The following is a 72,089-nucleotide window of genomic DNA, read 5'->3' on the forward strand; positions in this document are numbered from 1 at the left end:
CCCGACTGTCTCATCTGCATATTAACATTTAATCACAATGAGCGATGAATGGAGATAATGAAAACGATTATTAACATCAGGTGTAAATACAAATGGAGGGCAAGCCAACAAGAAAAGCACAATTTTTTCCCCTTGTTTTTCTAATGCAGCAAATGTGAGAAAATCTATTTTAGTGACTGGTAGATGACTGGGTGGAAGGATGAGACACCCCCCACTCATACTTGCTGGATTAAAGATCTAATGCAGTTTCTGCAACTAGAGAAAGTTAGATTCACACCTGACAATTTTTCTTAAGGCCTGGCAGCCGTTCATCTCACACATTAAGAGGCGCAACAATTTAAAGAAGACTGTGTCTGGACTTAAGTGCTGCTGAATGGCAATATATTTGTCACAAGCTATGATATAAGGTGTGATGTGACTATAGTTTCTGTGGTCTTGGGATGTTGTGTTTTAACGAACCTGTGAATCTAAATGCAAATTCCCCCCATTTGTGGACATTTAAGATTCTTCTTCTTATTATTCTCCATTATTTTACCATTATTCTGTAATCAGTAATATTACACACGTTGTTTCTCATGTCTATCTATCTATCTATCTATCTATCTATCTATGATTCATGTACTAAGGTTTTAATTATTTACTCAGATCACTTGTTTTAAAGACATATTATGCAGATTTTTTGCAGAAAACAAGGTAGAGACTCATACAAAAGTAATCCCTCTCAATCATCACTTATGACCCACTCTCAGTGTGTAGCAGTGTATTTTTCAGCAGAGATTCTGCTGTATTTTTTTATTTTCTTCTTATATTCTGCGTTCGGAAAGGTTATGGGTGTGTCCCCCACACAGCGCTCAGGTGAGGTCTGGGCTTTACGAAAAGGTAGCAACCAGAAGAGTGAATCTGCAACACATTCTCACTCTGACTTCGTCACATATCGATGTATGGTCATGGACTTTCCAGGTCCAGATTCAGTGTAAAGGGTACCCTGGGTGCGTTGGTTGTTGTTGTTCTGGGATGCTGTGTCAAGTTCTGCCTGTTACATGTGTTGTCTTCTTTCGAAATACACTTCCTGTTTTTACAGGAAATGTACTGTTTACATACAGTCTCTTTCAAAATAAACGCAATACGTTAATACAACATTGCCAACTGATGTTTTTTTTCCCTTCTTCCCTAACACACGTGGTTGGGTTTAGGCAACAAAAGCACGTGGTTAGGTTTAGAAAAAAGAACAGGGTTTGGCTTATAATCTTACGGGACGTGAACACCACTTGCCTAGAAAGTCGTGAAAGTCGTGTTTGTTGGACTCATCCACCGCCACTCCCACCCACCCTACTCTGACATTCGCTGCTTTAACTTTCGCTCTTGTCCCACTGCGTTTTTCCGATCATGCCTCTGGCTGCCGTTAAATTATAATGGTGACCGGCTGCATATCATGCCGACATTAAAGGACGGCTTTTTCGACAGTGTCTGAAGGCAGAAGTCCCTGCCCGAGCACTGGATTCTGACAACTTTGGAGTGAGACCATGACCATGAGTCCGACGTTGGCTTTTGCTTTGACTTTTGCTGGTGGGTGTGTTTACATATAGTAATGGGCAATACTCCATAGTAGACAATACTCCATAGTAGATAAAAACTGTAAGAAATTAAGTGTCTCAAGTGTCCATTGTGGCTCCACATGCTAAATGTATTCTGATGAGTCTGACACTGATGAAATTTCACATCGGTTCGGGTCAATTACATTTTGGTAGTTTCGGGTAGTTTCATTGGATACCAAATGAATAGCAGATAGCACCTTTCCTCCTGGGCAAGTTGTTATTTCTCTTGCTGTCTTGTTGTTGCCGCTGGTTCTTTCTGTTTCATTAAATGTACCACGCTCTCTCTGTCAGTCTATGTTTCTTCTTGTTTCTGACCCTTCTGACTCTCCCTCTTTACCTTCAAATCACCTTTTCCTCAGTTGTGCCACTATTAATCTCCTTTCTCTCAAGCCATCAAATTCCCATCTCTGCCTTTTTAATTTTAATGCCTCAACCTCTCCCTCCATTTTCTGTTACTCCCTCTCATCCTCACCTTTTCCTGCTCCTTCATTGTTCTTTCTTTCTCTCGTCTCCTTCCTTTCTTCACTCTCTTGAGCTGCAGGGTTTCAGATGAAGTTAAAACCCTTCTGTCGCCCCTCCTTTCTTCTTTTCTTTTGCACTCCTTTCTTTCTTATGCCTTTTTCTTATGTCTACTTCATTTTTCTCTTTCCCATTGTGTTTTAAAAAGGTGCAGTTGATCTCATCTTCATCTCATCTTCTGTTTTACCCTTTCTACATCCTGCAATCCATCTACCATAATCCTCTCTCTTTGCGCCTCCATCTGTTCTCTCTCCTTGTTTCCTTTCTTGCATCCGTCTCTGTGGGTCCCAAGGAGCCCACGTGGGGAAGAAGTATTTGCTGCCAGTGTCTCTGCTTTGCTTATCCCTCCACTCTTTTCCTTCACACTCTACCCAGTCCCAGAGGTTTCAGATTCTCGTCTCCCTCTTTCCTTCTTCGTCCCCCTGTCTCTATCCCTCCCCTAACCGTCCTCTCCCCTTCCCCTTCCCCTCTACTCTCCTTCCCTCTTCGTTCCTGAGCTCCCATGGGTGCAGGTGGTAGAGGATGACGCTTCACTTTGATTGCTGCATGGCTGCAGGCATTCCCGGGGCAGAGTAGCTGTGGAGCTTCAGTATGCTGGATGTAGTGGTAAATAATCCCGACTGGGGAGAGAGGAACAGAGAGACACTCTGGAGGGGAAGAAGGAAGGAAGGGAGTGGATATGTGTGCATGGGTGGGAATTTTGTGCATGTGTGAGTGTGTATATAGAGTTTGGGTTGAAAGGGAAGTGTTAGCACCAATCTACTTTTTGGATTTTTTTTTTTTTTTTTTTGCCACATTTTAGTGGAAGAAATGGAGATCACAACAACACATACAGCACTTGATGAATATATTTACCATGATAATATGTAATTAACTACATATTTAAGTGACAGTCTTGACTTTCATTTAATTTGACTGAAGCATATGTGTGAGTATTATTATGTACGGCAGACTTTAAACCTTTTGTACATGTACAGTGTACACACTAGGCTACAGAACATTGGCTCAGAAATGGTAATGAATTTTTATTCAAACTGTGACATTGTCGTGCTGATTTACATTCACGCCGCTGCTGTTTGCGACCTACAAACAAATGTTTTATTCATCACTGACTCGCAAGCAAAGTCATCTTAACGCTAATCAAGTGGCAGAGAAGAAAAGACTTTAAGGTGACAAAATTTCTACTAGTTTAATAGAATATTCACAGGGTGGCTTTTAGGAGGGGTTTGAGCTTCTTTAATGAGACGTAGTGCTTGGAGTTTAGAAGTAGAAGTGAGTGTCCTCTCAGTTGTGGGGTTACCTTTATGGTTTAAATTAAGAGAGGATGGGAGATGTTAGGAATATATTAGCATCAACACAACTCTCACTCATTTCTTTTGTTACTAAGGATAAACAGCTAGCTTAATGTAAGCCCCCCGTGACTGCACAAAGCACTCCAGAAGTCCCATCCTCATAATAGAGGGGGTAAAAACACACACTTCACTTCTTAGCTAAATCGCAGGGTGTCTGAATGTACACAGGATGACTTTTAAGGAGCAGGTAGGATTTTTTTAAAGTCCATCATAATACAATACTCACTGAAATGTGTAATATTAATGTTAGGGTATTGGTTGCTGTATTATTCATCCTGTCCATACTGTAAAGTGATACCTTTACACTGTAAAAATTTTGGAACAAAATCCACAGTTATCATTCTGAGCTAAAATGCTTTCTAAAGTTCAGCATCTTCCAAAGTTACAGTCATTTTAGAACAAAAATATCCTCTTTCAATGAAGCTTAGTGGTTCCCCCAGGAGTTTTTCTCAGCAGAGGTCCTGAAGTGCATGAGATTTACTCTGCACCACCAGAAAATATTTTGTGTGTTTGCTGATGCAAGAAGGGCTTTAGACATACATTTGTAAACAGTTGTAGTTGTTGAATTAGGTTTGATAAAATGCTACCCTAACCCCAATTACAATCGCTCCTGAACGTGGGGACAGATGTAACGTTTGACATACAAGTTACCTACCTAAAGAATGTCCCCAAGTTGTTCAAGAGGTTTTTGAATAATGAAATCAAAACAATAGAATTGTTTCAATTGCCCCCATTCTCCCCTAATAAACCTTGTGTTTCCAGTCACAGAGACAAAACACTTTAAACTGTAGAGAAATGCCAACCTGGTCTCACTCTGAAGTCATTGAAATCCAGCGCTCAGGCAGTGACTTGCGGTGTCAGACAACAACAAAGAAAGCCGTCCTTTAACGTTGTCATGATAAGCGGCCTTAACGAAAGTTAAAGCGGTGAAAGTCCAAGAAGGGTGGGTAGGAGGGGTGCTGGAGGGGTCCAACAAACACAGACTTTCACCTGGGAGATAGTGTTCACATCCCGTAAAATTAAAAAGCCAAACCCTGTTCTTTTTCCTAAGCCCAACCATGTGTTTTTGTTGCCTAAACCCAACCATGTGCGTTAGTTGTTGAAGGAAAAAAAAACATCAATTTGCGCTGTTGTACTGAAGTAGTGTGTTTAATTTGAAAGAGACTGTTTGTCTACGGTAAATTTTAAGTGTATTTTGAAACAAGATAATGCATGTAACAGGCAGAACATGAAAAGGCGTCCCAGAACGTCAACAACCAGTGCACCCAGTACATCTTGCAGGTCATAGCTGGACGTAGTCCATGGCCAAACATCCATTTGTGACAAGGTTGCAGTGAGAATGTGTTGGAAATGCAGATGAGAAAAAGCTGGTGTGTGTGCGAGTACAAGTACAACAAAAAGTAAATGTAAACACCAGAGTAGCAGTTTATCGCAGCCTATACAGAAGCGTTCAGTATGGTGTGTGTGTGTTGCGAGGGAGTAGAGAGACACACTATGCATCTGTCCTCAGGACATGCAGGTGAGATAGATGTCAGGTTAGCAGCAAACAATGAATGTAACAGTAAATGTTCAGTGTGAGCTATAGTTTGACAGAACCACCAGACCACTGAAGCTATTTATGTGGTGCATAGATAAACTGTCTTGTGTGTTTTGCATCATCTGACTGACTCTTCTGATCGGCTTTCAAACGTTCTTCTGGTAACGATATGTTGGCTGATCAGAGTATCATTATCTGGGGATGTTCGATTTATAATCCTTGCTTGTCCCTACCTTTGTGTGCTTAAAGTACAGATAAAGGCCTCTAGTTTCCCGGCGCAGCGCAGGGTGGTACAGGGTGGCGAACCCCGCGCAGAGCTAGTTTTGAGCAGCGCAACCCGAGAGCGCGTGCGCGCACGAGAGAAACGCAACATTGATTTACAATTGTGGTGACCTCCTCCCAGGCTACCTTTGCATCATCAGCCCATGGAGGTCTGCTCACAGTTCCGTATATTCGGACAAGGCGAGCTTGGACCTCCCAGACCAAAACATCAGTTTCCTCCTGGGAGAAGTTTGGCCGTCTGACACTGCTGCTCTCTTCTGCCATGGCGAATTGAGTAAACTCTCATTACACCTTCACGCAGCGCATTTAAGGGCGAGGAGAGGGGCTCATTTGATTGGTGTGATGTGTGTAAAACCCACTCCACGCCTTCTCTCCTCCCTCTTTCTGACTTGCGCAGGTAGGAGGAACAGAGGTGGGAAAGAGGAGCAGCTGCGCTAGCGCGCACGGTGTGCCAAACTTGCAAATTCCACCTGTCCACACCCAGTTGGCAAAGCGCAGGTGCGCTGCACCCCCACCTCGCCCGGTCTGCGAAACTAGAGGCCAAAGAGTTAATTACATATGGGAAGATTTGTATATAGCAGCAGTGCTAATCATTAAGCGGTGCAGTGCTGTTGCCAGTCTGTTGACATACATATGTACATAACATACAGTAAAAAAAAATCCAAATCTATTGTTAAACTAACCACCCAACCCATTACCCCAAACCTTAACTAAAAGAACAAGTCTGAAATGTAATGGTTTACCCTTTGAAATGCTCATAATGTGTGAACAGATTTTTGTCCCCAAATGATAAATTCAAGTACACACACACACACACACACACACACACACACACACACACACACACACACTTACCTGTTTCCTCCTTTCACTTGTAGAGAACGTTGATTTTAGCTGTACACATTTCTCACTGCACTTCACAAAACACCCATATATACAAATTCCACCAAAGAACTGAAGATAGAGATAAATAATACAAGCAGCATTCACACTATTAATATTTAAAATGTTGTCTTTGTGTTTAGCTTTTCCATTCTTAAATACTTAATATTATGACCCCCTTAATTTGGCAACGAGCTCTCTGAGACTAATATCCTTTATTATGCATCATTTCAAGCCCCAGAAGAAGTAACAAACATTTTAATTGGAATACAAAAGTTGTAATGCGAGTACAATTAGAATAAAATGTGCAATTACATTTTGAACATTAAAAAGATGTTGTGAAAAATGATCCTGCTTGTGCTTTCAAGGAAATATTTGCCAAAGAGCCTTTTGATTTTAACCAAAGATCCTCTACAGTGGCATAAACATATAGTCATTACAGTGAAGGAATGAGCAGTATGATATATTAAAATATATGCATATTCAGAGACTCCCCTTGCAACTCAATTTCTGTAGCTTCAAAAGTACCAAAATTAGATGCAGTTAAACATGATAGAATCCATAATAATGACCACCCGATCTCTATATTTTATGTATGCTTTACAGTACATGGCGATGATGTTGTGATCCGTATACATATTGGCTCAAATATCGCAGTACAAGAAGCTCAGTCTTTTTTGCCTGGAGAAATAAACGAAACAGCTCACTCTACAGCTCTGTTGCTCAATCAGTACAGGGGATCAGCCAAGGGTTTTCAAGAGGATTTTCAAGAGCAAAACAAACTGCCAGCTCCATCTTCTGCTGAATTTGCTGAAGCTGTTTAGGTGAAAAGGGAGTTCACTGGTCCCAATCAATCTTAAAAACAAAACAAAACAAAAAACCCTTCTGTTCTGGCATTTCTGAACAATTTTGAGAGAAGAGCATGCACTAAATGAAAGTGAAAGAATAAATGTCATATTCTGAGTTTTATCTTTCATGAGAGCCTGAGATTACGACTCACAAAAGATTCTTCAGTTTTTATTTAATAAGGACAAATTCTTGGACTCTCAAAGAGGTCACTAAAAAGCTAAAACACAGGTTCAAGCGGTGCCTTGACTTTTTGAACGTCAGTCCGTCACAGTGTGGGAGAGAAGTGTCTCTTAAAGCACTTCAGCTCGCTGCACTTGGTTGCTTTCAAGGAGGACTGCTAATAATGTTATACATTTTTTTGAGGTCAGTCTTATCAGGGCAATTTGTGAAAAGATTCTTCTCATAATGTGAAAAAGTGTATATAAAGAAAATGTAACTCAACAAGTACTGTAGTTAGTTGACAGACTGCAGAATTCTTGATTTTGGCATGTTAGATAACCTGATACCACTGTCACGTGTAACTGCAGTAATTATCCCCAATAAGTATTTTCTTTCTTTTACCTTTATATATCCTTTATATATTGTATGTAATATGCATGTGAACGATTTTAATCTTATTTAGGATGAGGATTAAATGAGGGTTTGGGATCGTTTGTCAGCCAGTATCAGGGTAGACGGCCCTTCTGTGTGGATTTTGCATGTTCTCCCCATATTTTTGTAGGATTTCTCTGGGGTCTTCTGTTTCCTCCCAAGTCCAAACACATGCAGGTTAGTTTAACTGTTAAATCTAGATTGCCCGTAGGTGTAAATCTGAGTATGAATGATTGTCTGTCTCGATGTGTCAGCCCTGTTATAGCCTGGCTACCTATCCAAGATGTACCCAGACTCTCCCTCAGTGTCAGCTGGGATAGGCTCCAGCCCCCCAGTGACCCTTAAGGAGATAAGCGGTTATAGATAATGGATGGATGGAAATACAAATCCTTCCAGGTTTAAGGTATGTATGTGAAAAAATGGCACTTGCAGATGATATCCTGGCATCACCTCTCCATTTAACAGAAAAATCTCAGCACTATAAAGATGAAATGCCGATAATAACTCCAGTAGGCTAACTGTTGCTATGCTTACGCACAGTGTAAACAACCCATCAGCTTTATAAAGTTACCGTGTATTCTTGAGGTGACTCTCTTTATGCTTCAATATGATTGCACATGTCAAAGTAGTAAGGAGAATCTTGCGCAGTGTTGACTAACAAGAAGGACTCATCTGTAATGGTTCAGTCTACATTAGGTGTGTGATGACTCATGCAATTTCTCAGGTTTGCTGAAAGTGGCCATTTGACAGAGCTTTTCTCCACAAAGAAAATAATAGGCTCTCTGTATGCTCCCTGAATGCACTGAACATAGTGATTCATACATGGGCCAGTCCTGAAATCTCCTACTGGTTCTTTGAAGCAGTGTAAAGGACAAATACCATGTAAGTCAAATAAAGATACAGGTCTCGTAACTCTTTGAGGAAATGATTGTTTTGATTACAGAATATATGTAAGTTATTTTCTTGAGTCATCATTAAGTTTAGAAAAAGTCAGTAATGAAACAATTTCTTGCAGCCTAAGGCAACTTATTCAGTGTTGTGTTTTCCTCTAAGAACCCCTAAACTCCTAAAAAATTATTTCGGTGACATCAAGTCCTCCAATCCATATGACCACATGAATCGTTTGTTCCTATCCTGTCATATGACCTATTGCATCGTTACCCAAATTAGTGCCCCCACTGGTTAGTTTAGATTTAGGAGAAGAATCATTGTTGGGTGTTGTCACATTACACACTTAACATCACATGATGACGTGACATTATGTGAGGTCAAGGATGCAACATAATGTTACACACATACATACAGTACAGGCCAAAAGTTTGGACACACCTTCTCATTCAATGCGTTTTCTTTATTTTCATGACTATTTACATTGTAGATTCTCACTGAAGGCATCAAAACTGAATGAACACATGTGGAGTTATGTTATGTAATAACTGAAAACATGTTTTATATTCTAGTTTCTTCAAAATAGCCACCCTTTGCTCTGATTACTGCTTTGCACACTCTTGGCATTCTCTCCATGAGCTTCAAGAGGTAGTCACCTGAAATAGTTTTCCAACAGTCTTGAAGGAGTTCCCAGAGGTGTTTAGCACTTGTTGGCCCCTTTGCCTTCACTCTACGGTCCAGCTCACCCCAAACCATCTCGATTGGGTTCAGGTCCGGTGACTGTGGAGGCCAGGTCATCTGCCGCAGCACTCCATCACTCTCCTTCTTGGTCAAATAGCCCTTACACAGCCTGGAGGTGTGTTTGGGGTCATTGTCCTGTTGAAAAATAAATGATCGTCCAACTAAACGCAAACCGGATGGGATGGCATGTCGCTGCAGGATGCTGTGGTAGCCATGCTGGTTCAGTGTGCCTTCAGTTTTGAATAAATCCCCAACAGTGTCACCAGCAAAACACCCCCACACCATCACACCTCCTCCTTCATGCTTCACAGTGGGAACCAGGCGTGTGGAATCCATCCGTTCACCTTTTCTGCGTCTCACAAAGACACGGCGGTTGGATCCAAAGATCTCAAATTTGGACTCATCAGACCAAAGCACAGAGTTCCACTGGTCTAATGTCCATTCCTTGTGTTTCTTGGCCCAAACAAATCTCTTCTGCTTGTTGCCTCTCCTTAGCAGTGGTTTCCTAGCAGCTATTTGACCATGAAGGCCTGATTCGCGCAGTCTCCTCTTAACAGTTGTTCTAGAGATGGGTCTGCTGCTAGAACTCTGTGTGGCATTCATCTGGTCTCTGATCTGAGCTGCTGTTAACTTGCGATTTCTGAGGCTGGTGACTCGGATGAACTTATCCTCAGAAGCAGAGGTGACTCTTGGTCTTCCTTTCCTGGGTCGGTCCTCATGTGTGCCAGTTTCGTTGTAGCGCTTGATGGTTTTTGTGACTCCACTTGGGGACACATTTAAAGTTTTTGCAATTTTCCGGACTGACTGACCTTCATTTCTTAAAGTAATGATGGCCACTCGTTTTTCTTTAGTTAGCTGATTGGTTCTTGCCATAATATGAATTTTAACAGTTGTCCAATAGGGCTGTCGGCTGTGTATTAACCTGACTTCTGCACAACACAACTGATGGTCCCAACCCCATTGATAAAGCAAGAAATTCCCCTAATTAACCCTGATAAGGCACACCTGTGAAGTGGAAACCATTTCAGGTGACTACCTCTTGAAGCTCATGGAGAGAATGCCAAGAGTGTGCAAAGCAGTAATCAGAGCAAAGGGTGGCTATTTTGAAGAAACTAGAATATAAAACATGTTTTCAGTTATTTCACCTTTTTTTGTTAAGTACATAACTCCACATGTGTTCATTCATAGTTTTGATGCCTTCAGTGAGAATCTACAATGTAAATAGTCATGAAAATAAAGAAAATGCATTGAATGAGAAGGTGTGTCCAAACTTTTGGCCTGTACTGTACGTTACTTTAAATATCTCAATGTTGACTTGTGGTTACACACAGGACACAAACTGCAGTCTCCTGGTTCAGAGTCTTTTGTTTGTTTGACCCACTGGTAACAGATTTATAATAATACCTAAATGCCAGATACCGAGATGGCACATTCATTGGAGTTGCTCACCTTAGCTTCCAGCTTTACTTCCGTGACATGCAGTTCACTGAATATGTGCAGTACTGTTTCTCCCGCTGACCCCGCCCGAAAGTTCTGGCTTTGCTCGTAGACTTTACATTATGGTGATGGTCACAAATTTTTAAAATTATTTCTCTCGGCTCTAGGGAAGTTTTACAAATATAAAACCTTCATGGATCAAACATTCATAATAGAAAGAGTCATAATTGGTCTTGTTTGCAGTTTGAGGTGTCCTATCAACGGTTTTACAGACATTTTTCTCACAGTGGAAAATTGGGTAAAATGCTTTTTGGGCTGCAGGGGATTTTTTTGCTGCAATACAGCGAGTGGCCACTGGGAAAAACTGTCTGCAAAGCTGAACGGCATTCCAGTGGGCCTGGTCAGTCACCCTGACTGCTTTCCAATGCGGGCTTTGTTGCTCTTTAATTTCATCCCCCGACTTCCTGCTTTGCTCCCCTCATAAATACTACGGCCTCTAGAGGTCGTCGCCTACACTAAACGCAAATATGGGTTGTAATAAGCTGCTTGTACAAAATACCTCTGGGGTCATTTTCTGGGGAAACAGTCTCCACAGGGAAGAAGCTGGAACAATTGTTTTGCAATTACTGCTTGAAAAATTACTGAATCAAATAACCAATTATCACATTTGTTGCAGATTCATTTTCTGACAATTGACTTATTGATTAATCTATTAACTGTTGCAGCTGAGAAAGGACAGTTTAAGATCTGTGGCCATGAACCTTTTCTGCCTTCTGATGGATTAAAAAGAAGCAATGTCTGTTTCTGACCACTCATTGCAGGTGAATAGTTCAACCAATGAGTGATTTTTTACTTTAAGATTATCATAGATCTTGAAGGATTTTTGGAGAGCCCAGTGAAATTACCAGGCATCTGGTAAAACTTTAGGAAACTTGAAGTTGAACCCTCCCTGAAATCAAATAAAGCAATAATCTCACACCACCATTCACTCCAGGAAAAAAAAAACTGTCCATCGAAGAGGCAAAGATCACTCCTAGCTCTAGTTTATCAAAACCATGATGCCTCAGATGCATCTCAGATTACCATGGCAATAATTGGCACTACCTATCATCCTCACCCTCTCTGCACCACCACTGCATCTCAGACTAAGATCCAAAGAAACCTAGGAGCCTCGTGTGAACAGACAGGTCATCAGATGAGCCACGGCTGGCATCTCGTCAGCTCACACAAACATCAACTCCGTTCCATGAGAGGCAGAAAAGATCACTGGAAACAACACCAGGGGCTTCTTCAGGTAACTCCCATGTTTCTTCCACTTCTCTGCTCTCTTTTGATTATGACTGAGAAAGACCTCCACGGCTACCTTGCAACTGTTTGGAGCCATTTGTCTACTACCCACTCACCCCAGTATTTCCCCAGGCTGATTTTTTTGGTCCTGGTAGGTAACCTCTTCCCCCCTCTGCACACACCTTTACAACTCCTGTCTCTTTTTCCTTGTGTTTCTTGGTACTCTTTGAGAGTTTTTTTTTGTTGTTGTTGTTTGTAGATTAGAAATTCTCAAGTTTAGGTGTGAGATTGGATATTAGATAAAGTTTGATTACAAATGACTATGTTTAGGTAATGGTATGGTTAGGTTTAGATTAGGTCTCAATTAGGATATGTCTTTTATCTCCTCCCTCCCTCCTTTACATTAACAGGATGGGATCCAAAACGAGGAGCCACAATGAGAATCAAACAAATATTTGATAGATTTTGACATCTGGGTGTAAATCACTTATTACAGTGCTGTTGAGGAAAACTGACTCCGCTACATTATAACTATATTGAAGTATGGAGATTAGGGTATTCTTAAGGGGCCAGTAAAGCCAGAATAGCTTCTGCAGACCTTACTCCACCCACACCACTTTCCAAAACCAATAACCCAACATTCACACTCACTTCACGCCTTGATCGGCCAGCTGTGCGGAGGTAAGAAAGGAGCCAAGGTTTGAACTCAGCTTTTTTTTTTTTTTAATTTATTATGCAACTATTTGTGAACAACCCAGTGCAACACTATGAATGCCTTCCAGGAGAAACTGTCTGTACACCATCTCTGTATTTAAACAATATCTCTCACACGCTCCCCCTCACTCTGCCTTTGAGTGCGGTCAATCGGAACAACTATAAACACTTTTGATTTCTGTCATAGTTAAACAGCATGTTTTGGGTGACTTCCAACCACCTGAATTAAATCTTGAACCAGCATCTTAAAACCGACAATTAGCTTGTGTAACTATTGAGTGCATTTACACTGTCTCATCCCTGAAGGAGGAATGAGCAACTGCTACATTACCTCTTGGCTTGAAAAAAAAGTCTCCTGCCTCCTACTCAAAGAAAATAGCACCAGTGTCATTGTTTATTTATTGTGTCTGGGTGTTTTAACACTGTAATGTCACTCACTCTCAGTGGGTAATTTCTACCAGTGCTTGCTGACACAAGCTTAAAAAATAAATCTCAAGTCTAACTTGATTCACAGTGATTCTGACACGCATGATAAATATAATAATATGCAGTCATTCTCATGGCGTGCATACTTCATTACATTACTGCATATTATCTGCATATTTTAGATCAGGCTTCTGCATGTTTGCTTCTTCCACCTCATGATAAACAGATTACTGTAAATTACACATGTACATCCACACATACATCATCTTCCTCAGTCTCGAAACCAACTCATGGCTGTGAGGTAGTAGAGGCACATAATATGCCTTTGTCGACACTACCTGCTTTCTCAGTCTGTATTCGTGCCGTTCTGTTCTGTATTCTGCATCTGTACACTCCCCTCCACCGCTGTCACAAGCCATTTTCCCCATAGGAACTATTAATGTGTGAATGTTATTGTCCTGGCTTCTGTTCAGCTCATCCACTCACAGCTGCCGGTGCCACCTGATGATCAAGAAATCTGCAAACAGTGGTTTTACAGGCAATCGTAAAAGTAGTGCATTTATCATGCCTAAGGCAGCGCTAATCTCAGATACATGTGATCGCCGCTATATAAAGTTAGTGATAAATACATACATGTTAATTCTGTCTTGAATGTGACTTAGCCAAACATGACCTCAGTATATCTCATCACTTCATAACTCAGTGTAATGACTGATGGCTGAAAGGAGTTCTGATGCAGTATATCAGACAACGTGCAGCAAAATGGATTCTAAGGAACTATGGAGTGTATAAATTGCCCATTCATGCCGTCAGTTCAATATCCTTTGTAAGGACCCTGAGCCAAGAGTCGGCCGTTGGTCAGTGTCAGGGCCCTAGGCACTAGTTGGGCCTTGTTGGCCCTTGTCACCTGTTTTTTGGCCAATTCACCATGTTGAATGTACTTCGGAGCCGACAGTGAGTGTTGGTTAGAGACATCACTTTGACTGGCAGTTCAGCTCAGTGCACTAGAAGAGAAATACAATAAGCAAAGCAAACAAATGGCTAAAGCCAAGAGGGCGTAAGATTGAAACTTGTTATATCAAGTAAGATTATTATTAAGCCATTGAGCTCTTTAGCAGAGATGGTTCACAATTGTTGTTGCTGTCCGCTGATGCACGGTAGATATCATTCATTCTTTTGACATCAGGTTGTGTTGTTAATGTGCTAACTGTCTCACTAGCCTCTTGAATCCATCCTGCCAGTCTTCCAGTTTCCCTTTTTGAATGAGGAATACAGCTGACCACAAATGCCTGCTGGTATGAAGAGTTACAGTATTTCCTCTCACTCAGGCTAGTGGGCTGTTTGCTGGAGTCTTTGCGATGTGTTCAACTGCAACTTTTTGACCTAGAGACAGGCAACATGAGGCAATGCAAGAATCTGCCTTTGTTGCTACAAGTTTTTTGGTGTTGATTTGGTGTGCCTATATCAACTTAGGAGTAAATTTACTCTCTCGTGCTTTTTTCTTTCTTGCTTTTTCAGAGGAACACTCAATTTATACACTGGGTATACTGACTGATTTCTCAGTGACTTGTGTTCTAATAATATCAAGCTTTTGTGACTATGTCTTACATCAAATGAATAAGAATGCAACAGGCCTTGCTTTACCCATGTACTTTCAAATGCATTTTTACTCTCCAGAAAATCAGACACGGATCTATTTTGTCATATGTACATACAGCACATGTTCCTTCCAGTTCTTTTAAAATTGAAGCAGAAGTCAAGGACTACATTGGCCACAAACTCTGGTTTCACCAAACACAATCAAGAGCTTCTTCATTTGCAGTGTTTGACAAGCTCCACTTCACATGGTGAGACGAGGGCATTTCAGCTTAGTGGTGCAATTACACAGAAGAGCTATGTTATATTGTATCACAGTATCATTAACATTAATCAGCAATTGACCTTTTACACTGTTGGCATCATCTGCAGGAATTCAGCCCGCTCTCTTTTTGTCCAAATCATTCATTTAATGCTTCTTTTGCAAGAGTGTAAATCAATTTTGACATAGTCTGTGGCATCTAAGTTTGAAAATGGGGTTCCTCAGCGCTAAAATGTAAACATACTAAATTTAATTATACACTGAACAGGCTGTCATGATACAAAAAACATTTCTTTGTATGTTCCAGACCACTAAAGCATTAATTGTGAACTTTTTTTTCATGGAATTAGCAATGAAAGAGTTTCTGTCTGAGGCTAGTCTGAGTAACAACGACATAGCTTGATCCATTAGCTATGCAACATAATACTCATAGCACCAATACCCTTTCAAGATGAGTTCATTCTTTGCACTTTAATATCAAAATGTCATTTCAGGTCTTTTTTTCTTTTTTTTTTTTTTTTTATTTTGCAGGCTGTATGAGATGGGCAGTGTCAGGATAAAATGGATTAATAAAAAGGAACTTTTCAGTACTTTTGTGCAACTGTCTAAAGCTCTCTGGGTCTCAGTGTTATCAAACCCCATTCATTTAGTCAACCTCATTCATCTGGCACATAATTACAGAAAAATGATGACAAGTATGTCAAAATCCTACATGACTCAGGTCAAGTGATATAAAGCGTGCATGATGTAACAGCATATTCTAAATGCCACCTTTCTGTAAAGCATTTGGGTCCCAGTATAACAATTACTGGTAAAAACTTTTAACAAATAAACACACATGCACAGTTAGTAGCTGTGGACACATGAGAATGCACACCCACTCGCACACACTCGCTCTGCTTGATGGTCTGTTCCTCTTCCTTGTAAAAGTATTCTGTCAAACAGTTTGTCCTGAAACAAGCCACCAAGGAGAATGAAACGTGATGATGTTCGATTTTTACTTTCTATAACAACAAGCTCAACGTCATAATAGCTGCTCAGATTCTGACCAGGACACAGAACCAAACATAAAATTACATAAAAACTGGGCCCTGAAGGTAATTCGATCCAAAATGGAGTTTTTACGGTGTAATGCGGCTTTATTGTCGTGAGCTGCCATTAATTTTCATTGCCAACAACCATTTGAAGGCACTTTAGTTTTTGAATTTAACATGCCAGTGGCCCGGTTGGGTTGGGTGAGCATGGTGTGCGCAACTCATGAGAGAATTGACCATTTTGAGCATCTCAGTCATTAATTCAGCGTAGTCAGTTGCTCTTGCTCTGGTGAATTGTGAATGAGACATTTAACAAATCATAAGAAAGAAACTGTCCTGTCATGCTGGAGCACTGTTACCGTGAGTGTGCAATCAAACCGCTGTGTAATCCTGGTAGAACCAGCAGATTCTAAAAAACGTATAATTTTTCTCTGTTAATCTTTTTACAAAGCAAATTAAATTCTGAAAAATGAGTCAAACTCTCCATTTACATCTTTGTGCATAGTGAGGCCTGTCGCTGTAAAGCCGAAAGCAGAGACAGAAGGATTTATGAGGCAGCAGCGAGCTGTAGAGTTGCTTTATTAGCTGGCAGCCATCTTTTGTGGGCAGGTGCTCGGCCGTGTTTTTACTGCCATTGCTCTCCTCCTCCTGCTCCTCCTCCGCCATTCCTCCCTCATCATTCTGGCAAACCCTTTTGTCCTTGTCAAGGACAATGGTAAGTCTCTCTTATTTGTGTGAACACATGCACAGACACACATGAAAGGGCTGCAAAAGATGCTTTCTAATCTACAAAGACAGGTTGAATTCAGCCAGGTTCAAACAAAGGTATAGAAGTTGTTGAGTCAGAGATTTTGATTTAGTACTATAAATATACAACAGTCCATTATTAGCCCCAGTGGCACAAAAAGCAACATGTCTCTTTCTTCCTCCTTGAGGCCCCATGCTGTGCAATTACAGTATGACTTTTGTTTTTAGTCTTACCCGAGACTAAGAAATCATGTGGAACAGATGTCATGTTTTATGCCTGGTTCACACTACACAACATTTTTTTTTCTGTTTGACAGTCACTATGTCAGATTACGCGATTGTGGAGTCATCAAATCCTGCCATGACTTGGCCGACAGACATGACAGACTACACAATGGTCAACACCAATCATCCCCGGATGTCTTTCACATGCATGATGTCATCAGGCTATTCTTGTCCTATTTTCATTATTATTTCTATTATCTCAGTCAGTGTGTCTGTTCATGTCCCAGCCGAAATGTTGTTGTAGTAACATAGAAAGCACCACCAGATGGCAGTAGTTACATTTGAAGGACTGCATGCAAACATGCAAGTCACTGAATCCTCCACAAGAAGTTCCTGCAAATGTTTCACAATCAAAGCATGTTTAGAAAATGAAGGGGTATTAATTTTATACAGATACAGGAAGTGTTGAGTTTGAAATGAGGGTGCGATGCATTAACTTTTTCAAGGCAAAGCAGATCAAAAGTAAAAATATAAAAATAAAGAAGGAATAATAAATAACAGCCAGTTCATAATGTAGTCTGGTTCAAGTGAAGCTGGTAGCCTCTGCAGTTGACGAAGTTGGTGAGTAAAAGCTGCACCACTATTTTTTAATTCTATTATTTTATATCCTCCATTATAAAGAAGTAACATTCTTTGTTAGCTTGATGCTAATGGCAGTACTCACTGGGTTGCTCAAGTGCCTCTGCTGTTTCACGCCATCATTTTTCCCTTTTTACTCTCGTGGTAACATCCCTAGAGGAAATATCAAAAACCCTGGGGTGTTGTTGCTGTACAGCAGATTGCTCTTTGCTTCTATTGGTCAAAGTAACGGCTGTGACGGGAGCAGTCGTGGACAACAAAAAGAAAATCAAACATGCTAGAATTTCTGTTGGAACGTCATGAGGCATCACAGATGTGGTGTTGGTTGTCGCCTACTATGACACTCCACAAGAGACTAAATGGATTAACATGTACAACACTAATTGTCGTTCATCGGAGCCAACACTGTACGACGCTGAGCAAGAATGGCCACCATCTACACTCACCTACAAAAACAAATCTGTTTCTACTTTGTATAATCTGGGTTAGCTGAGGTAATGCTTGTTCACATGGGGATGAAGTAATACTGTTGTAACTTAATCTCAAATGACTCAGCATTGGCTTTCTGTATTTCAAATCATACATTTTGTTTAATGACGAAAGAAATGTGTACATAAAGCTGTCTTTCAGCACTGTTCACTTAATTAAGGGGACACTTTTAAAAGGAAATTAACATAAGATGAGCTGTAAACAGTAAATCATCAGGCTAAAACTTTATACCCAGGGAAGGAGTAAGGACACTCATCATCCCATTAGTTTATTGCCTTATCTGTAGGGTAATTTAAACCAATTGCTTCAGGTCCAACGTTGTCATCCGCTGTGAGGAGGTTGTGCTTGCCAAATGAGGTGGTAGGTGCTACAGTACACTCTCAATTGTCTATGGACAAGCAGCAATATAAGAATTACGACTCCTCTTGGTGGGTCAGCGTCTCAGTCGAAGTTAGTTGAAATGTTTATGGTCCCAAAGAGACTTTGCCTTGCACACCTAATGAGCGCATAGAATAATGAGCACAGTTCAATAACAAGTAACAAGAGAAGAGAGAAACTTCACCATTTTTAATGACGCTGTGGTCACATTTGACACATTTTCCATTACTTTCTATTTAAACTGATTGATTGATTGCATTGTATATCACTATTGAGGAGTGGGAGAGAAGACAGGGGAGATTGACTTTGGCATTTGATATTCTTTAATGAACAACATCGTCTTTAATGAAACATCTTGCAAACACAACACAAATGCTAAAAACATTACTTAAAGTGTTGGCAGGCCTCACAAGTGCAGTCCATATGTAAGTGCTGTGTTGTCAGACCTTCTTCTCCCACCAGTGATGTGCCATTTTTTAGCAAATACTTGGCCACATCACATCCTCTACCTCACCACACATAGATACCAACAAAAACTCATCACCAAGATATAGTTTTGGGCTTTGATGCAATTGAGGTTTATACATTGGCCACATGAGCACCAAAAACCCAAAACAGTTGAAATCACATTAAAATCATATATATGAAAAGCAACAAAAGTTCACTTATGTAGGTATTCCCAAAGCTTTCAGCCATATCCCATGATCTTCTTCAGCAAGTTGGCATTGCTTAGGTGGCAATTCACGTACAACTTCAGAGACCGTCCTGTATAGACCCGTTTCCACCGAGCAGTATGGTACAGTTGAGTTTGATATGCTTTTTTTCCGTTTCCACTCAAAAAGTGGAACCGTTCCATACCGTCCCCATTTTTGGTCCCCCCCCTCTGTTGGGGTACCTAGCACACAGATCTGGTACTAAAGGGTGGAGCTGTGAACACTGCAGTCTGTTGATTGGTCAATAGCAAACAGAGTGACTCTCTGCTAAAGGGCTGAGTTGTGGCTGGTTTTGAAGCTCTAACCACTGTTCATACTGTGATTACAAGAACCTTAAAACATCTATCGTTTGTTTTACTGTCGTTTGGTCTGGTCTGGTTGTCGTGGTCGTCCTGCGTTGTGTGTTTTCTTTCTCTTCCTGCCTTTTCTTCCTCGTCTTTTGTTCTAATTGGCGGTTGGCAACCAGCTAGTCACATTACCGCCACCTAGCGGAGTGGAGTGGTCATGTGACGCCGTTGGTGTGTTTTGGACTTTACTTTTGGTTCCAAAGGTACGATACTGAAAGTGTTTGGTGGAAACAAGGCTTATGCGAACACCCGTTACCTCGTGTCCAAAGTCCTTTACTTGACTTTTGTGATGATACTGGTATATGGCTTAAGGTTTGGGAATTACTCAAGTTCACGATATTTTATCACAGATGTGTTCTCGTCAAGCATGAACCTCCACGCATATGAATAAAAACAACTGCATTATAACGACATGCATGTTGGGGTTTTGGTAAGTGAAATAGTTCAAGTGTTTTATGATTATTAGGTCCTCAAATTCAGTTGTGCACCTTGTACTGAGTAGTCCTGTGTCCTGCACCTTTTATATCACATTGTGCCAAAGTAGAGCATTTAGAAAACTTCTCAGCATGCAAAAGCTACCCCTCCTTCAGCATTGCAGGACAGAAGCACTCACTTTGTTCCTGCTGATCGACAAAGTAGCTAATAGCCTTGACCAAAGAATTCGCAAACAGAAATAGCCTTTTGATGGACAGAATACACAGGAACAGCCACAGAAAACTACTCTCACAGAGAAGCCTCCTGCAGCTTGGCACACAAAAGGCAGTGAGCAATTAAGATGGCTTAAAGATGATTTCCTTAGTTGAAAGTACAACAAAAGGACACATTTTAGTAGAGGTCAGAGTATAAAACAGTGATTTGAGGTTTTAAGACATTTTATTTACTTAATTAGATAAATTTGCAGTGGTAAGATGTGAGAGAGACGATTTAAATCCAGTAAACTTTCCTCCTCTGTCTACAAAGTACTTGAAAGTACCCTGTTGGGCCAGTATGAGAACCTGCTAAGACACAACAAGACTTCTTGTGTTACCTTCCCCTGTCTGGTCCTTGTAAACCATGCAAGGATGTGTTGGCCAAATGGGCCCCATCGGCTGTCTCTGGGGGGTCAGTTTGCTAAGTAGTAAACCTGTGTTCTGTCAGGTGTCATTAACGTCCAGCAGGAGTGTGAGGGGACCTGTCACGGCTAGGAGTAATGGATGTCTTCTCCACTGATTGCTAGCAGGGATGGAGTCAGCACAACCAGCAAATTAGAAGTGACATCTTGATGGAAGCAAAGCAGGAGGCACAGCTGGTCACACAAGTTAGATGGAGGAAGGGGAAGCTCAGAAAGTGGAGGAAAATAAGGAGCAGAGATAAAAGGAGAACAGAGGAGGATCCGAACGCAGACATCATCATCAGAGACTCTTTCAATGCATTTATGAATAGTGTATGTACTATGTTTTAATATTTGCTCTGTCAAAGAAATGACATCTTGAGCACTGACACCAGAGGGCTACCCTGTACCATCTCCTGTGTTCTCCTTGAGAAGCTGGGCTTGAGTGCTTTACTGTGGGTTGCCTTGAAAGTTGCCTTTAAATGGATGATCAGCAAACATAATGAAACTGTGACAGAATGCATGTCACCCTTGAGGTGATAGGTTTGTTGTGATGCTCTTGTGAGAACCTACAGACATGAAAAATATCTTAATTCTATCAGGTTCATTACACATCATCATCAGTGTTGGAGGGCAGCAACAGCGCTGCAGTGGGCAAAGGATTACTGTAGCGTCACAGCATCAACAACAAACAACCAAGCCACAATCACAGCAACATCCTCAATCACTTCAGGCTATGTAATAACACACAGAGCTAACAACATCAAGGGAATCACTCTGTGTCACTCAGCAGCCTCGGGGCGAGATGAGCACAGGAGCTGACATTATGAAATGGATTAGATTTGAGACCAATTAAAAATGAATTGCTCGAAATGAGCGCTGACCCTCACCGAATTGGATGCCAGTGATCTCATTAGGCTGGTCTCTCACTCTGTGCGAGCCAGCAGCTGGAGAACAGGCCCGCTTGACACACTGTCAGAGAGGGAGAAAACCCAAAGGGCTGCTGCCTGCAGTGGGCTGAGAATCATGTCTCCTCAAGATATGTGGCATGTGTGAGACATAGTGGTTGTGTTTATGGGTTTTTTTTGTGTGTGTCTGCCTGGATTGTATTTGTGTGACTGAGCATATTTTGTGCATTGTTCAAATCATTTCTCCAAATTACAATGCATGATTTGTATTTGAACTGGGCATTCAAATTTTTTTTCAGCTGGGAAATGAATGGCAGAATTACATTTGGCACCATACTATACTGCACTATATCTTTCTTTATTTAATTTACTGGAGGTTGGTTGGTCTGATGTGTCTCTAAAAATGGCCAAAAATAGCATGTTTTTCTTTCTTTTAAAGGAAGAAGGGTTCAGATCGAAACGAAGTCAGTTTGAAGTGTCTATAGAAAAAAAAGGGGGCGCTATTGACAAAAATCTGAAAAGCCCTCTTGACCTCTTGGGTGCATGAATGAAATGCTCCATCCAGCATAGCTCACTCTCACCGAAAAAATGACCACATACCTCAACTGTTGAAGCAGGTTATTGTGGCCCATACTTATTTTTATTTTATTGTGGCACGCTCTAGTGACCATAATAATTATTACAGGAGACAAGAAGGAAGTGACATGACGGATTTTGAAAAATGGTAACATCCACATTATCGGGACAATTATCAAAGATGCCCCATAGCCTGGGCAGGTAGGGTTGTGGATTGGTCAAACAAACAAAGAACTTTCACTGAGTAGACCAGTGTTTGTGTCCCAAAGTCAATCTTGACTTCTTTTAATGACAATGTAGTCTCGTAAGCTAGTATATGTCCTATGTCACACTAGTGACGTATTCATTCACTCATGTTCTTATCCTGTTTGGCGTTGCAGGTGTGCTGAAGCCTATCCCAGCTGACATTGGGTGAGACTGATGAGGAGAGCATGCAGAGCCAGCACATGAAGGCTCCCCCACCTGGGGTTCGCACCAGAAACCCTCTTGCTGTGAGGCGACAGTGCTAACCACTGCATCACAGTGCCACCACTAGTGTGGCATGGTGTGGCCACTAGTGACGTATGTAAAGTGTCCAGTGTAACATATGTCATGTGACATACCCAGCATTACTTTAATGACAAAAGAACTTATTTAATGTCAGACCGTGATGTTTTTCTAAACCTAAGCATGTAGTGTTGCTGCCTAAATCCAAATGGGTAGTTTTGGAGCAGAACTACAAGGTTTTATTACTTCTAGCCCATGTTTAAAACTACAACCATTAGAACAGTGGTATATGTTCTTCTGGGTCTAACATATAAGTGATTTTAAAAGTCAGCAGAAATTGACCTAATCTGTCACACAGGTTTGAGAGAGTGTTAAACAAATATTTCTACACATATGTGGATGCTGTTCAGATATGTTCAGAGTGCATTATGTGTGAATAACTGAATGATGGATTCATATTTGTTTGCAGTTCTTGTGTGCACATGCATGTGAAATATGAATTATCAGTTTGCTAAGACTAAATGCCATAAACAAAACAATAATAGTGTTGTCTTTTTAAGGGACACACTATGAGACGAATGCATTTATTAAAATAAATATTTTGCCTGATGCTTTTAAACAACAAACACTCCATAGTGATATATATGTATAAACTTAAAACACACATATTCCAACGATAAAACCACAGCCATTTACTGTTTTAGAACTATTCCCAGTTCTGCTCAGTATATTTATGTCCTCATCTCCATCACCACAGCCAATCCCTTTCCCATATTCTCGCTCCAAGTCGTGAGCAATTAGCCGCTTGCCATCTCGGCAGACTGTGTTTTGATTGGTCATTAAGCGTCTGAGGCCTTCATTAGTGACAGTGCCTTTATCACACGGAGGAAATTAGCTGATGTATAGAGAGAGCAGAAGAAACAAAAAAGAGGCTCAGAGGATGAGGAAAGTCTAGTCTGTACAGATGGTAATGGATATGGAAAGACAAAGTCAAGTGAGTGATGGATGAATCATACAGTATGTCTGCTATTCAGCCAGTGTCTCTTTTTATACCCCAGTGACACTCTGTGATCTCAGGACCCGGGGTGGCTTGCATGGTTCCCTTCTTAATGGGTACCCTCATTTAAAGAGAACATGCTGTGAAAGTTTGATTAGACTCGGAATTGAGTGGCAGTATGTGTCTGACTGAAAAATCCACCCTAAGTCAAAAAGAAACTCACAAGTTCACAAGCGCCTTAGTCAATGTGTGAACAAAGTGTTGGCAAGGTTGCACAATCATTCAAAAAAAAACATCCAATACCTTTCAAATAAAATTGAGAATTAGCTTGTCATTCTCATAGTAAAAATGTAACAATGATCTGTTAATGTTATAACATTTTGAGTGGACTGGCTGCCAGCAGTCATCACAGATAACAACACACTGATTCTATTTTTGGGTGGATTTAATCCCTTAAGATTTGTCCAGTAAAGACCATCTGGGTTCCCCTGTGGATTTTTCATGTGGGACCAGGGACTGATGGACATGTCCGTGTCCCCTGGGAACGCTGTTAATGCACTTTCAAGGTCGTCAGCTCTCGCTCTAAGTAGCACAGAGTGGCAACAAGCCCTGACAGCATCACTGGCCCAACGGAACTTGCATAAGATGGTTCCTGCTCCTGGAAGTGCGGGGCCATTAAAAATGGATAGATCAATATATAAGAATACACGCACCTCTAACTGTCAATGTTAATTCAGAGAGCAAGAGGAGAACCAAAGGAAAAGGGGGGGGGTTAAAGGACAAGGCAGTGGAAGTGTAGTTGAGGAGTTACAAGGGGAGAGGTAAAGGAGTGGAGAGGTAAAGGAGTGGAGAGGAGGAACATTATTAGGAATAGAGGGAAGGTTGTTGGGAGATGGAGGGATCAATTGGGTTTAAAGAGTGAACACATCCACAGCTCTGACTGTGTACAAAGGTAGTCCAAGTCTTTGCCAAAACATTTTATGATCCCACTTTTCTGCCTCTTTCGCAGGACCTCCCGTGTTTACAGCTTCACCCTTCTTTCAGAGAGAGTAAAAAAGATTAAACGTTATTGATTCTCACAAAGAAATGAACAGCAACGGATGTTACTTTATTCACTGCAAAAAACCCCTGTCTCAATATAAGAAAAAAAAAACTTGCTTTGAGTAGATAAAGACTAGAAACAAGTCAAATTTACTGCCAGTGCAGTAAGAGAATTTCACTTGCTAAGATTTCTTGAAATAAGACAAAATATCTAGACTTTAGAAAAGTCAGAATGTCTTGGAATAAGTAATAAGTCACTTGTTCTAAGCATTGCATTAAGTCAAATAAACTCAAAACTAGCTTTTCAGTTCTTCTTTCACTGGTGTTTCTTTCTTAATTTGAGTGAAAAAATCTTAAAACTAGAGCTACTAAAGAAGATCATTATTCTTAATTCAAGAGTTTGTTTCTTCTTAAAAAGGAGTGGAAAATTCTTGAAACCAGACCTACTAAGCAAGATTATTATTCTTAATTCAAGAGTTATTATCAACTTTTCTGTCTTAAAATGAGAAAGCCTAAAATGAAATCCAGCACACATAATTAACGTTGTCAGCATTTATTAATAATTTTCTGGCTCAGCACACACATACAGAGCAGCAGTATGAACACAGTCCATCCAAACTTTTTCTAGCATGGTTCAGTTTTTAAGCGCAATGACATTATCGAGGTTATACTTCATCATAACATGCATTCTGTTTTTGAAACTGACTGAATAATATGATGTATGATCAAGTAGCTTTTCAGCATCGATCAACTCTGTTGCCTGGGCAAGATTAGGCACAGCAACTTCATATGCTAAAAGATCTCTATTCAAACCCAAAGTCTTGTAAATCTGATATTCAAAACAATACAATGAACTGTTTACCACATAAATGTTTTTAATAAGTCCAAAGACTTGTCTTTCGAACATCCTCTTTATTGTGTACCTCAAGGTATTCAGAAGAGCACTTTGATACTGCTGCACTCCAGAGACAATACTGCTGATGCATCACCCTCAAGAATGATGTGCGTAATAACCTGCGCACTGCAAAAATAAACTGTCTAATTTTGGAATGTTGTCAAAATGAAATGGGCACTGAGCATCCCAATTTTGTACTTGAGAAGGAATTGGGTCCTGTCTCAGAAGTGACAAATATGGAGTACATTACAGCAAAACTTTTTGGGGATTGAAGGCATACAACACACAGTCAAAGTAAAGTGGCTTATACACGCATACATATGCAACATAGACACGTTTTTGAAACTGACTGGATAATGTGAAGTATGATCAAGTACAGTCCCACAAATATACTTTACAAAACACAAATCCAAAGTTTAGGTCAAAGCTGACCTAAGTTGACACACTTGCGTAACATACTTGCTGGGTTCAAGGAAGGGGTTGGCTTTGTATCTGAACTATTTCAATTAAGTGAAACTGAACATATGCATTTTTCTCTGTACTGTTCAACAGAAACAGCATGATCTTCAACAATACCAACATTTGCCCAGAAGACTGTTTTTTTTTTATCATGAGAGGCCAAGGTAGTGACAAAGGTAATGTAGCTTTGATGAAATGTAAGAGAATTTTGACAAAAACGTTTTACTGAAAGGACAAACACATTACACAGTACCATGAAATAGAAAGGGCTAGCACAGACTCTAAGTTGAGAGATGCTAAAAAGCTACTTGATCATACATCATATTATTCGGTCAGTTTCAAAATGACATCATTGATGGGAGCCTTTTCAAATCCCACTCACTATTTCCAAATAAACCTTACATTTTGCAGGTGATATTGAACTCTGAAGGAATACAGATATGCAATCTGCATGTGTGTGCTGCACATGCAGCCGAGCCAAACCAGGTGAAGGAACTTACTGGAGTTTGAACTACACTCATACTCATATTACTTTAAGTGCAATAAAAGCTTTGCAAGTAAATATCCAATCACAATGTGACATGACATCACTCAAAACTAGTACAATAATGCAGCGCTTTTGTGTTCCACCACGTTTGCAAACCTAATTAAATGTCTTAAACATCTAAAACTATTTAATAATTACTACTGAAACCCAGCTCTATAAAGTGCTGTCATGCAGAACATTTGTAGCACATATGTTTTGATGGTTGAGAAAGAAAAGCCATCAGAAATATTTTTTTATGAACCAAAGGAAGACTTTCAACTTTCATCTTCAATGTTTTCTCTTGTACTTCTTAACAACGTCATGACACTGAACACTGAAACTGTGTCAGTGGTGTTGTTTTTGTTTTTAACAATACTTATCCCTAGAGCACAGCTCTACGTCCCAATAAAGTTTTTCCACTCTGACATGGCTCGTTTGTATGAGGGAGTGTTGTCTCTCTCATGAAGTGAGTCATGTAATATTTCTGTCTGTATGACCGAGAGGAGGGTTGCCACACACCTTGGATATGTAAGGTGGATGGTGTAGTAGTAAGCCATCAGATACAGTAGACCTTCACCGAGTTCTTCCTTGGCAAATGTGGTGATGGGAGTGGTTCCGATTGCGACCAGACAGCAGGACCCATCAAAGAGCAATAGAGGGCTGGAGAGAGGTCTCTTCTGGAGGTAGATGGTGGGATCCTCTGTTGGCTACACAAAAAAAGAAATTATCAAAATTATGTTTTTCTTCTTGTTCCTACAGGTTTTCACAGTGCAGAATGATGTATTAGCAGAGTTTGACAGGAGGCTGTTTTCACATTCATCTGCTGAAAATAGAAAGTCTCTGTGCTCATTTAACATCAGATTTTAAGGGGTGGGCCTGCAAGTATGATTAGTGACATCAGAGTCACTCCTGGTAATATTCAACATTCACAAGTCTGATATGGAAACTTGAAACCTTCAGGACACCAAGAATGGACTTTACAGTGAAGTAGGAGACATGTTGTGTCCAGTGAGAAAAATTCAGAAATGTGCATGAAATGTGTATTTGCATATTTATAGATTCTGGAATTTTTATTGGGGGATTATTTTAATATGTTTTTCCTAAAAAATAAAGTAAATTATATCACATATTACAAGAGTATGCATTTTAAAAGAGGAAATCTTCATGACAACATTAAGTACATGTATAGCCATATGCTATACATGTACATAGATATACTATGATTGAATTCTAGCTTGTGCATATGGTATAGCATGTGGTATATGAAAGCAGACTTCCTTTCTTTTATAAAGATAGGGTCACTGATAGAAATATGCCCTACAGAAAAAGCAAAAACATGCGCCACTGAAATTATTATGAAAGAATGGCTCTTGCCTCCGTCAGTTTTACGAGTGTCGCCACCACATATGTCGAGAAATACTGGCGTACTTTGTTAGAGATAACGCATCATTAGAGAAAGAACAAAAGATGAAAGTAAAAGTAAAAGCCCTTCTACAGACAAACAATAAATGTCCAATGTGACAAAATATGAACCAATTCTCACCTGAAGGACATGAAGCAATGCCTCACTGGCATGTCCAATCTTCTTAGGCGGTGCAGCTGGTGAAGGAAAGAGTGTGGGGAGTGCCCTGACAAGCTCTATGGCGTGTTCCACTAGAATAGAACAAATCAAATTTTAGTTTGGTTACCTTTCCTAAACATGACTATTATCAGGTTCATAGTTAGGTCATAGACAATTCTTATTTTCATCAACATACACAATCCTATTTACACCCAGGTCTGAGGAAGCAGCTGCACAGATCATTAGAGACAGCAAAATGCCAAATTACCTCCATCCATGTTCATAGGTGGTTTCATCACTTTCTTCCAAACACCGTAAAATTGCACCTTGGCACAGAAGTCTTCCCATCTCTTCTTTACTTCATCAGTGAATTTCTTGTTGCCTTTATCCAGGATCCGACGCAGCTCATCCATCACCTATAATACAAATACAATTTAATACCAGCAACAATACTTGCTTTGTGGATAAGTCAAGATAAGTTACTTGCTTACATGATGAAGTTCCTTGAAACATGGATATGCATCCAGGATCTTCGTTGGCCTGTCCTCTTCTTTCAGGACATTACAGTCAATGAAGGCTCTTCTTGCTTCAAACTCAAGGTCAAGGAGTTGGGAGACAGCATCTTGGTTGGGTTTTGATTTCTTGTACATCGCTTGCAGAGTGTTGCAATGTCTGGCCTGGGTTGCCAGACTATCCTGACTCTCCACTATAACAGAGAACAATTATCAGTAATTGGTATCGGACATATAAATATCAATGACACTATTGGTTTTTAACAGCAAGTGTAACATTAAACCAAAACTGACAGATTATTTTAGCCCTTACATAGACGTGGCAGTTTGTTTTCTACGACAGAAAATTAAACGATAAGATATATTGATAAAGGAGATCACCTTAAGCCCCACCACACACAGTACTGTAAATGTATGTTACACACTCAGTAATGTGTGCTCCCTGTGCTCTGAGAGCCAAATAAATGAAAAGAAATGACAAATCATGTCACTTTACAGTAAATCAAGGAGCAATCACAATTAAAATATAGAACATCAATGTACGAAATATATCATGATATCCAATGCTATCGTAATATTGCTAACCTTCATGTTATAACAAAAATTCTGTTTCCACTTACATGAAGTGAGGCTATCATCAGAACTGCTCCCAGATCTTTGATGCAAAATAATTGTTGATCCACCACTTGAGTCTGCATCATAATCTTCTCCCTCCTTGTCACTTGTTGCGAAGTCAATCTGATGCCTTTTCTTTGAATGGCCTCTCACAGGTTGTGGCCCCCGCCTCTTTTGTGGGGACTTCACATTCTGCAGCCTCTTGAGAAGATTCTTGAAAATGGTCATCTGTGGTTAAAAAAAAAAAAAAAAAACTCACTGAGAAAAAAAATGTCAGTCAAAAATAAAAACATACACACTGGACTGTGTGCTACAAGTGCAAGAAATATAACAGAAAATATAACAGAAATTTTAATCACTTACATGCGTTTTGTCTTCATCCTGTAGCATGGGATAATACTCCACTAGTCTCCTAGCCATTGCAGTGATTTCGTGCCTGGTAGGGTATCGGACTTCTTCTCCTTGCTGACTCGCTCTCAAGATGGAAATCATGCTGGTGACAGTGTTCCTCACTAGCCTGCATCTCAGCTCTTTGGACATAATACATTCCCCCTCTCTGCCAGTGGAGACCATCTCAAAGTAGTGTTTACGCACTTGCTCTAACTCACTGTCTGTGTAGACAACATATTCTGGAGGACTGGGAAGCTGTAGGGTTTTCTTTGGGGTTTTCTTCACTAAAGGAGTGGATGCCTGGGGGCAGATTGGGGACATTCCTCCAGGTGACGACACAGGTCCTGTGTCAACAGGGCCAGCTTTGTCTGGTAAGGTGGGATTCTGATCCTGGGTAAGGGTGTAAAAAAAAAAAAATTGAAAGAGTTAATCAGACTCATTTAAATACAACAGGTCTTGTGCTACTGTAGGTGTTTTCAGGGCAAAGTGGGTAACCAGTTACCTCTGGGCTAATAACAGCCCACACTCGTTTCCTCCTGAGAAAGTGCTCTGGCCCAGGAAAAAGGTCTCTCAAATCATCACGACTGAGGGTGTGGAGTAAGGCCTCATCAATGCAGCTACAGAAACAGCCATAAACAAACCTTTTACAATTAAAACTGTCTATAGCTTTACAAAATTATATATTTACCTGTATTTAACTTAACGGGATGTACTCTTGTCGTTTTCTGTGTTTTCCATAATAAAATTTAAATACAATACAATTTAAATATTTGGTATCTATTCTTGTAAAACTGTTTAAATTAATTTGGTTTTTGAGATGTAAGCATGCACTGTAATTTAAACTAATAATTCACATTAGAATGCATTTATAATACTTAGACATGACATACCATTTAAAATTGAAACTGTAACATTATCCAGTTCATCCATGATTGTCCCAGTCTTGTTGTCCCTTTAATTGCCTCTGTTCCTGACAGGCAGAAAATATCACGTTAAGTCATGGTTAGGTCAATTTGGCCGAAGGCCTCTCTTCAACGCGGAAGCTCTCCTGTCCTGCTACCACCTCATCTCTACTCGGTGCACACTGTGTACACACATGCTGCTGCAGAGCAGCACTTTATGCTTCTTCATACATGGCGGGTATAAACCAGATACATTATCGCCACCCACAAGAGCTATGTAATAATAATAATTTTCACTGTGTAAATGCCGACAGCAGCACTGTTTCTGTTTAACATTTTAGCTAACGTTAGCTAGCCTAGGCAGCAGCTTTCCTTGACTGTAACGGCTGTAATGCAACCTTAACATTCCCGAGAAAAATACATGCATTGTCGACAGTTCATAATCATTTTTGGTTAAAGTGTTTTTGCGAAAAAGTTATATTACCTTTTCTCCTTATTGTGATAAATACTTTCCCTCTTCTCCCGGAATTCAAATGGCTGACCGTTGGCTCTGGGTGCAGGTGCAGACGTGACCACATGACTACAGTGAGGGGAGGTGTGTGTATGCACGAAACATATCAGTCTAAGTCTAAAAAGTTATAATTAAAATAGATAACACGTGGATATTACGACTTTACATTGAATATTAATCGTTAAACTTGTTTTATAATTTTTGTTTGCATTACTATGTAAGTTAAATTGAGTCTTTTAGAATGAATCCCCCCTACTTCCTGATTTGGTATAGACCAAACCAATGCGCCTTGCTCCGCCGGACTCCGCCAAAAACAATAGCTGGGAGTGTAATTACTGGTGGTGTGGGGTGGACTTGACTGGTTTGTGGACTGCTGGACTGCTTGTTTGATTTATAAATCGTTTATGTCGCTAAGCTAGGAAGACTTGAATTTGTCATTTGAGGAGTTTTAAATAAGGCTAACGCTAAACTAGTTGAAGTTACTGTCAGCTTCTGCCTGCAAGAATTTTTGGAGCGCAAAATGGCCTGTTGGAGGTGTGTGATTTGCTTCGTTTTTGTTGCCTTAACGCTGAAGTCCCTCTTAAGCCATATTAACACTGCACATGGTCGCAATCCCGATTTCCGTGTAATATGCGGCATTGATGGGTGCCCTGAAGAATACAGAGTCTTCAACTCTTTTTACTACCATATCAGACGCAGGCATGCTTTGTATCTTGTATCCGGCCGCCCACCCACTGGATGGAGGACAACAGCTTCATCTGAGCCATCTAGGATTGGAAGCGAAAATTTTGGTATACCAATTTTTTATGACTGTACCACGGAAACAAGAGGGCTGCAAAGAACCGCCAGTGAAGTCAACACACAGATCACTAATGACATGCAGCAGGAGCTGGAGGATTTCCAGTCACAAAGCCCTGATCATCAGCCGCAAGACTTCCCGATTCAGTGCCTTGATCATCAGGTAAGTCAAGATGTAATGTTGGCTATCATGCATCATAATGTTATACTATTATAATTCTTGGCATGAGCTAGTCTGAACTTAAATTGCAGTGGTGGAAAGTAGGGGTGTGTGGATTTCTTACCTGCTTCCTTGTTTGTGAGTGTAGTTGATCCCAGTGAAGTAGAGATGAGCAAAAGATTTGTCTGCTCAGAGCAGCCTCCTCAAGTGACCTCAAACATTGTAGACAGTCCTGCTAGTTAAAAATAGTGATCTGATGGTGAAATCCGCAGAACTAGGTTACATTATGATGCGTTTAGGGTTGACTAAGAAAAATGACAATTAGGCGATGGTAAACAACCAAGTCATTATGGTGTGTTCAAATGCAATTTCAAGAAAAAGAAAATGTAGGTATGCAGCAAGACAATGTAATACTTCTACAACATCAAGCTGATCAAGTGATAATATTTATGTACTTTTACTGTGATAGGATTTTTTATGCAGGACTCAATAGATACTTATAATGGGATATTTTTTTAGATTGTTGTACTGGTACTTTTACTGCTGTAAAAGATCTGAGGACCTCTGCCACTGTTTGTATATGTCTACAGGAAGGACCTGGTGCATTGAGTGAGGATGTTACCAGACGTGCAGCTGCATTTGTCATCAATGTCCGGGAACAATGCCACCTGTCCCAGGTACTTACCATGCATCCATCTCATCAATATTATGTTTACATTTTTAATTTGTATATTAATACCCCTTAACAAGGTCTGCATACTTTAATTTCCTTAAAGTCAGTTTTAATGGGACATCTGCCACTAGTCACTTCTTCAGACTGAACAAACAATACAGCTGTCATCTTGAAACATTTTCATCAGATGAAAATCACATGATATATGTGCAAACCCACCAGCTTAATATATACAATATACAATCACAAACACCTATATGAAGAGAAAAATACATCATGTAATGCATAGAACCATAGACATAGAAAGGATCCTCAGAGCACAATGAAAATACAGTGGTAACCAATGTAATTATGTTCCTTCCACAAGAAACTCCCTGTGCTTCTAGGACAGTGACCATTTTGTTATAAATTATTGTTTAGAGGACTTTTGAGATGGGTTATGCTAGTTCTTGGTGATGGACAAACAGGATGTATACTTCATACTACTATTATTAATTAATTACTTTTTTTATGTTTCAGAGGAGCATCAACAGTATTGTCTCTGGAGTGCAGCAGTATCAAAGTGCTCTTCTGAATACCTTGAGGGACACCATGAAGAGGATCTTCGAAAGACATTCAGACAGTATGGAGAAACTCCAAGAGGAGGCACTGGCAACCTTGGACAATTTACAAGATCCTTTCTCCACAATGGCCACTAGATACAAACAGGACATTAACCTTGAGAGACTCTTTAGCCCAGTAAAACCAGAGGAGGTAGTGATATCTCAAAGGGTTTGTAGAGTTAAGAAAGGACAATCAAGGGTTCTTGCAATCAAAAACAAAAGTTTTTACTACATACCATTAATTAAGAGTCTTCAACAGCTGTTGTCCAATTCCAGAATTTTTGACATGATCAACACCACACCACAGAGCTGCCACAAAGAAGGGTTTTTGTATGACATTATTGATGGGAGCTTTTTCAAATCCCACCCACTGTTTTCAAATAAACCCTCTGCTTTGCAGGTGATATTGTATTCTGATGAAATAGAGATATGTAATCCCCTGGGACCACACGCTACAGCAAATAAATTGCTGATGGTTTATTATACTTTAGGAAACATAGACCCAAAGTTTAGGTCAAAGCTTGCTGCAATCAGACTCCTTGCTATAGCAAAAGCTAATGATATTGATGAGTGTGGTGTTGAGGTTGTCTTAGAAAGAATTCATAAAGACTTAGAGTTGCTGTATAATGGTGTCAAAATCCAAACAAAGAATGGGCAGATGGATTTATTTGGTGCTGTAGTTTCAGTATGTGGTGACACACTTGCCCAACATGAACTTGCTGGGTTCAAGGAAGGGGTTGGCTTCGCTTACAGCAAGTGCAGGCATTGTGAATGCACCTTTGATGAAATGCAGGAGAATTTTGACGAAAAAAGTTTTACTGAAAGGACATTGAACAGACATATTAGACAGTGCCTTGAAATAGAGAGGGCTAGCACAGACTTCTTGAAATCAGCCCTCAGAACCACCTATGGGATAAACCGAAGAAGCAAACTGGTTGATTTTCCAGCCTTTGACCTCATTCAGCAAACTCCGCAGGATATCATGCACATCATTCTTGAGGGTGTTGCACCTATGGAAATTAAGTGTGTGTTAAAACACCTTGTTCTTTCTGGACAATTGGAGTTGGACATGTTCAACTCGGCCTTGCAGAGTTTTCCTTTGTCAGCAATCGATGTACGTGACAAACCCTGTCCTATCAGTGTCACTACCTTGGCCTCTAATGATAAAAAACTTAAACAGTCCTCTGGGCAAATGTTGGTATTGTTGAAGATCATGCCATTTCTGTTGAACAGTATCGAGAAAAATGAATATGTTCAGTGTGTATTAGACTTAATTGAAATAGTTCAGATACTTTTTGCTCCTGTTCTATCTGTGGAAAGTGTAATAAGACTGAAAAAAATGATTGAGCAGCATCTAAAACAATTTAAGCAACTTTTTCCTGCAAATAACATAATTCCTAAGCAACATTATCTTCTGCATCTCCCTGCTCAAATCCTCTCTCTGGGCCCTTTGATAAGGCATATGTGCATGAGATTTGAGTCAAAGCACTGTTTTTTTAAACAATGGTCATCTAAATTGAACTTCAAAAATGTATGTAAGTCACTTGTGAACCATAACCAGCTTTTTGAATGTTGTCAAAATGAAATGGGCACTGAGCATCCCATTTTTGTACATGAGAAGGAATTGGGTCCTGTCTCAGAAGTGACAAATATGGAGTACATCACAGCAAAGATAAGAGACTTTTTGGGGATTGATGGCATACAACACGCAGTTAAAGTAAAGTGGCTTACCCTCAATGGAAATAAGTACAGCAGTGAAAAGTCTCTGATAATCACCAGTGCAAATGAGACAGTACCTGTCTTTGGACTTATCAAAAATATTTATGTGGTAAACAGTTCATTGTATTGTTTTGAATATCAGATTTACGAGACTTTGGGTTTGAATAGAGATCTTTTAGCATATGAAGTTGCTGTGCCTAATCTTGCCCAGGCAACAGAGTTGATCGATGCTGAAAAGCTACTTGATCATACATCATATTATTCAGTCAGTTTCAAAAACAGAACGTATGTTATGATGAAATATAACCTTGATGATGTCATTGCGCTTAAAAACTGAACCATACAGGAAAAAGTTTGGATGGACTGTGTGTGGCTAATGTGTTAATTGGCATGTGTGATTGTTTTTACTGGGCAGTCTTGAAACAAGTGTGGGGTTTTTTTTGCTTGGAAGTCTTGAAACGAGTTCTCACAGCTAAAACTTTCTCTTAAAAGTCTAAATGTGGCTTCGTACAGAGTCTCAGACAGTAATTTAGCTTGATGTGCATGTAAAATATCTAACTTTAAGATTTAGCAGCTAATTAAGAAAAAAAAGATCCATATTCTTAAAACAAGCTTGATAATCTAAGACAATTTGCTCCTGCAAAGTATATTCCTCTCAAAACAAGATAAATAAGAATTTTATGACCAGATTTAAGATATAAAGTCTTGCTTAGTTCATCAGTTTTTGCAGTGTTAAAACATCCCATCAAAACTGAAAATTCTGAGTCTTCTTATGGGTAAAGATAAGAGGTTAAACTTTGAAGAACTTGAAAATTTTGGGCAATTTAAACCCACTTGGTTCAAATTCTGCAATAGCTTCTTTGCATATGATGTCATACATCATTGTACTGTCCAGATGGAGGGCAGGCGTCTGGAGGCAAAGTCTACCAGCACTGCACAAATGCCTATGATATGTGATGTTTAAGGCTGTTACAATCAACCAAACTGGGAAAAAAACAAGGGCTACTTGTTAGCTACTTGGATGCTATTACAATGTGCCGTGACAATTTCTCCATGTTTTCAGCCATGACCCGGATTTTTAACAGCGTTTCACCAGACGTCTGGGAACTGTTGACCTAGTAGGTAAAAAATAGTAGCTAACGTTAGCTAATATTAGCTGTTATGCTTACGCACATTTAGTCACCCAGTCAAAAACAAGTTGACACCTGTTTCAGTCATGAACCCAAGTGCACAGAGAACAGTCACTGTCCACTAGACCCGCACTGTAAGCTGTACGATTTCATCAGCTCACCGTGTAACGTTAGTAAGGTCAGGGGGTCTGGAGGAGGAGGTAATTTGTGTCCACTCTCAGCAAATTAGTCATGTAGTGGGAAAGATCATTTCTCTTCATTTTGTATGGATCACATCCAACATGAGTTTCAATTTCCTGACGATACCTGCTGCCTACATGCTTTGAAGTAGTCACATTCCTCTAAATCCAATTGTGGTAAATGTATTTATAAATTCCTGCCCTCCATCTGGATTTCGGGCATCATAATAGCCATGTGATGTAACATAATAGCATAACAACATAACACAGTAAAACACTTGTCCTGGAAATCCAGATTTCTCCGTAGTCATAAGTTCGAGGTCCTGTAGAAAAAAAATCTTTAATTTCCATCCAGCTCTGTCAGTCACAAGCAACACATGTCAGTCTACACAGCGTGACACATTCACACCTCCATCGTAGACAGGAAGATATAAAATTACTCGAAAGCAAAATACACAATTTGGATTCTGTAGGTGTGTGAATGAGTGGTTATATGCAGTGTGTGATCTCTCTCCTTTTCCTTGTCGTGAAAAAAGAGCAATTAGGCAGCCTAAAGCTTTCTTAAACCCTTGTTGCTGTTTTGTCAAACAGGACCATTAAACAGATTAATTTCCATTCATTGGTTTGTTCCATTGGGGTGTGACCTATAAACACACACACACCCACACACACACACACACACACACACACACACACACATACATGCACACACTCTCTAACCAAACACACCAATAAAGACACTTTCTCATACACCTTCATTTGGCCCTGGGTGTGTGTGCAAGTTTGTGTTTGCATTTATATTCTAGAAATATGACAGTGCTTACACACTTTTAAAAAGTACCCTAAAGAATATTGGAATAATCAGTTCATTAAAGACCAGACTCAAAGCCCCACTAGCTGCTTGCAGAGGCTGCAAAGTTCACACTGCAATAACAAAAGTGTTGGGCAAAACAAACTACAAACTTTGCTGCTGTTGTAGTATTTGGGCTGTAATGGTTTGGGGAATGGTGCTTGGAGAAAGGCCACTGAGCCATTAAAAGCAAAGTGCTAATTCTTGTGAGAATGTGGACTTTAAAGTGAACTTTAAGGAAAATGTCCCATCAGATTATGGCATATCTTGTGTATACGAAAACATTTGGAGTTCAAATCTCCAAACTGTCTAAAATGGTAAAGGGTACATATTCTGTTCATCTGTGCTCAGTACATTCAAGTCAGTCTGGCCATTCAAGTTTGACATTTCTCATATACACTTGTACATTTTGGCCTGATGATAGTACTAGAAAAATTATCAACGAGTCAATAGAATGACATTTATCCTCTGATGATGATGAATAGCCACATTAAATCAAATCATAGTTTTGAACCTGCCAACATTACTTCACTAAAGTTCTGCAGCTAAAATGGAAAAAAAACCCAACATAAAATAAAACAAATAAAACAAAATGAAGAAAAAAAACAGAAACACTGAGCAGCATCTTGAGGTTTTTGATGTATTCTAATCGAACAAATGACAGTACAAAGCACATAGAGGGATTTTATCGTTTGATCAGTTTTTTTGCTTTTAGCTGCCTCATTACCTTTGCTACTTTAGATGCATCCTACACTACACATTTCTCTTTATTTTACTAAGTGGTGACAGTTTAATGAGAAACTTAAGAAGTGTCAAAAGTAATAATATTGATCATTTGCATGCTGGAGCTGTCACATAAGCAGAAAACTGTTAATATGAGATGAGGCTTTGTATTGTGGCCCTTTCATCATTTTATTTTTATTTTTTGTCTTTTTAAACCTACATGTTTTGTTCCCAGCTTTAGCGATGCTGCTTCTCCGTGTCTCATAGGGATGCTTGTCAATAAAGTTAAGCAATAAATCTGTCCTCTGATGTGATTGTTTGTAATATTAATGTTGTTTTATTCAGGCCTTTTCAAAATATTTTTAAGAATGCAAGAAAAGCTCAACAGAACTAACCTATTATCATTGTATTGTAGCAAATAGTGAAACTATGTTGTCTGGAGTCAACCAAACTAGTCATAGGGAGTGGGTAATAGTCATTTTACATTTTTATTGCCTCATAAATATTCCTTGCACAGTTCATGAATATCTTGCCCTGGATTAATTGCAAGTAAAAGATCAATTAACATATCAGTCAGAGGGCCCAGTGAGAATTTTGACCAGTGGTGGTGTTGAAGTGTGGAAGGAGAGAAAAAAAATCCTCTTCTGTTCATTTCCCTCAGTCATAATCTTCTCTTAATGATCTTGTCAGACTCTCTATTTGCTTGCCTGGTCTGAACTTTGACCAGTTGGGTCAATTTGCATGTGAATTATTAAATATATTTCCAGGTAATTATAATTCCAATCATAAGGCCAAGTGGTATTAAGATAAATTATGAAGTACCCTTATCAGACTGACATTTGGTTGGTTGATCAGACAGAAAGACAAAGATGGGTACAATCAAATAAAACTCTGGAAAAAATTCCCCGTAGGATTTAGAGTCAAGTTCTCACTTTTTTTTATAGATGTTACTAAGAAATAACAGCTTGCTAAATGAAAAATCCCAGGCATACCAGTCATTCAATGATCGAAAATCCGGTATTTCGCACTTTTAGCCCCATTTCTGGGTTGTTTATGATGAAATAGAGTGGTTAAGACCAAAATTTTGACGATTGTTCCTTTTTGGAGATTTTGGTTTCCCCCTGCCTGGCTTAACACTGCTGCCTATGGCTATGAGTGGTCAGTGGTGTTCTTTGATGTTCTTAAATAAAAATCGTAGCAAACTGTGGTTTCCATCTGTGTTTTCGCCATCCATCTCGATTGTGGAATTATTTTTTCAGCTGCCTCACTCCCGTGTGTAAACTTCCGCTTGATCGTTCGTTTGACCCTGAAGCATCATACACTCCAGCCCACTTGCTGGCGATAATGCTCCTTTACGAGGGTGTTGCCAACCGGCAGGAAACCAGTGCAGTGTAATGGGACACAGAAAAGAAGCAGAAGAAGAAGGCTGGCGTTGTGTTCAAAGGCAACGTACTGCGAAGGTTGTTTACAAGCGAGTAATCCATTGTTTGAACTTAATACAAAACTTTTGTTCTCATTCTTCCTCCAGGAGCGCACACAGCACTGTCGAGCCGGCACTTTTGCTGAGCTAAGAGACTACAATGACTACAACCTTGTCGTAAACAACCCCCTTTCCATTTCTGGTGGTGGATTACATTTGAAACATTTAGGGTGGACAGATTCACACATGGCCATAGACAGCAGGGGAAAGCCAAATTCTCCAAAAAGGAGCAATCATAAAAATTTTGGTCTTAACCACTCTGTTTCATCATAAACAACCAAGAAATGGGGCTCAAAGTGCAAAATAGTGGACTTCTCCTTTAAGTTAGTCCGTATGAAATCCATATTGCCACTGTATCCATCAGCCCGAAGTCTTTTAAAGACCATTTCATTGTATTCTTTAGGTTTCAACCTAAAGACCAAACTGAATTGTGTCTATAACCTCTTTAATGATACACTGTTTATTCATGATTTTGACAAGAAGTTGTGTTTTTATTTTGCCTGCAATGAAAAACAGTTATGAAAATACGTCATCGCTTAGAACACTCTTGTATAAAACAAGCCACAAAACTCAACAAAAGGACACAATGTACTATAGATACCAATAAGTCATCTTTTAAAAGGAAGCCCACTGAGTTCAGCTGAGAACACAGCGCAGTAAAGCAGTGAAATAGTACATCTTTAAACCCCAGACAGAGACAGAGATGGGCAGGTAAGTGACACTAAGTCAGCCTAACACTCCTATAATGATGACACATGAAGACAACTTATATCAATCAATTTCAAATGGTCCCTCAAACCGCTGTGACATGCCGACATATCTGTTGCCCCTGAGCATAGTTGCAGAAGTATTACATTTCATCATCTTCTGCCTTTGGCTGTTTCTGTTTGTTTAACAAGTCATCTGCCTCCCTCTAGAACAAGACTGAGGGAATACATTGTCTTATCTAAATCCTCTGAGTAACAGAGTTATTGCTAAACTGCTGTAACCCTCTCACATAATATTGCCTGAGCCTCAAAAATCAATGCTATTGCATTGGATAGTTTATGATGTTAATTGATTCGGCCTGGTCTATAGGGTGCATAAAACATTTTAGAAGAAAGTGACAGCAGAAAATACAGTAGAAATCAGGCCCTATGTAAATACAAAGTGTCTAGTCTGAGATTATATGTTCACAGCACTGTTTAAAAGTAGGACTTAGTAAGCTATATGACTTCACACGTCAGTTGGTTAGTTTCCAGAGCAGAAGAAGGATGAGTCAGAACCATAATTAATAGTCAGTATGAGTTTTTTAGTTTCTCCCCACATAGGAAAAACTTGTATGGACAGTTTGAAGACACAGCTTTCTCAAATATCAGGAATTAATTTTTATTAAAACACAGTAAGTCAGAGATGCAAATAACAGCACTGTGGTTCGAAGTAAAATACATCTTCCTATCAACAAAATTATTGGATGATGGAGGCAAACCAAAATCAACACAAAGATTAAACCAGACACTGACAGTGTTTTTGTCTTCAGACCTCTTATAAAAACAGACAAAACAGTGCTTTGTTGGTGTTCCTTGTCACATTTTAGATGTCAGTGATTTGTTAGCAGTTTCATCAAAGAGATACTTTTAAAGGGACATTGTGTAACATTTTCAGTTGTTTATTGGCAAAAATTGATGAAATGTCATTCATAAATATGTCATCATTGGTGTACTATTACCTCCACCAATAATCTGACTTATTCTCGTAAAAGGAGAATTTCGGATTTGTTTGTACATTGTGCGGGCAAGTTGTCTGGAGGGTTCCATAACGCTTCACCATCTTGAGAATACATCCGCCAGCAAGGGACATACAGCCCCGCCTTTGGCGTTTTCGTTGAGAGCCACACCAGCGCTGTGTGACTGAGAAGCCAAAGGAGAGGAGCAAGAGGTGCTTCGCTACTACCCCGGCAAATTTGAAACAAAGTCCCACTCTTTGAGCATAATGCAGGATCATGCATATGCTGCATCACGGGAGACGGAATCCTCATCGCCAAGAAAGTGCAAAAGGGAATCAAAAAGGCAACGTGACTGGCGAATTCAAAAAACGAGGGTCAACATCAGGATATCCTTTCCCAGGTGAAAAGAGCTGCTGAAGGAGAAAGGTAATGCAATCACAGGCCAGCGCCGCTGTTAGCTGTTAGCCACTGTTAGCTGTAACAATTAACAGCGGCGCAGTGATGCGAGGAGAGGGATTAGGTGTGTCAGTTGTCAAAAGACAAGACGTGATTGGTTTGTTTCAATAGTCCTATGTTGTAAACACAGCCAGCATGGTGAGGAGGGGGTTTGTCAACTCGCATGTGTCTGTGTAGCCTGAATGAATACTCCATGTAATCAGATGACATGGTTTCATCAACGCTATCATAGCTTTTTGGTACACAGTGGCTACCGTTGTTGCAATATGCGTTTGACAGTGAGGCGCTAGAGTGCACTATCCGCTCGAATGTAGTATGATTTCAACGTTAGATGGGGGAAGTTCCTACACACTGTGGCTTTAAATTATCCAATATTTCACAAAGAAGCAAAGTTAAAAAAAAAAATAATAATTGCACGTTATTTGGTCCTCCTCTAATCTCTCCCATATTAAGAACCACTTGAGTATATAAAGAAGCTACAACTTGACCAGCTACAACAGTAAAATGCTACCTTTCTCATATTTAACCATAATTAAATCTATAACTTAAAGATGTAGTGTAGGGGGATCAAACTCATTTTAGTTCATGAGCCACATATGAAGCTCTAGCCAAAGTTCAGTCAGGAAGACAATACTTTTTGTGCTGAGTCTGTAACTTTCTTCCTACCCCGCTATTCACTCCTCACACGCATGCTCACTCTCTATCTCTTACTGTCAGTTTTTGGGGCTGTCAATTGAGTCATCAGCTTTTCCACAGCTGATCTATAATTAACCAATAGCACAGCAACACACCTTCTCCGTCAGCCTATCATCTCACTGCTCCTCATTTTTTCTGCCCGCAGTCCTTTCATGCTGCTGCCGTGCGTACCCTCCACCTCCCCATCACCACTTAGTCTCCTTGGATGCAGCCTCATTTCGCCTCATCATTCATCTACCAAGTCATCAGCCACCACCACCTCCACCAGTGTCTAGACTGCATGGGGGGGATTTATCTTGCTGCTGCTCAGATGTTCCACAATCTCAGATAATCCCCCTGTGTTGTCTAAGCGTAGGTCGACCCTTAGAAAGGACCTAGCCAACTTCAGCTACTTTCTAGAGATTGTGGGGTTTCCCTAACTAAATAAAAACCTCAGATATTAACACAAAACTGCTTATAGCTCAGAAATTTCTTGTTTTCCATATACAGCTTTAGCTGCTATCTGCAAACATCACAAGTATTTTTAGATGTCACTAGCACAGCTGATGGAGGATGCGAGAGGATGCCAGTAATTCCACTAATTTAAGAGCATTTTAAAGTCCAAAAGTCAAAATTAATTGACTAAAAACACATGTTATCATTTCTAAAATTCACAACATGATTTTATCCAACAAAATTTTCTCCATCAATCCATGTTTGATGACATTTAGCCTCTTAAAAAAACAACTTTTTAACTGCAGTCACACTCCAGCTTGCTGCACTCCAGGGAGGCATGCACCTCGACTGAGGGAGAATTTGAGCAGCAAACAGCATCATAAATATTTTTAGTGATGAGCAAGGCAAGCAATGAAATTTTAATTCTTAAGAATATTCAGACATTGGCACTGGAATATGAAAAAAAACCCTGATTTTTTATTATTTTTTATTTTTTATGATTTTTTTGTTATTAGTCCAAAATTACTCAGTTTGAGACTTAACACAAAATTTGACCAACAAAAACAAACCCCAATATATTGGGCGGCACGGTGGTATGGTGGCTAGCACTCTCGCCTCACAGCAAGAGGGTTGCCGGTTCGATCCCGGGCGTGGGAGCCCTTCTGTGTGGAGTTTGCATGTTCTCCCCGTGTCAGCGTGGGTTCTCTCCGGGCACTCCGGCTTCCTCCCACAGTCCAAAGACATGCAGATTGGGGACTAGGTTAACTGATAACTCTAAATTGTCCGTAGGTGTGAATGTGAGCGTGAATGGTTGTTTGTCTCTATGTGTCAGCCCTGCGATAGTCTGGCGACCTGTCCAGGGTGTACCCTGCCTCTCGCCCGATGTCAGCTGGGATAGGCTCCCCCCCCCCCCGCAACCCTCAAGAGGATGAAGCGGTTAGAAGATGAATGAATGAAAAACAAACCAAGTAATGCCTCTTGCGGCTAATAGTCAAGTGTAGCGAAGCTCTAGGAACACTGCTGTTGTCTCCACGATCCAGTTGATGTGCCGCTGGGGATGGACAGCCTGAAAGCTACTAGATTAACAGAGCTGAGGATAAAGTTGTCTGAGGGTAAAAATCCAAACAATGGACTTTTGGGGCTCAGTGCAGCATCTACAGAAGTGTTCAGTATGTGTGTATGTGGTCAGTGAGGAGGAGAAAGACCATGTGTCTGCACTCGAAACAGACAGGTCAACAGTGAATGTTCAATGTGAGCTAATGTTTGTTAGATCTGCAAGACCAGTGAAGCAATTATAGCAGCATATAGAAGTTTTGTTTTGTGTTATCTGATTGACTCTGATCAGCCTTCAAACTACTTCGAACAAATGACTAATGAAAACATAGTTATGGATATAATACATCATTCCTGCCAGTAGATGCCCCTAAAACCTACACACTAGACTTTTAAAACTTAAAACCTTGAACAAAGCTCTTTAAATTGCAGGTAGCAGAGAAAGGAAATATGAGTCTGAACATGATGTTGTCTCATGTCCAGTGGACAAAAAGCTTTTTGTATTGTGTGTGGACAAAGCATAATCTACAATTAGAAACTACTATCATTAGGGGTGTCCCCAACTAAGAATTTTCATAGTCGAATCTGATTTGACAGATTTTTCCTTTAGCCGACTAATTGTCAATCATGTTGTTTTCCTCCTCACTGATTAATGAGCTCATTTGCATCAGTTTCCGCTCCAGAGAAGAGCTAAAACACCCAAATAAACAAATTTAATTCCTCAGTTGGCATAATAAGATAATAATAATAAAATTTATTCCTTTCACTTCATTGAGGTATGATGCTCTAGATGAGTGCAGACGCGCTGCCTAGCCGGGGACAGCCCTCCATTTCGAAACACCGCCATTCCGAACCACCCCCACTCCGAAACCCCCCACTCCGAAACTGATTTTCAAGTCTGTATCGAGTTTCCTGCATCAAACACTGCTGCCAGCTCTCGGTACAGCTCTCGTTGTACTACAAAAGCTTGAAATGAACGTTCAACTCATTGTTTTTTATTGAAAATATGTCACTGTCTTCATTTATTAAGGATAATTTCGCTAGCAGCAAACACATTTAAAGGAGATGCTTGTCAAGTCTTTTTACGCGCGCTGTCCGTGGTGCTGAAATCCCCACTCCCGGCCGCACTCCCGGCCACACTGGTCAGACAGACTAGTGCTAATAAATAAATAAAAAATCAGAATCTATCAAGAAAACAATCAGCAGTGAAATTCGTTTCAAGACATTTCAGGTAAACGAATAATCCTTCAAAAAAGTTTGATTTGAGAGCACATACCTCCTCCAAAGTGTTTGTTTATGCGCTCTGCCACTGTAAATCACCGTGGGCCTCGATGCTGCTCTAATGGTCCTGCAGCGCACTCACTCACCTCAGCTTATTTGGATCGAGCAACTGGGTGATTTATTCATGCGTAGTAATGATTATGCCTACTGATTAAATGCCACATCATTTTCAATTTTTTATTAACAGAAATTAGGCTGATGTTTGTATCAAAATAGGATATATATCATGAATTACTAGAAAACGAATACATTCTATGTCAAATATGTTCAGCAGCAGTGAGCACCCCCATATAGTCAGAATGGTATGGTCTTGTTTCATTTTTCATTTTACATTTTGTGACGATTCAACGGCGAGACTGGCAGTCGAATCAGAATTCTCCGAATCGAATCACCGAATCATCGATTATTCGGGGTCACCCCTAATCATTACACATCAGTAAGGATGTTCTCACTTGTACCTATTGCATCACAATCAGACTCAGAGTAAAGAACGCTCTCCTGTACCACTCCTATTGTGGTATCCCTGCGGGTTGAAAAGCTGGCTTTTGAAAAACCTCTTGCTTTTCACCTCACCTACTGTGTCTTTTACAAACAGTCAGTAATTCTCTTTGATGATGCCAACACAAAGACTTTTCTGTCAAAGTACTTACTCTGATTTCTCTGCGGTTTAGACTAACTCATGTTTTGACACCCTCTTGTTGCATAAGGGTGGTGATGATGATGATTGTGGCTGTGAGTCTATGATACGCCACACACTAACAACCTTGGCAAGGGGAAAGCCACCATCACAATCATCCTGACCTTCACAGGACTGAAATGAAATACAATAGCCTTGATTCTGTGCACACACTCTCTATCAAAGCCCATGATCTATTTTGAGTGACATATGGGAGTGTCAATGTGCAGATTGTGGGTGATGCAAGCTGCCTGCAAGAAATGCTTCCAGTCTCTTGCTGGAGCTGAAGATGTACAAACAACATAGTGCTTCATTGTGCTTGACTCTCTGTGTCCATAGTAAGATGTTCAAGAGGGACCAAGTGTTCGCACACTCAACAAAGTTTATTTTTCCTTTTCTCTTTTCAAGGCAATGTTTCTCTATGTTTCTCTCATGTACAAGATCCTTTTTAGGGCCTTGGCCTGTGGAAGACAGATTGTAAGATGTTCCCCAAAATGCAGCTCAAGGGTGTGCTTGGTGAGCACCTTAGTAAAGTATTGAAGCTATGCCATTCTAATCAGTGCATCAGCTCAGACACGTTATACAAGGGTTTAGAGTTAAGCTGTTGTAACAGCATCTTTTGGGGGTTAACATAAATGTTTGGTATTAAAAATCATCTTAGCAAAATATACATCATAATCTGTTTGACTACTCTGGCACACAAGAGATGACTGTAGCATTACAAGAGTATTTTGGATTTGGGGCTCATGAATATCAACTAAATAATTCATTATTTGAATGGCAAGTCTTGGTGTGTCTTCGAATATGAAACATATCTGTGTCAATCACAATACAGATTTTCGTGGGGAATGTCTGCATGTGCAGATTTAACAACCTACTTCCCAGTGATTTGAGTTATAACTGACTTATCCATAAAAACCTGAACAGGTACTGTAACAGAAATGTGCTGCACATTAAAAAATGGCAAAGAAGGCCAATTTTGCCCATCTGTCTGTCACCCCTACAGTAGCAGATAACAACAATAGCTGTTGTAATCTACCATAACATTAAGTAACAATATGTGCTGTTTACTAGGCCATACCAATGTCCAGGGGCGGTGCCTGGGGCAGAGACGTGAATCATTCAGAGGGCCCAGAGCTAGAAAGAGGCACTGGGACATGTGGGATCAGACATAATGCATCATAGTGACTGCAGAGCTGTTTTCAGGGCAACCAAAAGCTTCTAGCAGCTTACCTGCCAATTATGGAAATTAATTACTCCTTGGGCCTTTTCAGGGCAGGGGTTCTCCCCAAATTAAAGCACATGATATTTCAAATGTTCTACCTCTGATCTGATGATAGGTAGCCACTGACTTGCTAGTGTTACTGTTTTTTTTCCCCTTTATGTTATATCTCAAATTCCCTCTAATCAAACAGAGAGGTTTTCATTGATTTCAGTGGTCCATTAAAGATAAGGTCACTCCTTTTCGAATCTTGTTTGGAGCAATTCACCTTGAAGAATGCAACATGATGTTTTCACATACAAGTTTTTACTTTTGTGAATCATTGGCATTGGAGGCTCACAGTGCATGAACACTGACTGACTTCTGATGAATTCAGGGCAAAAGGCCATGAGGCAAGAACTGGAAAGGTACATGCAATTGGCAGTGGAAGTAACAAATATGACAGCACATTGTTGCAGTGGTTAGCACTGTTGCCTCACAGCAAAAGGGTTCCTGGTTTGAACCCAGGGTGGGGGAGCCCCTCTATGTGGTGTATGTGCATGTTCTCCCTGTGTCAGCATGGATTCTCTCCAGCTACTCCAGCTTCCTCCCACAGTCCAAAGGAAACTATGTGCAATCCAAGTTGGTGACTCCAAATTGCCTGTAGATGTGAATGTGAGTGTGAATGGCTGTCTGTCTCTATGTGTTAGCTCTGTGACCCTGTGATAGTCTGGCAACCTGTCCAGGGTGTACCCTGCCTCTTGCCCAGTGTCAGCTGGGATAGGCTCCAGCCCCCCAAACAGAATAAAGACTTACAGAAAATGAAGTTGTTACTGTCACAAAGTGTTTTTTGTGTACTTGTTTTTTTTTTGAGTATTAATTTTACTTTAACTTAAAGATTTACAATTTTCAAAAAACCTTAAATGGAAATTTCAGTTTATTTCAACCCGTCTCCTATTGTCTAAATTTGTTTCAAGTCACTAGTGACATAGAAATAATAAATCAAAATCAAATCAAATCAACTTTATTTATATGGCACTTTTCATACAACAGTAACACAAAGTGCCTCACAGAGGTTAAAAACAACAAAGATCCAAAACAGAAAACAAAAAGAAAAGAGAAAACCCAACCCTCCCACCCCACATTGAGATACGTAAATATACATATACGCACACACACACACACACACACACACACACACACAAGCTATCACTAAAGAGACATGGCCTAGCACCGAGACCCGAGGCAAAGAAAAAGCCATCTCTGGGGGCTGTCCACACCGAGAGGGCCCATGGTCCACGGCCACAGGGAGCGCCGCCATAGAGACACCCCGACCCGGGCAGACATGAGGCCCCACACTGAGGTGCAGTGCCCTACAGCCACCCAGGTCAGAGCGGTCTCCCGACGGCACCCCCATCGGGAGACCAGGAACAACTCTCAGTGTGGTAGGCCCCCTTGAGGAAACACTGGAGCTAAAAGCTGAGGGACTAAAACAGTAAGATAGGATAAAAGGTATAAAAAGAACCAAATAAACAAAAAGCTATTTAGCTCATAAAACTGAGTTAGTAGCTAGGTAAGAATGATCTAAAACAGAGACATAAAATGCATCAAAACTAAAACCTATAGGCTAACTAAAATAACAAAAGATAAAGGTTAAATGAGATAAGAACGTAAAAAGAGAAAAGGTAAGAATATAAAAAATAAATAAAAAATAGATAATAGATGGATAAATCGGTTATAAGGGGAGTTTAAAATAGATAAATAAAGAGATCAGTAAAAAAGATGAGTCTTGAGCCTCTTTTTAAAAACATCAACAGTCTCTGCAGCTCTGATGTTCTCCGGCAGGCTGTTCCACAATCGGGGGCCATAATAATTAAATGCCGCCTCCCCGTGTGTTTTAGTCCTAACTTGTGGACCTCAGGGTCCGCGAGGGTTGATATGGTAAAAGCAGGTCAGATAAATAAGAAGGCCCAAGACCGTTAAAACATTTAAAAACTAATAAAAGAACCTTAAAATCGATCCTGAAGTGCACGGGGAAATTTGAGATACTCTTTTTGGGAAGACCAGAGAGCAGGGCATTACAATAATCTAACCTACAGGAGATAAGAGCATGCATCAGCATCTCCGTGCTGGCCTGAGAGAGAAACGGGCAGACTCTGGCTATATTCTTAAGGTGGTAGAAACCTGTCTTTGTTATGTTTTTAATATGTGGAATAAAACAGAGCTCAGAGTCAAAAATCACACCCAGATTTTTTACAGATTGTGTTGGTTTAAAATCCTGTAGTTTTGGTAAAAGTTTCTCTCTCTTGCCTTCAGGACCAATAATTAAAACCTCTGTTTTGTCCTGGTTGAGCTGTAGGAAATTCACTGCCATCCATAACTTTATATCTAAAATGCAGTTAAAAAGGGCATCAACTGGCCCTGTGTCATCAGGAGACACGGTGATGTACAGTTGCGTATCATCAGCATAACTATGAAAGCTGATGCCGTGCCTCCTGATGACATCCCCCAGAGGAAGCATGTAGAGATTAAAAAGAGTTGGACCTAAAATTGACCCCTGGGGGACCCCACACAGTAGTGGGTCCATGTCATTGGTTCGACAGCCCATTGGTTTGACATCCCATTAGTCCAACTGTCCGCGGTGCTGAACGGCTTGCGGCGGGCGTATGGTGCGCCGCGACCGGCTTGAGGCGGAGCAGGCTCACGGCTTATGTGTTTGTCACTTTCTTTTTCATTTTAACCCACACCATGATCTTTTTCTGACCCTAACCAAGTGGTTTTTGTGCCTAAACCTAACCAGACCTTAACCACAGGGCATCATGATGATTTCGGAACTGACTTCGGGACAATGAGTTTAATATGGTCGGAACAATGGGATGTCGAACCAATGGGCTGTCGAACCAATGGGCAGTTCCCCACAATTGTTAGCATGTTAGCCGTTAGCCTAGATACAGCCGTAGCGTCAGACCTGTTAAAACGTAATTGAACGGGCATCCTTTCAAGTGCAAAGTTAGTCCACTAAACAAGCTTTTTCTCCACAAAGACCGCCTCATATCGTTAGGATAAAAGTCAGAGTACATATAGAAAACGACATGTAAATGTGTTGTCTTACCTTCGTTGTTTACCATTTAGCTAAGGCTGCAACCGGTCCCATTCCTTGCAACAGAGGTATTCCTCTTCTGTGGGCACTGGGGTGCAGCATTCACAGGTAACGTTACACCACCAATCTCCAGAGCTAAAGCCTTCCAGCAGCCATTCCTCCTCTGTCGTCCTCTAACGTTACCTGTTGTGCCTCTCTCTCCTCCTCCATTCTTCAATTTCACGAAGCTCTTCGTCAGTGTATTCTGGCTCAAATAAATAAGGGCGGCCATCGGCTCTCGATGTAGAAAGCCTATATACTAACATTCCACATTTAGGTGGTCTTCAGAGTTGTTGTCTTACCTTACGGTGTGTTTACCATTTACCTCTGCTTCCCAAAGCGCGGCCGAAATATCGCGAGAACAAGCAGCAATCTCATACCGTGCCTGAAGTCTCGCGAGAACAAGCAGCAGCAGCTGCAAGACAGAACCGGACAGTAGCCTGAAAATTTCATTCATTTATTTTATGAAAGATTTATAGAATAATGGCTGACTTTTTGCCAGACTTCGACTTTGTGGAGGAGGAATTTGATTTTGCAGAGTTTGATGGCTGCCCTTATTTATTTGAGCCAGAATACACTGACAAAGAGCTTCGTGAAATTGAAGAACGGAGGAGGAGAGAGAGGCACAACAGGTAACGTTAGAGGACGACAGAGGAGGAATGGCTGCTGGAAGGCTTTAGCTCTGGAGATTGGTGGTGTAACGTTACCTGTGAATGCTGTACCCCAGTGCCCACAGAAGAGGAATACCTCTGTTGCAAGGAATGTGACCGGTTGCAGCCTTAGCTAAATGGTAAACGACAAACATGGCACCACACCGGTAAGGTAAGACAACACGTTTACATGTCGTTTTCTATATGCTCTCTGACATTTATCCTAACGATATGAGGCGGTCTTTGTGGAGAAAAAGCTTGTTTAGTGGACTAACTTTGCACTTGAAAGTGTAATTGTAATTTCATCATTCTTTGTGTATTCTTTGTGTTTTCAAATACAAAAAATGTCTAGACCTCTTAACCTCCCACCTAGATACTAAATCCTGCAGGATACGCCAGGTATGAAACACACCTAGGGGGTCGGAGCCAATACTTGCAGCAGATGAAAGAGTGTGAAAACAATGGGTAGGGGCGCTGCTCCCTGCCGCGGACAGAAGGGTGTGAAACACACCATAAGAAGCGTTCCTCAGGTATAAATGTTTAGGCTTTCCTATGCTCGGGGTCTTTTCTTCATTCTGACTGCTCGTGTGATGACTGACCTTTTCTTTGCAAAGAAAATAAAAAAACCTTGTCGGCTGGCAGAAGTCTCTATTTCATTATTCACCAGCAGCAGAGAATTTCCACAACAAAAGGATGCCCGTTCAATTACATTTTAACAGGTCAGACGCTACGGCTGTATCTAGGCTAACGGCTAACACGCTAACTATTATTTCTGTCTGTTGCAATGTCACTAGTGACTTGAAACAAATTTAGAACGATAGGAGATGGGTTGAAATAAACCGAAATTTCCCTTTAAAAGTTATTACGTACACTGGTGGCCATTAAGTAAACTGCAGACAGTATCCTGCCTCTAGGGCTCGCTCATGAGCTAACATTAGCCAGCTAAAACCACAATATCACAATATTGTGGTATTTCAAATGCTTTGCAACAACGTTAGCTTAGCTGTCCAGGAGGAAGAAAGACAGTTCAGGGTCAGTTTTGATTTTCAAAACCAAATGAAGGTCCCTCCATGAATCAAATGCCCTGCCAATGTTTACCCCAGTTTTTCCCTGATACATTCCCCCACTTTGTTTTTGTGCTTTTGTGGAGTTTGTGTTGGACTCTGTGTTGTGGTATGTCCCAGCTGTTTGTTGGCATTAGCGAACTGCAATTTTAAGCTAATATTAGCGAGTGTTGCACACTATTGGCACTGTAGGGGAGCTGAATAGAGGAAAGGCACTCAGGGATGTGCATAACATTACATTCTTTGGATTTTCCTGGAAAAATTGCCCCCAGAAGTTCTCAGTCAGGGAAGGTCTCAGTTTTTAAGTGAAGTTACAAGCTGTTGGCGAAACAAAGTTACAGTTTAACCTTGACGCCCATTGTCGCGAATTCGCGATGAACCACTTCCATTCAGAATGCATCCAAGATAATATATGTGTTCCCCAAATGCCGGTTCATGCATATTCGATACGCACCTAGGAACCTTTTGCAAGCGTTTGTTTCTTGGGGTACCGTTCAAAATCGTAACAACATCCGGTCGAAGGAAGCGGACATTTCCGGTTTCATCGCGATCGCATATGCCAAGCCAAAACAGAGAAATTGTCCTATTTGAGGTAAGTTGCTCTAAGATAAATATACACGCCAGCTTATTGTTTGCTTCTACAGCTAAAATATCTGTATAGACTACCTGTGACGGATATTTTTGAAGTTATTTCAAGTTTTCCGTTTGTAGCGAATTTGCTACATTAGGCCATAATGACTATGTTGCTACGGCTACTGAAAGCCATCTAAAAATAGCATTAGCCACTATAGCCGTTAGCTATAGTGGCTAATACTATATTTAGATGCTATATTTGGCCATCTAATGCTATATGCTATATTTAGCCATCTACATATAGCATATTTAGATGCTATATTTATCCATCTAAATGCTATATGCTATATTTAGCCATCTAAATGCTATATCCTATATTTAGCCACACTTTAACACGCTCACTCACTCACTCACTTGCACACACGCACTCACACTGTTCAAAGTGCAATTTTGATGAATGAGACTGCAAAGACAGCTCAACTGTTTGTTTGTTGCAATAAATGCAATGAATCATATACCTGAGATGGGAAAATGTTTTATTACTATCTTACTATCTGTTTATTACTAATGTTAAGGTGTTGCATCATACCTAATTTCTATCTGTTCTGTGTGCTAGAGTCAAATTAACAATCTCCACTTAATTTAGCATCTGCTTGAAGGCAAAAACACAAATTATTTATTTTTTAATATACTTGTATATAAATTCAGGCGTCAAGGTTAAGTACTTTTTATCACACAATAAAAACAGTACAAAACAATAAAAACAATGCAATCAAATGAACGATCACATACTCTTGGGGTATGGTTTTATGGTTGTAACTGTTTTGATGCACCATCCTGAGAGCACACTAAGTGCCCCAAGTACCCACCATATTTATTCTGTACATTAAGGGGCACACTGGGTTCGGCTAAAATGCTCATGATAGATCTGCCAGCGGTGACTTCTGCATTCACTTTGGAACTTTTCCCCTCAGTGAGGTGTTTGAGGTATTTCTGCTGTTTGTGTCAATATTCCCTGATGTAATTGTAGAGCCCCATTCAGCTCAAAACTTTTGAATTTGAGGAGCACAAGGAGGGAGGGAGAGACTGAGTGAACTAGTTATATTTTACACTGGGAATGAATAAGCACATAAGTTCAACCTGGAGCAGACTGGAGGACTTCATGGTGCAAAAAACTCACAGAATGCCAAGTCAAGTGAGTACAAAAACAGACTCACTGATCTTAGTCTCTAGATATGAATGAGAGTGTCAACAACCACTGCATTGTGTGTGTGTGTGTGTGTGTGTAGGTGGTGTGTAAAAATCACTGTGGAATTTATGTTGTTTAACCAGTCCTGTAAAATTCACCTAAATTCACATAAAATGCCTATCCAAAGCATACTCAAAGTAAACATAATGTGAAGCCTCTCATAGTCCAGATTTGAAGTACATATAAATATTACAGAAAAAGAAACATTTTACACATTTTTTTTAGGTTTTGTCCTGGAGCTTTTGAAAAATGTGTGTATTGAAGGTGTGAATATGAGTAAAAAATCATAGCAACAAAGACAGACACATCTATTTAAAAGCTTAATGTATATAACAACACTTCTAGAAAACATAAAGTGATAAGAAAGACTTCAGCTACCATTTTGATATTAAAGGCGCTGTATGAAAGAATGTGGCCAAAATGGTTACTGCACTCAAATTCAAAATACTGCCGCGAGTCGTGTCCGCCCCCGCTCCCCTACAGATTCGAGGTTGCTGGACAGCGGCACACTGGAGACTGATTTGTTTGCCCACGGGCGGCTGCTGTGGCAGGGCCGCATCACCGTGTCCATGATCTTAGGTTTTCCAGCGGACCGTTTGAGCAAGTCCGGCTTCTCTGCTGCTGACGCTGCTGCCGGGATACAGCTGAGGAGAAGCCGGCTGCTAACGCTATGTACCGGGACACTGCCAATGCTGCTTGCCGTGCTGCTGTAGCTCAGTCGTAACTGTAACTGATGCTGAGACTCTACTGACTGCGTGACTGGTAGACAGCGGTGGGTGGTGAGATCAGTATGTTATATGAACATTATTCCTTAGTCTCTGTGACTTATTAGGATGATTCTACGACTATTTGCTTTAGATTTCTTACATATGGCTCCTTTAATATATCATTAGATTCACATGCAATCGGGAGTTATTGTGTACAGGGAAATATGAACATTTGAAATCATGTAATGACAGTTTGTGGATATGTGTTTGGACTATTTTGCTGGGTTTACATTGTCTGGACATTTGGGAGTGTATGAGGACTCTATAAGCACCATTTTTGTTGGCAAATAATTGATCTTTGAATTATGATAAAATATGTGAGTTTTAACTCTTTGTTGTTTGTCTGGCAGAAGTGTTTATTGAACCTGCTGTGGTGGTTGTATCTTGAAATGATCATCATCAATCAAACCGTCAGGAGCGTAGCTTTTGAAAGATAGGTCGTATAAGTAAACCGCTAACCACCATCACCAGCACCACAGTAAATACAGCAGTTGTTTACATATCATATTCATCAAATAAAAGCTTATAAGGACCTGTGCATGGGATGTCAGATTGTTTTAAACACTTACATGTTGTCTTAGTAATGTTTTAGTTGATACTATGCCACACTAGTGACATTTATGTAATAATTTTTGTTGCATTGTCTGAGTTTTGTCTCTTTTTCTGATCACTTCTAGTAGGGTTACACTAAGTAAGTTGGTTGTGTATTTCTGTTGTATGCACAGGTCGCAGACTGACGTCTAAACACATTGAACGTATTGTTGGTTTGGACATCAGGGGTGTTGTTGCTGTGGTGTTCCACGTGCGTATAAGTATAAGTAAACATTTAATGCAATTTAATTTGAAGATGATATTTCATTTAAAAGTGGAATTATATATCATCATCCCTTAGCCATTCCCAGATAATTAATTTTGAACTGAAAGTAATATAACATCAGCTGTACATAACTGCAGGAGAAAAACGTGAGCTCTGCTAACTTCTCAAAATTATATAGTACAGTACAGTATAAACAATATGTGAGTTTTAAATGGAAATTTTCATTTGGCCTTTGAAATGTCATATGAAAACTGACTGACTTTTATGACAAGCTTGCCACAGTTGCTGTGGTGGAAAAAAAATAATGATGGCTGAATTCCATTAAGCTGCTTGGATTTCATGGTCCTGGTACTGTGCTTGCTGCCTCACTGTAACACTGTTACGGCTTACTGGGAAACACAAGTAAAAAAAAAACAAGGAATTACAGTGGCAGGTTATAAGTCCAGACATGGGTGGTATAGAATCAGATGCTGAGTGTGCATCAAACACTGACAGAGATCTTCTACTTGGCCGATGTATATTAGTTTGACCCCTCCATCCTCACATCTCTTCCATCTCTATGTAGCATTGTACTATCCACCCTTCCTGGAAAATTCAAATGCATAACGTGCAAACCCCTGACCTTGCACATAACCTGTGAAAATAGTAATTAACAAGTCAAAATATGACAAAGTCAGCTGGGTGAGACTAATTGATCAGAGTTACATCTTTCTGTTTCACACATCTCCGTGTTATATGGATGGCTTCCTGCTCATTTCAGTTTGCAAAGAGCAATGCAAAGGAATGGGGCCTATGCCAGTTTTTTTGTAGAGATTCTTCCATTTTGTTTGGTTGATATCTAGACAACAAATGTGAAATTTTATTTTTATTACTGCTTAAGTATTGTCATAAAAGTTACACACATTAAAACACCCACTGACAAACATTTAATGAAAGCAATCAGGATTCAAGATATGTTTTCAGAGTTAAATTTTGCACAGTTTGCAAGCGAGCTCAGCAGTTTAAATAAAAGAATAACCACTTTAATAATTACATTACAGAGGAGGATTATCAGCTTAGACACAACAGATGGCCCATTATTCACTTTGATAACAGTATCATGGCGGAGACAAAGTTAGATACTTTATTTTTATCACATAGAAGTCAGTAAGGTTTAAATGATAAGCCTGCGGTAAGAGATATCTTTTTGGTAAACTGCTCAACAACACTCAATATTGGGGTTTGCCTGAAGGTGTGGAAATGTACAAATAATGAAAGGTTATATCACTTAAGTCAGCAGCTGGTGTAGTAGAATAGAAAGTGTTAGAAGTGTTCATGGCTGGTAAAGTGATTCCACTGAGAATAATGCTGCTATAAATCATATGCAGTGTCTAGGTGCAGAACATCAACAAGGCGGAACTGTCAAAATAAAGTCAAACACTTTGATGAGTCTCACCTGACCTGACAAGGTTTAGCTTTCCAGTTAAATTCCGTGAAATTAATTATTTACTCAAATAACTGCTCTGCTAGTTAACTAGCAAAAACAAAGAGCTAAATGCACACACACACACACACACACACACACACACACACACACACACACACACATTCTTGTACTTCTGTCTTTTGTGAAGACCCACATTGACATGATGCATTCCCTAGCCCTCTCAGAGGCCAAAAGTGTTCCCCTACTTCTAATTTTACAAATTAAGCACTGGTTATAGTACAGCGGGATCCCCCAACCATCGCTTATATTTATAGTTTTTTCGGTCTTAAATTCCATAAACTGTCTTAATAATACTTATTTTAAGCCCAACCGTGATCTTTTTCTAAACCTAGCTAAGGAGTTTTGTTGCCTAAACCTAACCATGTGGTATTGTTGCAACTGTGACTGATTGACAATGTTAAAAATGTTTAAAACTGCAGCTACCAGTTACCTGCAGTTACCTGTCATTTATGTGGTTTTCTATGGTCCACCGGTTGGGGTGCTTATTTAGGAAATGCTCTTGTGGGTTGTATTGGAGGGTGGGAACATACAACCTATGTCGTTGTATGGGTTGGAGGACCTTTTGAATGTTTGGGTTGATCACAGTCATTAATTAATTGTGGTTTATTCAAGCCAATGTCAACCTAAACAGGTTGAAGAGAGCAAAGGATGGTGCCTCACTGCCTCTTTAAAAAATGAACAAGAAAAGATGTGTATAGAGATTTTTCTTTTTTCAGACAAAGAGATTAGTAGATGTTGTTTTACCTTGACATGTTTCGACTGTTAACTTCAGTCTTCTTCAGAAGCGTCATCTGACGTGTGTCGTGACGTGCCTTTATCAGCTGGTGTTTCCTTGAAGGCGTGACATCACGCCCCCCCCCCGCCGCCCAATGGTCTCTGGAGGAGAGCGTCCCAGGTGTGTGACAGCATGAAAGCCCCCTCATCCCGGCTGATGGTGTCCCTGGCCCACCTCCTGATCTCTATGGCCTCCTTGATCCAGGGTCAGAAAGCAACAAATTCAAACGTTGGATCTGTCAGATTGCCAGGCCGGTCACGCCTTCAAGGAAACACCAGCTGATAGAGACACGTCAGGACACACATCAGATGACGATTCTGAAGAAGACTGAAGTTAACAGTCGAAACATGTCAAGGTAAAAGAAACATCTCCTAATCTCTGTCTGAAAAAAGAAAAACCTCTATACTATTTAATTGAGTAGACAAAATGAACCTAATCGAGTTAAGAAAAGATGCGTTTCTAATTAGTGAGTACGAGGAAGATTATAATATTCGCTTTCAATATAAAAAACTTTTTCTGGAAACTTCAAAGGAGGATGATTTTCTGGATATATTTATCACAGTACATGTACTTTATGCAGCTTATGGACTTTGTGCAAACCCTGATGATGACAGTGAGGTCAATTCAACACTTCTTGACTCACCGAGCAATTGATTGGCATCACATTTGGATTCTGAAGGGTTTTTTTTTTTTCTCTTTTGGAACAAGAAACACAATCCCCCAAGGAGATGAATCTACACAGACGCCCACGTCTGTTGCTTTGGAAAAGGCTGACCCAAAGCTACGCAAGCCAACTCACCGGCCCACCCAGCAGGAAGGTTCATGGCTCCATCCCCAAACCTATCTCTAATCTCCCAGTAATACAGCTTGAGTCATGATAAAACAGCTCTGATGGAGGCAAATCCTGTTATCCAGGGGGGGTTAGTGGTGGAGGGAGTAGCCGCCTTTGTTACAGGTGGTGGATGAGTTCAAGAAATGAACCCGAGTGTGGGTTTTCAGGATTAAACACACCAGCACAGCTTCTAAGAGGGAACACAACTGGCATGTATCTGTGTGTGTCCTTTATCACATAGAAAGATCAACTTTATACTGTTTTCTTTTCTTTCTTGCTGTGTGTGTGCCTCTCTCTCTCTCTCTCTCTCTCTCTCACACACACACACACACACACACACACACAAACACATTTCACACACAGGCGCCTAAAAGCACAGTAGAACACACATTTAGAGGCCAAGGAGGTTGGCTCCTAATGGAAATGCATTTCAGCTGCTGCCACACCTCATCTTCTATATTGCTTTTTCATTGAAAAGAGGGGCTCTTTGACTGGAGGACTACAGTTTTCATAGGCTTTTGTTCCAACACTCTCATCTCTTGGAAGGACACATCAGCCCTTTATCTTTTAGAGAAATGCTGGCACATTATTTTTCCTTTATCCTATTTCATATTGGTCTCTCACATTCAGATCTAGTCAAAAGAGATATGAAGAAGGCTTTATGTGATCCCTTCCTTTTTTGTGTAACTCATTGCCTGAGAGATGGAAACGCATGGAATCTAGGAACAGACCGTCGTTTCTCAGTGGTATTTTTTTGTTTCCTTTCTGACTGGTAATAATGTCGGTTCTGAAATCAAAATCATGGATACTGGAGTCCATCAGGCATTTGGCACTTTAAAGTCCCCTAATTTAGGCTATAAACCATTTAATAAATGGTTTATAAGATGATATGCAGTAGTTATACGCTGCATTTTACATGTTTATTTGTAAGGAATTATAAAGTTCTCCTATGAAGACACATTTCACATGACTGCATGCACGTAGCGCTTTTCAATAGTGACCACTCAAAGCGCTTTACAACACAAGCCAGTGTTCACTCATTCTCACACATATTCATACACTAGTGTTACACTAGTGGCAGAGGCTACCCTCTAAGGTGCCACCTGCTCATCGAGAGCAATAAGCATTCACACAGCCATCAGGAGCTATTCAGAGGTTCATTATCTTGCCTAAGGACACTTTGACATGTAGACTGCAGGGGCCAGGGAACTTCTAAATAGAGGACTTTTGGTCTACCTTCTGAGACACAGCCGCCTCCAGCTATACACTATATAACCATTTATATCTGTTCATACACCAGCGTACACTTCTGGGTTCCCACAGCAGCATATAGTTGTTGCAATATACAATAATAAATACTTATATCTGCTTACAACTACATTATAGTCTGACATTTATGGCAATGGCAAATAATGTTGTAAGCAATACTGTCATCATCACAGGACAAGTAAAGCATCAGTGATCTTGCAACAGAAATCAATGGAGTAACATACTGCTGGTGCACACAGTGAACTAGTCAGGCTAACTGTAAGCTAGTTAACGTCAGGTACAAGAAACTTTCTGCCAAATATGTCGCCAGTTTCCCATAAATGTGGGATTTGACAAATGAACTGATCAGAACCAAGACTTCTGCTTTTACTTTACTCGGCATAGCAACCAAATATTAAAACACAAAAACTGGACAAGCCACATGATCAGTGTTGGGGAAGCTACATTAAAAGCAAAGCTTTGCCAGCAACTAATTATTTCTCACTAGAAGATGTTGAACTACAGTAAAGCTACCCTAGGGAGATATCGTGTGTGGTTAAATACAGCTACTTAGATAAAGTAGGTCAAGATCAGAATGATGGGGTACATCTGATACAAAATCATACCAAATATAATACAGAAAAGTCTTGTGATAGCATGAAATATCACTCAAATAAAGCTTTGCGTTAGTTCATGCAGGACATGGAAGTCTACACCCCAGCTGTAACCAGCTGACAGCCAGCTGACTGGATCATTACTTCTAATCAGTCACACACCAATCACAGCTCGTTCTCACAGCGAGGCGGTCCATTTAAATATGGCCTACACTAATGCTGCCATACACCGCTACTGCTGCTGTAGTCTCGCGGGCCCAGCCTCCCTTACTTCGGAATGGGAGTCTGAGGACATTCGTCTTTCATTTTGTAATAGAAATGGGCGGGGATATCCTGACCACGTGACGGCATTGCCATAGGTGCGGCACGTGCGTTACATGTAACAGAGACGTTGCAGCTCTGCAATATAGCTGAATCAAATGAAATCAAATCCATTTTAATCTCTTCTTGCGATGCACTGAACACTTCCTTTTCTGTTGTACTATGGACAACTACTCAGGGAACAGCAATTCCCGTGTAGGCGGGTGAAAGGCAAAGCTAATCAGCCGTTGGTCGAGGAAGTACAGAAGTACACAGATTTGGATCCAATCACATCACTGCCGCTGGGAGCCAGCGCTAGTTCTATTACAACTTTCCTATGGGAATGTCCACAGACGACAGAGTCAGCCAGCGTGCTGACGTCATCGGCATCTGTCTAAGAGACTACTGCTGCTGCTGCTGCTGCTGCTGGCAAAGCTTTGCCTCCTCCACCCCAGCCTCCACCTTTCTATTTCAGAGTCCAAACATGGCTTAAAGGTTAAAAGGGTATTTTATGTCTTGCTTTGGGCCCACTCTTGTATACCCTGGGGGATTTTCTGCATTGTTGTCCCTGTATTGGTTTAGCATGCCGCTTGTCTGATCCAGGGAGCATCTTAAGAGTGGCCAAGTATAACTGTATTTCCATATGTTACAATAAATGGTTAAATCTATGACCAGAGTGTTCCTGACTGAATTTAGTTTTTTGCTAAAAAAATACCCAACTTAGAGTGCAACGAATGTCAGTTTGGTTTTTGTATTTAATAACATACTTGCCTTCAGAAGCATCTATCAAGGTGGGGGTATTGCACCGAGCAGGATTACAGTTTTCAAGGTAACTTAGCATTCAACAACGTCTCTGAACATTTGTTAATAAATAGCAGTAATCATTACTTATGACTACCTGAGGTCAAAGTGGGGTGGATGTTTGAATCACAGTAGAGAATGATGATAAAATAAAAATCGGGAAAAAAAACCCAAACCAAAACAAAAAAAATATCTCCTTTTATGGCCCACAGTTGTTTGTAGTTTCTGTAGTAAACTACACACAAATGGAAAAAATCTATACTATAACTACCTGAATCACTGTGCAAATGTGAATGTGTTAAACTACTAGTCTAATTACATGTGATTCACAACTACCCAACACTACACATAACATTCTCAACAGTTCCAGTTGTATTATGTGTCCCTCATCTTCAAATAGTCTTTTCCAAAAACAGGTATTGGAAAAGGGAGGACTGTCTTTTAATCAGGCGGGTCTTCTATTCAGTCAATATGTGGGATTTCTGAATATATTCTGGAATTTATTTCAAGTACCCTTTGGGTGATAGAAAATGAAATATGTAAGATAAAAAACAAACAAACAACAAATCAGGGAAGGAAAGAAATAAGTATTCCTAATCCAGCCTGATTGCACTGGCTCCGTTAGCTCAGCTTGTATAGCTGGAAGCTCTTTGATAGCCTATGATTATCCCTGCGTCTTGCCATTCACTGACACAGGCTGAAGGCCAGCCAATTAGCCTTTGGCCTGCAGAAAGCGATGCTCGGGCTGGGCTTGTTGTAGTGTGGTTATCTATGATAGCTAGCAGTGAAACCCCCACTTACGGTGTCAAGAGGCTGTTTGGTTCTGTTATACGGCCTGACACTGCTGATGAGCTATGACTGCTGGAGAGTTGTGATTGTGAATGCAGAGCAAACAGGATGATAATACGCTTTGTCATTCAGTCAGTCCCTCTGTCACTCAGATTTATGGTATACAGAGTATAGACGTGTTAAATCATTCTCTGGAAATCTTTTAAGCAGTAAGAATAGACATTATTTATTCACATATAGAGCGTATGTACCGTAGGCCTGCATTTTGGAATAGGAGGGTACATTTTGAGAGTTAAACATGTTCAAAGAAATCAGTGGAAAAAAGGTTTATCATTTTAATCCAGTTGTGGCACAAAAAATGAAAAGCAGCTTACATCAAACATAATTGTTTGTATCATTTGTGATTTTTTCTTTTTACACTAATCCTAGATCAAATATTGCTGCATGCTGTGTTTGTATGCATCCTCTTTGATGGAGCGAGCTCGAAATGAAAATGTGTCACCTGTTCCATAATCCTTGACAGGAGAGTATATTAAATGTTAATCCCTCACTATTAGAAATGGTGACAATACAGAAAGGGGGGGTTGGGGGAGGGGATGATAAAAGCTGGAGGAGAATGAGATGAAATATTTCACAATATATGACTGAATTCTGAGGAAATGATGAGCTGCGATGATTGGACTGTTCCACCGGTTCCTTTTTTTTCCTCTCCTCAAGCTCACACCATCACAAGTATCGTGTTATTAGCTTCCTCTTTTGACTCTGGGTCCGCTGAGAGCGCCTGAGATTAGTCTTGGATCGGTGCTCAATGTTGCTTCCCTCTGTGGCTAAATTGTATTCACTCGACAGCAGTCTTACAAGTAACGGCACAGAAGAAACAATTAGAGCCATAAAAGCTGATAGCTTGGGGCTCTATAGACCAACTCTGCCATTACTGAGTTATTAGACAGGGAGGGTTGGGAGGGGGCCTTTACAGTAAATGAAGGCATGGTTTTGGAAGAGTACTGAAAAGCAATACGGGGAAAGACGAGAGTTGGAAAAAAAATAAATAAAGGAGAGGAAAGGTTAAGAGAAATGAAAAGAGAAGAAAAAACGAGAACCAAAGTGAAGTGGGGCTTGTCTAACAGTGGGATATAGTGGGAATATGAGGCGGGTTGGGATGAGGATAACATGACAGATCAAGGGATGAACTAAGTGAGGCAGCACACAAGTGACTGCAGACAAAGAAGAACAGCTGTTTAGCAACTTGTTTCACATGAAAACCTCAGCAGAAATGAGGATGAGGGGAGGGGGAAAGTAGAGGAGGGAAGGCAAGGAGGGAAGAAATGTACCATATACTCTGTGATGTTTATTTTGTTATTTGTTATTCAAGGCTTAGTACAGTAAGAGCCCTGCATTTTAGAATTGGAAAAAAAAAAGTTAAAAAAATAAAATAAATAAATAAACCCTTCATGTAAGATTATTTACACAGTATGGCATCAAAACTGCACCTGCAGCATAATCTGACACAAATATCTAGAATGTTTCTGCACATTTGTACATAATACTGTTCATATGAGACAACTAGTAACTCAACATTGCAGTCCCTCGGGGCTCTGAATTAATTGTGAGATTAAAGTAAGGCAGCAAAGAAGAAAATAAAGGCACCAGCATCTTGAATACCTTTTTTTCCATGATTAGGCACCAGTTTGAGATTGGGTGAATTTATAGAGCTGCAGAGCATGGGGAGCTATTTTGGACATCCTTGGTGCTGAAGGTAAAGGTCCAATTCTTTTTCCCCTTCATAGCCCATGTTGCGTGACTCAGACTTTGGGTATGAAACTCTCCCAGTTCAATCACCAGTACAAAAGATGAACTATTTCATTAGAAAATACCTGGTTCTTTGATTCAAAGTTAAAGGTACAAGCCTGTGCACATACTGTGAAAACCACAAGGGAGAAGATAACTACAACTCTGACATTTTAGCAAAAGGCATCAAATCATGGGGCTTACAATTCCGTGCACTGTTAGTGGTGGGAGAAATCTACATCCTAAATTTACTTTTGGGTTCTACTGTGCATCAATTTTGGATTAATTCAGCAACCACAGCATTGTGTTTTGTCCACAAATTCAACAGCATAGCCTTTTTAATTAGCTGCTGCTCTGATTAACGCCTTTAAGTAGGGATGAGCAAGTACACCATTATCTGTATCTTTATCTGTCATTGACTATGTTTACACGCACACCATATTCCGATTAAGGTCAATATTCTGGTTAAGGTAATATTCTGAATAAGGTGTTTATATGTGCTGCAGCAACTGGAATATTCCATTTACATGTTAATTGACATATTCCTGTGTTTTGGCGTATTCCAGAAAAGACCCCGGGCTACTGGCCTACCAGAAACGCTCGTATTTAATGCAACACTCAACCTGCGGGGGGCAGCGATATGCCTATAGGTGTCTGGTCTGCCGGAAATTCAGAAGAAGAAGACGAAGACGAAGAAGGAGAAGAAGAAGAAGAAGAAGAAGAAGAAGAAGAAGAAGTGTTTACAATGAACAGAAGCTGTAATGTCTGTTTCCGACATACCCCTCCATTGTGTTGTCCTACTTGTGCTTTTGCACAACACTCCTGCTGATCCATTTTGTCCTCAACAATGGAAGACAAGAGCGAGAAGAAAAGGTGAACGAGTGTATGGACCTTTCCTTCCAGCTTATGCCGTTCACGCCAGCCAGAGCCCCCCAGAGTCTGTGGATTGAAGGTACGAAGCCAGTTCTGCTGTTCTCCCCGCTTGCCATAACCATAACAACACCGACAACTCAGGATTCTTTGCGAATTGAGCATGCACAGATGTAACTGAATATTCCAGTATGGGGCATTTTCCGATTAAGGTGCATACATGTCACAATATTCTGGTTAAAACAGGCATATGCCAGGGGTCTTATTCAGAATATTCTCCAACTGGAATATGACCTTAATTGGGTTATGCACGTGTTTAGGTGACTTGTGCGCAACCGGAATATCGACGATATTCCAAATAATACAGGAATATGGTGTGCATGTAAACGTAGTCATTGTATCTGTTCAACCGAATACATAGACCCTCTTACTGTTAGTGAACAGTATGATGGTTTTTTGGTGGGCAGAGCTTAGCTGGAGGCTAATTCTTCACAGACATTAGCCAGCGCTAGCTAGCAAGTTCTGTTGGCTTAATTTGAACAATGGAGAAAGATGATGCGGGTGATGCATTCAGAAATACTCATTCCGAGAGCTGGCGTGTAATCTGGTACAAACTGGACTGTTCACAAACAGAGTGCGGCACTCTTAGAGTAGCAGCACACTCTCAGCACTCTGTCTGGGGAGACGGAGCAGCACAGTGCTAAGCGGAGTGAATGTTTGATTAACCATTCATTAATTCATAGAAATATAACGCTCCATTTCTTTGACCAACAGATTCAGTCAGACTGAATTTATGAACGCATCATGTTAGGTCACTCACTCGCCAGGATCGCGAGTGTTACTTGAATAGGTAAACACTGACCAACGGGGCCAGATTGGTTGACCCGTATGCTCTCACTCAGTGGATGGATGATTTGACAGGACTGCTGAAAGTGGTATGGCCGGCTTTGTGGTTGATTACTGTGCCAAATTTACAAATGAGGAAAACACTTGAACAGTTTCCTCCAGTTTGTTTTGCCACCGTAGCTAACGTTAGCTAATGCGCTAAAAAGTTAACTTTACGGAGAAATCCAATATTCCTCTTAATACCTCCCCAGTTTCTGATTAGGTGGACATGATAACCCTTAATACACATAACGTTATTCATCCCTACAACAGGAAATACTTTTTCCCTAACCTGATATGAGGTGTGCGCTGCACAAGGGAGCAATTTTAAAGATCGCCTCCCTCCAGTCCTTTTGTCCTATTACATTTAACCATAGTTGACTGTGTTTTTGTTGATGGGCAGTGGTGGCTGGAATGTGATTAAAATTTAAGTTTTGAGCCATGAATCCTTTTATTCTGGCTCTCAATAACACAACAAGACGACATTTCAAGACTTCTATGTAGCCTATAGCCCTGTGGTGGCGGGAACTGCCCATTGGTTCGACATCCCATTGTGCCAACCATATTAAACTCATTGTCCCGAAGTCCGTTCCGAAATCATCATGATGCCCTGTGGTTAAGGTCTGGTTAGGTTTAGGCACAAAAACCACTTGGTTAGGGTCAGGAAAAGATCATGGTGTGGGTTAAAATGAATAAAAAAGTGACAAAAACATAAGCCGTGAGCCTGCTCCGCCTAAGCCGGTCGAGGCGCACCATACGCCTGCCGCGAGCCGTTCAGCACTGCGGACAGTCGGACTAATGGGATGTCGAACCAATGGGCTGTCGAACCAATGACATGGACCCGTGGTGGCAGGTCATGTTTTGCCTCCAGCTAACAAACTGACGTCATTGTGACATCGGCCCTAAAGGGTCTATATCTGTACTCAACCAGAGCTGGATGGGACCAAACCAGTTATTTTTCTAACCTTAAATTGATAGGAGTTAAGAAGAAGTTACTATATTTATTATTTATTCGAAAATTATTCATGAAACATGAGCTCACAAGAGTAAAAGCGGAACACACCTACTCAAATATGAGTTTTCCGTAGTCACAAGTATATGTTTTACTGTGATGATACTTGTACTCAAAAAAGTACATCATCTGTGCTGAATACTCATTTCATCAGAGAAGTTGGCTAAACCCCACCTCTGAGTGGCTTCTTCTTCATAACATTGGTCAAATCTTATGGGTATTGTTTTGTGTACATTCACCTGTAAGATCTTTACGTTATGTGTGAGGCTCTTAAGTTTCTGTGGTAAGTAACAGTTTGAAATGGCAATACAAAAAAATCCCAGTTAAAGCCCCCACACACTCACACAGGTATTTTAATTGTTTTATTTTGAACATGCTTGATGCTTCTGTTGCCCCTGTTAGGATTGAAAATAAACTCATCATTATGATTTTTATAGTGGAGTGTGCGTGATTATGTGGGCAACCTCCCAGTATCTCTCCACCCAGCTTGATCCTAAGAATCGTCTAATCAGCCGTCAAAATTGAAAACACCTGGGAGATTACAGCGCCTTTTAAGTGTTTGATATCATCCATGTATTATATTTAATTCAATCTAGGAGTAAGTTAGTGTAGCTGTGTTTTTAGTGCATCTTTCTGCTTCATCCACATCAATTTCAATTTGTAATCCCAAAATGAACAGAATGCACTACAAAGAACAGAAAAGTTTATGAAGGCAAGTATGACTACAACATTGCCGAAGCCAGCTATTTTGCACATTTTGTCAGACCTGAACTAAAAAAAAAATCCTGTATAATCATAAACTCTAAACATCCATACTGTGCTGCTATGTGAGCATGTATTATTCAAATAAATAATTAGCCATGACACACTCAGCACTTAAAGTAATAGATTGTGCTCGGATAATGATTAGCTCAAATGTATCGTGGTGGTGGCACTGTGGGTGGCTGAGGCTTGTGTCAATTTTCATTTTTCCCTGAAATGCAGTTAATGCATGCTCTAATTTCTGCTAAAGGATCCCTTTCAGCCCCTCATCAAACACGCCCTAGTTTTGCTTTTATAGTATATGCCCATGACAGCAAGAGATGATCAGGTTCAGACTTTTTCAGCTGTGAATGGAGTGCTGCCATAACAACCATTACCCTGTTGTTCACTCTACCATGTGACACTTTGCAGCCTTAATTACAACCCACCGCCTGTTTGTTGGAGAAATCCAGACCTCCCAATCCCGTTAAATGTAAGGGGAACAAATTGTGATTACTTGATAATAGACACTGTTAAGTCTGCCCCATTAACCATGCTCCATTAGCATAAACAGGAGTTTGGCTGACCATAAATCACAATGGTTTATCTGAGCTGCTTGTTGTAATGGAGAACATCTTTTGTACTGCCATCACCTCAGCAGTCAAATGAAAATGAAAAGTAGTGTACTGTGAATTAATATGAAAACCCTCTGAATGCAGCCATGAATGTAATGTATTTGGAAAGATTTTCCTTATACATTTGGTTTTCCATTTATTTTTCTTTTTTGTTTGTGCACACACTGTGGCTCTGTGAATGGACAGCAAAATCTCGGCCCTGCTTGAGCAAAATACAACAACTCTAATAATGGCTTTTGCAGTCTTTTAAAACACAGAAGAACTACAAAACAATATGCCACATCACAGCGTTGACACAGTTTATATATACAGTAGTACCACAGTGTGACAAATTTTCCTGTGAAATCACAGTAAACTTTACGCTCAAACATGACCTCCAAAGCACCGAGCACAGAACAGGAAGAGACAAGTGACAGTATTATCTTAGGAACCAAGCAGAATATAAAATACTGTGTTTAAAAAGTGAATTCCCAAAGTGCATTCCCTGTCCCAGGTCATCCAGGTAAACCTATTAAATATCCTGAGCTGCCTTGACTTCTAAACATACAACCTGCTCTGCGAACTGCTGTGTAAAACTTTGTACAATGAAACAAAAACAATGTTAAAGCAGTGTTTAACAGATTGCAAGATAACGTGATTTGTAATGCCCTCAAAAGTCCTCTACTGTACTGGCATCCAGGTTTACTCTCAGCTCACTGAGTGAGAGATTACACTTGACAAAAAACTGAGTGCAGGGAGAGAAACAGATAAATTAAAGAACCGAATGACCCCGAGAAATATTTTAAACAACAATGGATGCCTAACAAACCTCTATAAAGTCTGTCTGAAAGTTCCCCTCTTCTAAACCAGCTTGCCTGTCCCCTTAGACACAATTTTTACTGACTGACCATTGTTTCCCTGTCTCGTGGTTAATCCCAGCACCTAAAGACAGCATGTAACACATGTATGAACAAACAAATAATGTTGCCTGAAAATAGGGCTGGCCAAAAAAAACCCAAAACAAAACATTAATGAGAAGGATTTCAATATCAATTTTAACTGACAGAGATATAGTGAATGTTTAATAAATCTTCCATACAATTACACCACCCATATGCTAGTAGAAGGGGGCAGTTATGCACCTTAAATGCCAGTAGTCACCTGCCATGAACAAAAAGAAGAAGGACAAGAAAAAAAGAGACTGGCCAGTAATGCATGTGGTACTGTTGTAACATTACAACAACATTCAGCTCACTCAAGGTATTTCTAGTACAACTATTTTGACCATAACAGTGTGACAAAGGGGCAGTGCTACCTAAATTCACCATTTAACGTTAGCCACAGAATCTTTACATATGACTCATCTTATGGTAATGGTAAGTTAACAAGTACACTGACTAGTTGGCTATTTCATTAGAATGATATGACATAACGTGAGTAAAGGCATGTATGTATGGCTAAAGGTATAAAGGTTGGAAATATGATATCTGCCTCAGTTGTGTCAGACAGATTTTCAGCGGCAACAAATGATCCCCCTATACTTCACAAGGTCATCAAAGCCAATCTTTTTTTTTTTTTTTTACTATTTTAATTGAGATATGGCAGAAATTAATACTGTGGGTTGAAAAGTTGTTCAGATCTGTCCGTACAAAGAGTTTGACATGCTTCTGGCCAGAATCAAGACTTAATTGTTCATTTATAGTTTTATTTTTTGACATTATTTTGATTACTAGTCCATACCCATTGAGTGCACAGTTGCCCACATACAGTTTCACATGGTGTGTGTTTGGGATAGCTACAGGTCATAGGAAATTGCAGATTAAATAGTCAACTGAACCCATTAAGAAGAGCAATGTATTCAGGCAGAGTTTTTGTGAATTTGATAGTACAATTGCTTTATTGAAAGTACAGTAGTACCATTGCCAATAGTGGGATAGTTAGTGGGCTAAAACTGTACATTAGTAGTTGAGGAAGCACGTTGAAAGGCAGATAGTTAAAGTCATTGCCTTATAGAAGCTCAGTTTTAGTAAGTTTTCCAACTTTTGCCAAGAGGGAACTTTAGATATTGGTCCCTAGATTATGTTCACCGAGTTTCATGCAGATCACTCAAACTTCCTAGGAAGAGATCGATTTTAAGTGTTTCTCAAAAAATTCAAAATGGCGGAAAATCTATAAACTGGAAGTTATGGGTTATTGAGGCAAATTTGTTCCTCATGGGGAGAGACATCTCTGTGCAAAGTTCCATGTCTCTATGACATACGGAGCATGAGATATGCCCATTCAAAATTTACAATTTCAATCGGTTGCTATAGCGCCTCCCTTTGCCCAATTGATGTAATATAGCTTCATTTGCATCCTCCCATGACCCTCTACCACTGTGGCAAATTTCACATGGATTGACCAAGTCAGTCAGGAGAAAAACGTGGAACAGAAACACACACACACACACACACACACACACACACACACACACCCACCCACAGACGGAGTTTTCGTTATTCGTCATTTTCGTCAGGTAATTGATTTGAATCTACCTAAGATTTATGAAAAGTTCTGCTGTTTGGCAACACTGTCATGTTCTGGCAAATAATATTGGTATAAACCACAATTAACCATATGATTACACTCAGGAGCAAAAATAACTTGACTTTTTTAGGTTAATAATCAATATCAAGTACTATGAAAATATTCATCATGATAACATTTTTAGCCATATTGCACAGCTCTACCTTGAAATCACCCATTATGTCCTAGCTTTACACCTTGGCAACAAACTACAAGTATCATTGCAGCAACTGCCTACTTGCAATACACCATTACTAAGTGGTATTTTGGGAATAAGCAGCCAAATATCTGACATATACTGAGAGTGATTACGAGTCATAGCTTCTTAATGAATGAAACCAGATTTTTGTGCCTTGCAGAAAACTAACATAACCTCATTTACAAGTAAATGCAGATGAATCACAACCTCTTGACCTAATCAATATAAAAAGGAAAGACGGCCACGCTTTGATTGTCAGTATTCATGAGGGCATCAGCATAAAAGCATGAAATGTAAATGAAATGTAAATGACAAGTAAAAAGGTTCTTGAGAATCACTGAAAACTCATTTAACCTGATAGTTATTCCACAAGACATGGGAGTAATCAAAATTGTAAAATAAAACAGGCAAAACATGCTAATGATAATAGCATGCGTGTCACTCAGGGAACAATGATTGAATATTAGACACTTAGCCTTCCTGCTCTCTCTCCCCATGTGTTCTGTTTTGTCAATTATCTAATGAAGGCAAAAATGGCAAAAATGCATACGCAAACAAAAGGATAGCTTTGTGTCATCCACTGGCAAAATAAATCGATTTAATTTCAAACCTGTGGGGTAAATTATAACTCCACTTCTCTCGCTTCATTTCTGCCCTCCTCCACTTGTGTTCAGTTGGCCGTGCAGCTCTCGGCTTCCTCTCGCCCTCTGGGACAATCCTAAGTAAAGCTTACAGTAGCTTATTTCAACAATGTTTGGCTTCACCTTTTATTTCCCGTCCCCTCGTGTCCTGCATGCAAGCAGAGTCAAAATAACCACCCAGGGAAATGCATAATACTGTGAATACAGTTAGCACTGTGTGTGGTGTTATAAGTTGAATGTGAAGTAATGGTTCACACTAAACTCAGCATATGAGTTCAAAATTTTACTGTTAATGCTGTAACCACCCAGCACAGGATATGCGAGTCTCTCCCATGGTAAACAATAACTGCTGCAACAAAGGAATAGATGGATTTTAAATGTATTTATGGAGGCAGAAACAGTGGCTTGCTTGAAATAATAATAATAAAAAAAATAAAAAGCAGAGCTGCATATTTCCCATTGTTTATTGCATTTGTAGGCTTTTCATATTCATCAAAAGCTTCAGCAGTGGTGCGTTTAGGACCCTTGCTCTGTCCATCAGTTTTGAGGATGTTAATATCTGGTACTTTCTTTCCTTTTGTCTCCTGTTCTCACTCCCTCAGTTCACCTGGGCCATACTACATCTGCCTTTTAATTGCCTGTGTTTCAATCCCTGCAGTGAAATTCAACACCTCATTAAAGCCCTCTGCAAAACCTGAATCATTCAGAGAGGAACAGGCAATTAAAGTGATGTTGGCATGGAGTTCCTGTTGGCTGATTTATTGATTGGCTTACTGTGGTTGGTTACTTGTCTGTCTCACATCCATCCTCTTTTTTTGGAGGGGTATTTGCATGTGATGTCTCTCCCAAAACTG

The 72,089-nt window shown here is 40.2% G+C and overlaps 2 protein-coding genes across 2 annotated transcripts; one reads left to right on the plus strand and one right to left on the minus strand.

Moving 5' to 3' along the window:
* Positions 1 to 26,125: 26,125 nt before the first annotated feature.
* Positions 26,126 to 30,654, minus strand: LOC125880119 (uncharacterized). Its single transcript, XM_049562409.1, has 8 exons — positions 30,647 to 30,654; positions 30,089 to 30,203; positions 29,560 to 29,976; positions 29,202 to 29,424; positions 28,561 to 28,775; positions 28,338 to 28,485; positions 28,052 to 28,161; positions 26,126 to 27,215 (listed from the first exon to the last, which is right to left on the minus strand). Exons 1-8 carry the CDS (start codon positions 30,652 to 30,654, stop codon positions 26,904 to 26,906), a joined length of 1,548 nt encoding a protein of 515 aa, XP_049418366.1. The 3' UTR covers positions 26,126 to 26,903.
* LOC125880134 (uncharacterized) lies at positions 30,566 to 42,589 on the plus strand. The gene is made up of 4 exons (XM_049562435.1): positions 30,566 to 31,960; positions 32,548 to 32,634; positions 33,150 to 34,949; positions 42,521 to 42,589. Exons 1-4 carry the CDS (start codon positions 31,520 to 31,522, stop codon positions 42,587 to 42,589), a joined length of 2,397 nt encoding a protein of 798 aa, XP_049418392.1. The 5' UTR covers positions 30,566 to 31,519.
* Positions 42,590 to 72,089: the final 29,500 nt, after the last annotated feature.

The sequence above is a fragment of the Epinephelus fuscoguttatus genome, linkage group LG2 (genome assembly GCF_011397635.1).
Source record: "Epinephelus fuscoguttatus linkage group LG2, E.fuscoguttatus.final_Chr_v1".
NCBI lineage: Eukaryota > Metazoa > Chordata > Actinopteri > Perciformes > Serranidae > Epinephelus > Epinephelus fuscoguttatus.

Bases quoted from the DNA above. Each gene is read 5' to 3' on its own strand.
- LOC125880119 (XM_049562409.1), bottom strand. The intron at 29,977-30,088 runs GTAACTGGTTAC...ACCCTTACCCAG, and splicing joins GGGCTGTTATTAGCCCAGAG to GATCAGAATCCCACCTTACC. The intron at 29,425-29,559 runs GTAAGTGATTAA...TTTTAACCACAG, and splicing joins AGGATGAAGACAAAACGCAT to ATGACCATTTTCAAGAATCT.
- LOC125880134 (XM_049562435.1), top strand. From the start codon at position 31,520: ATGGCCTGTTGGAGGTGTGTGATTTGCTTCGTTTTTGTTGCCTTAACG. The intron at 32,635-33,149 runs GTACTTACCATG...TTTATGTTTCAG, and splicing joins AACAATGCCACCTGTCCCAG to AGGAGCATCAACAGTATTGT. The intron at 34,950-42,520 runs GTAAAGTGGCTT...GTGTTGTCTAAG, and splicing joins GCATACAACACGCAGTTAAA to CGTAGGTCGACCCTTAGAAA.